The sequence below is a fragment of the Peromyscus eremicus genome, chromosome 2, assembly GCF_949786415.1.
Source record: "Peromyscus eremicus chromosome 2, PerEre_H2_v1, whole genome shotgun sequence".
NCBI lineage: Eukaryota > Metazoa > Chordata > Mammalia > Rodentia > Cricetidae > Peromyscus > Peromyscus eremicus.
The window spans coordinates 86608956-86681044 of record NC_081417.1 but is presented as its reverse complement, the minus strand read 5'-3'; the positions used below and the strand labels follow the sequence as shown (position 1 = coordinate 86681044).

Genomic DNA, 72089 nt, shown 5'->3' with positions numbered 1-72089 from the left:
AAGAACACAGAGAATGAATGCATGGGTGTTTAGTGCTCAACAAGCCATCTCTATTCTTATACTGCCCATGATCTCAAGTCAGGGAGTGGTGCCACCTGCTTTCAGGATGCATCTTCTCACATCAACTAAGATAATAAAGACAATTGTCCCAGAGACATGTGCACAGGACTGTCCTCATCCAGACAGTCAGTCATTGAGACTTTCTTCCTAGGTGATTCCAGGTAGCATTGAATTGATAATTAAAACTAACCAATCATACTGGAGAAATGGCTGAGTTGATTAGAGATCTTGCAGAAGACTAGCGTTTAATTCCAGCATTCATACTGGACAATTCATAACTGCCTATAACTCCAGCTCCAGGGGGTCTGGTGCCCTCTTCTGGACTCTTCAGGTACCTGCACACATGTGACATATACTCACACAGATATACCACATATACATATAAATTTACAAACCAAAAAAGAAATCTTTATATATAATTGTATCCAGCAATATTTTACATTTTTTCTTTTGTGTGTACATATGTAGGGGTGTGTGTGTGTATGTGTGTGTGTGTGTGTGTGTGTGTGTGTGTGTGTGTGTATGTGTGTGTGTGTGTGTGTGTGTGTGTGTGTGTGTGTGTGTATAGGGCCAGAGGATATCTTTGGGTAGCATTCCTCAGGAGCTGTTCATTTTGTTTTCAGACACAGGAGCTCTCATTGGCCCCAAGTTCACCAAGTAGGGGATCCATGTATTTGTCCTTATTAGCACTGGGATGACAAGCTGTGCCACTATGCCCTGCACTTTCCAGTGGGTACTGGGGGTCAGACTTAAGTCCTCATTCTTGTAAGGTGAGCACTTTACTGAATGAACTCTCTCTCTGGCCCCTTGGTCATTTTTCTAATCCACAGCTCCTCTAGCAGATTGCTTCTCTTCCTGCCAACATGGGTCACTAACACAACTGGCCAGGACTGGAATTGTACTTCACCATCCCAAGTCTTAGACAGCACAATCTGCTCCTTATTCCCACCTCTGCCCTTTTGTTGGGACCCCACTGCTCTCCACAAAGTGTCTATCAGTGGACCTGCTCACCCACATCCTAGACCCATCTTCCCAGTACTTAGAAATGCACCCATCTTTTCAACTTTGGAGCCTGATGTAATATTAAGGCTGTAATTTATACACTTGGCTCCTGAACTCCTGGCTGTTCCAAAGGCATTGATCACCCCTGAGCCCTCATACATGATTCAGGCTTCCTCCTCCAACTCCTCTGCCAGCTATTGATTCCAATGACATTATTTATCAATTACGAAAGGTTTATTCCTTACTTGCTCCTGCACAAAAGAATCTGCACATTTATTTTACAGCATGATTTATTGACACGTCACCATGCATTACATGGAAAATTGAATTTTTGGAGGCTGGAGAACCTTAGGAAATTTCACAGGTTCAATTAGACAGAAGAACATCAAGGAGTTTAATGATACAATTTTTCATCCATTTGTGGAAGCACTGGGAGAGGTGGGGCCTGGGGCCAGGTCAGAGCTTCCAAACTGTCCCTAAGCTCTACTGTTCACCTGTGGATGAAGTCTTTACCACTGAACACTGCCTTGTAGACTAGACTTGGCTCTCTGCTTTTATTTATGACTCCAGAGGTCAGAATATTTCTTTAAGATGTGTTCACCCTTTATCCCCAGAGCAATAAACTTTTCCCCAGGCTGTTGGAGAATTGGACAGATCATTTCTTGAACTACCATAGAAAGAAGAAGAGCCACCTTCACTGGAGGATGCGCTCAAGAGAAATAGTGTGCAAAGATCATCATTTTACATCTCCCTACCTGGCAGACTCTGGCTTCCCTGCGAGCTTCTGGAAGCCTTTCTCACACCCCCATGGCTGGATCAGGTTCTCCACTGTATGTTCTCACAGCACATGACACAATGTATGTGTGGAGTGCTGTGACCATCATATTACTGCCAATTTCTCCTTAGTCTGGAATTCTTCGAAGGTAATGCACAGGGCGCTCGGCTGTAGGCTTGGCATTGTTTTCACCTCTCCAAACTTCCTAGTCTTCTGGGAACTTTGTTGTTGAGAATCCCTTTGTCTCCATGGCTCTGGGCTGGAGTTGGCCAATGAGGGAAGTCTGTAGACTGACCTGGTGGTAAAGGGATAAGCCTTTGCTTTCATGAAGGTCAGAGGTGTTGGCTCTCCACAGTGCACCATGAGGTCCCAGTTGGGACCTACTTTGGTAACTAAAAATTTGCCAGCTTATTGCACTTCCCATAAACTATGGTTCTTTTATTCATTACAGGATTTGGGATGAAGATTCTCTGATTCTCCAGCTCCTACTCTTTCTATACTTCTATTCCTCCTACCTCCCCCTTTTATGTGTGAACCCCACTTCCCACATTACTCCTATGCTTCTGTCTTACTTCGGGTGGGTCTGTATTTCTAACAGGACAACCAAACTGATGCCACAGCAGAAATGCCTCTTTCGCTTTCCCCATGTACCTCAGGGCCAAACATATAGTAGGTAGCATAATCAATATGACAGTTAACAAATGAAGGCTTTCCCATCCCTCCGGCTGGTGAATTTGCACTTACCCTTTAAAGCCTACCTCCTTTAAGAAGCCTTCCTTCATTCCAAGTGTCAGTCAAGGAGACTTGGCTCCTGAAATCAGAACCGTCATAGTGCTGGGCCATAAATGTTAGTGTACAGGCCTATCTACAGGCAGCTTGCATGATGAACTCTTTAGGGCTTAGGATGACTCTAAGTGGTCCTAGTTCTCTACTCTGGGCTAAGTAAGGGTCCTTAACAGGGGTTGTTGGGGAGAGTAAATTATTTTCTTGCCTGCCCATCACTGCTGGGCACAAGAATAGTAATATGAGCTTTTCTACCTTTTCACACCTTCCCTCTTAGTGGGCCTGCACAATAAACCCATAGGCTGGGCAGATGATTCCCCTATGATGAGGCTGATACTGCATTAAGATTGTCACCCACTTGACATGTGAGACTCTGTGTTGGACATGGTGATCTTTTCTTGTCATACATTTAAAACAGATAGACTTGGGAACAAGTATTAGGAAAATGAAAAGGAGGAACAATGATAAAATATCTATTTGGCTCTAATATAGTGATAATCAGGTCAATTAGCTAGCAAAGAAGCAAATGGCATCTATGATTGGCAAAAGGCATAAGTCACCATTATAAATAGTATCAAAGATGTTAAAAAAAATGACAGGTCATTTGGATTACTGGAGCCACCATTTATTCAATCAACTCCTTATTTTGCAAAATGGGCTAGAGACTAATTTATATCCCTTTGTAGCTGTGATAAAGACACACATCACTTGCTAACGGTGTGCTTTAAGGAACAGGTTCATTCCCCAAAGGCCTGCCTTGAAGCAAATTTCTCTAAAAGTGAATTAGATTTTCCCCATTGATTTACATGATTAGATTAAAGATGTATTCTCATAGGAAAAGTTGACCAATAAATGGAATTAAAAATTTTAATGCAAAAATAGGGTTGGAGAGTATTTGCTGGCAGTTATCAGAGCTGTGGTCCATTCCAGCATCACATATGTATGGAACAATTGTCTTCAGTCACTATTTTCTTGCTTTACAATGTATTCTTTACAATTATAAGACACTTTCTTTTCCCAACTTTATAAATAGGAGACTCAACTGTAAGGCATGGCTGATGTTTATCAAGTCCTTATTTTGAACTGGTAACCAAAAGATGTATTTTCAAATTCTCACAATCACCCCTGTAAATGGAGAATTTGAGGCTCTGAAATATGAAGCCACTTGCCCAAGGACCTGGACTTGGATCTATCAACTTCGAAGATTATACTTAAAGAGATTAACTGTTAAAGGACTGAGGGCAGGGCTCATTTGGTCAAGTGCTTGCCTTGCAAGCTTGAGGAACTGTATTAGATCCCCAGAACTCATGTAAAAAGGCCAGATGTGGTTACACATACTTTTAATTTTGGTGAATCCCAAATGGAGGTTTACTGTCCAGACAGCCTAGCCTAATAGGTCAACTTTAGACTAAAGAGACACTCCATTTTAGAGCAGGTAGGTGGTCCTCTGGGAGTGACACACAAGAGTGCTCCATGCACACACATACACACACACACACACACACACACACACACACACACACACACATACACGGTTATAGATAGAGGTCTTCTAAGTAAAACTACCACCATCATTATGAAATCAACTGTCTACTGCAAGAGTTAATTAAATCAGGCTTGCTGATTGGTGACATTTCCTCACAGAAGGATGGCTTAGAGAGTGTCTTTTGACCATCACCTGAGATCCCAACTGTTCTTCCTACTCATTTTATGCAATTTTCCCTAACTGTACGTGATCTCAAATCTCTGAAGATGCTAGAGTATAAAGGCTAAGGAAGATTAACTAAAAGGTGGTCCATTTATGCAGCCACGGAGAAGTCATCATTCATCCTCGGTGAAGATTCTCCAGTGTTGCTGCATAGGGTCACTGACACTGCTACCTGTAGCCCTTCACTCATGCTATGTAAGTAAACTCAACAAACTCATTGATTCCTGAGAATGGAATTAGGTGAAATTGAACTTTCCTTTGTTGTTGAGAAGTTACAAGGAGGGAATTGATGTGATTTGTATGTCCCCAGGGAAGGAATTCTCTCTCTCTCTCTCTCTCTCTCTCTCTCTCTCTCTCTCTCTCTCTCTCACATACACACACACACACACACACACACACACACACACACACACACACACACACCATCGTTTACTTATGAAGATGGAAATCAATGGGAAAAGCCATTCCACATTTAAAGACAAGATTGACTCTATCTTTCCTTTGCATGGGATAGTGTTCAAAGATAGGACTATCACAAAGTGTGCACACATTTTATTTGTTTATTTATTTTTGGTTTTTCAAGGCAGGGTGCACACACATTTTTAAAAAAAGGAAAGAAAGACATACACATGTTATGTTCCACAGGCATGGTGGCTACCTGCTCTGAACCTCCCCATTCCATACAACACATGTGTTCTTTCTGACACATGCCAAGCACTGATCCATGTCTCCAGGGAAACGTGGATGTTACAGACAAGCATGAAGGGGGGAGTCCCAAGATTTATGCAAGCTGTGCCTCCCTTCTTAGCTGTGTAATCTTGAATGAAGCTCTTTTCTCTCTCTGAACTTCAGGTTTCCGTTGGTTAAATGAAGGAGTTAGGACAGGGGATGTAGCTCACTTGGTAGAATGCCTGCTTAGCATGCATGAGGACCAGGATTTGATCTGCACTACCTAAAATATTGGCCCTGTTGGTGTATGTATGTAACCCACTACCTGGGAGGTGAATGCACTCAGATCTGAAGTTCAAGGTTATCCTTTGCTACATGGGGAATATGAAGTTATCTCGGATCACATGACACTGTCTCCTGTCACATAAAAAGTGAGAGGAGTCAGGTGCTCCATGGGGAATGTTCTGTAAGGCCACCCTGCTCCCAGATCAGCTTCTCTTTGTTCCTTCGGCTTTTCTCTAACCGCTTTTAGAGTTTACACAAAACCAAGAATTGGCTGTATTGGGTGGAGGAGATTGAGTGGCTGCTAGTTTGTGTATTTAATGGTTGGCATTTAAGTCGAGAGACAGTTCAGGTTAAAGAATACTGTTTGCAAACATTAAAAAATTCCATAAAAATCAAATTTATGCAGCCAGTACACAGAGCAGCACCAAATCAAGTACACAAATAGAAGTTGAGATGCATCATCACAAACTCCTGACTGAGAACAAAGCTGCAGCCATTTAGAGGCAATTTTCATATAAAAATCAATTCTCTTAATGCTTCTCCCATGATTCAAATTAAAAATGATATTTTAAAAATTAAGTAAGTCCTTGGGGAACCTGAGTTTTGATGTTCAAACTCAGGTAGAAATTTCTGAACCTATGCATTCATGATAAGCATGTTACAATACAATTTTAGTCTGCAGACGGGACACAGGGTCTCAGAAGAAAAATGATTTTTCTGAGATTAAGATAGCAACTGACAAACCTGACATTGACCTCACCACTTTTTACTATGAACTCAGTATTCTTTCCAATGATACAACATACTTAAGAAAGTTTTGCTGAGTGCCTAATACATGCTGGGCATTGTCCTAGATCCAGGCAGTGGAGTTGCTAGTCAATGATGTCACAGGAATATTTTAAACACAGAACTCTATCCTTGCCATGAGATTTCCAACACGCCACAAATGACTCCAGATTTTATTACAAGCTACCACAGGGAGAAAGTCTTCAACTTAGAGCTGTATAGGGAGCTTGAGAAGGGATAAAGAACTGACAGAGGCAGGGATGCTGGAAGGATATCTTGATAAATCTAGTGAGGGACGAGATCATTTATTTATTTATTTATTTATTTATTTATTTATTTATTTATTTAGTGAGTGGAGAGGAAAAGCCTGGAGTGTCTGCCTATTTGTTCAAGTTTTGATCTTGTTGGGAAATCAAGCAAAGGCTAAGTAGTACAGAAACCAGAACATCACCTTTATCACATTGCAAGCTGAGACTTGGGAATGTGGCTTGCTTCCCAGGACAATGTGCTGCCTAACACTGAGCTTTTGAGCCAAAAAGATTTCTCTGCCTTGTAGTGGTAGATGGAGGATGTAGTCCCTGGAGGTGCTTTTTTCCAAGATTGGAAGATGAGTTGGGACTGCACACACCTTTTGTATCTGGAGGCGGGATCAGGATGGAGGGGTAATGAGATGTTATTCTTTTGGGATTTCTTCTCATGGTATCAAATGTGAGAAGTGGGAAAAGCTTGTTTTGTTTGTTTGTTTGTTTTGTGTGTGTGTGTGTGTGTGTGTGTTGTTTGTCTAAAGGACAATTTGAGGATAGGCATGATGTGGAGAGAAGTGGAGTTGTGCTTGGACTTGCTGAGGATTTTAAGAATCATGTCCTGGCTGGAGAGATGGCTCAGTAGTTAAGAGAATGCAGTGCTCTTCCGGAGGACCTGAGTTTGGTTTGCAGTACCTTCATCAAGCAGTTTACACCAGCATAATGTAACTTCGGCTGGGGATTCAACACCAACCACTTCCTGGCCTCTATGAGCAACTATACTCATGTGCACATGCCCTCTGATCCATATGACATACTTTAAAAATAAACCTTAAAAAAGGAAGCATGCAGTGGGGATAGCGGTGTACAGGTCAGTGATTAGGAGACATGGCTAAGGAAGCTGTTAGTAGGCAATAGTGCTCAGGACCGTGATCATACATGATGGTAGCCTGGGCAAGAAGTAGCAATGTTGAAAGAGAAGAAAGGAAAGCAGAGGACAGAAAGGGAAAGGAGAGGAAAGTAAAGGAGGAGAGAGGAAAAGCAAACATAGACAGGAGGCAAAAGGGAAACAGGAGGGCAGGGGACCAAGAAAGGAAGAGAAGGAAAATTTGAAGATGGGAAGAGTAAACAGAAGCCAAGGATTTGAATTTGAAACTTGTTATCATCCAGTCTAGCTATGTCATCTTAAGTTAGGTACTTAATAAATGGTAGCTGTGATGGTACAGATGGCTATGATGAAGAAAAAGATGGAAAGAGATGGTTGGAAGAAATAGATCAAGTTGGACGATGTCAAAAAAAGTAATTTACTCTTGTATGCTCTATTTTAGAGAACAAGACTAACGCTAAGGAGACAATTAAATTTCCTTCCTGTGACTTTACATTATACTCCCCTAATCACTTGTTTTAATAAGAAGGCTAAAAAAATTGCAAACTAATATTGCAGACATGGAGGCGGATGCATATGCAAGGAACTTATTAAAACTGCCTTGATTTTAATAAATTTACCACCAGGTAGCAATCTCTCAATGTCGCCTCTTCCCAATTTGCATGCGTAACTGGCATCTCGTTAAAACATCATTAAGAAATTGAAAACCAGGAAGACATAAACAGACGTAGAGCAGAAACAGAGGGGGCTGAGTGAGGGAGCTGTGGCTAGCAGGAGAGCGATGCTTTTGGAGAAAGCTCAGTAAGAAACCTAACTTGGTTATCCAAACACAATCTGATTAAGAGGTGATGGGAATCTGAGTTTCTACAGATGCTGTGTACAAATTGGCCATTACGGGGCTAGTGTAGAATTGTCATTTTCCTGAGTTGATTGGAATTCTGATACAAGCTACTGTCATTTTTCTTCAGTAGGACCATCATTCACCATTCAGGAGATCTGTTTCCTTCAAAGGAGTAACACAAGAGAACAAACTTGTGAAGACTTGGCTCTTAGCCTCTACTTTGTCTTCAGGGCTAGATCAGCTTTCTTCCTTACTCTTTTAACTTGTGTTTCAGTGTGCATTTAATATAATAAGAATAATATATAATCATCATGGAATTTTTCCTCAATAACTATTCATAAAGCTATATTCTAATTATTCTTTTGTGTAGATGCGGGCGCGCGTGCATGTGTGTGTGTGTGTGTGTGTGTGTGTGTGTGTGTGTGTGTGTGTGTGTGGTGTGAATGCAGATGATTTTGCACAAAGATCAAACTTAGGTGCCATTCCTTAGGAGTGGTTCATCTCAATTTTTAAGTCAGGGGCTTTCTGCGTAGGCTACACTGTCTATAGTAAGCACACTGACACATAAAGACAGTTCATCATCTATCCCTAACATGTCTGTTAGTGTTCTGTGTATTAGAGACAGAAATTGCTCTTTGTGTGTGTGTGTGTGTGTGTGTGTGTGTGTGTGTGTGTGTGTGTGTGTGTGACAGTAGACCATCCCCTGTGGCTCTAGGGGAGATGGTCAGCTGGGGAATCTTTGTTTCCTCCACTGTTAGAACAAGACATAATTCTACCCACGCAGCAGCATTGCCGCAAGGCACGGGGAGTAATATCTGTAAAAAGTTAAAAAAAAAAATTCAAGTTCTACTGTGCAACAAGACTATGGAAACCGCAGTGTTTCTGTGGTGGAGTGGATAAGGGCTATAGGGGCGAGTATGTGGAGGTGAGTACAAGTAAGAGTATCCTTAGTTGAGGGGCAATAGGGACAGTACAGAGGGGAACCCAGTGTAGCCTGATATACTAGGAAAGTATACATGGTTCTCTCATGGGCCCCAGCCCACAGCCCAGAGGCTCCCTACCTCTTTTGGTTCCTCAGGTCCCTCTCAGGATAACAATTTTAGATCCAGACTGGGTGATTTGGGCACCTGTGCTATAATTATCTGCTTTTCATGGGCACCTGGTTAGGGCAGCTCAGTTTCTGAAGGAAATTTATACACTGTATGTCAGGGCTGCTGGCTGCTGGGAGACCTTTGAAAATTTGACTGAATCATTTCCTCTCATTCTTGTTCTCCACCCCACCCCTTGCCCTACAGACTGAATAGACCTGGGGGCTGTTGTCTGAGCTAAAGATCTTCACATACAAGGGAGATAACTCTATGTCTGTCTGCATCAGTGTCCTTTGAACTCAGACTCTGTGAGTATGAGAACCTAGTTAGAGCCAAACAGCTTTACTGTGAGCATCTAGTTGATGGCAATAAGGATTTTAATTGGGTGTTTCTGTCTATGTGGTTGGTCCCTCTGGAAGGACATGTAGCATCCCATGATACTGAGGAGCAGAGCAAGGCTCAGAGTTCTGCTTTAGATCAACTAGATGCGTGTTGTCCATAACCCAGGCAAAGTGCCCTGAGGTAGGAGTTTTCATTTCCATTTTATTTATGAGGAATCTGAAGTTCAGCGAAGTGATTCACACAAAGTCACATAGTGAGGAAGAAAGACAAAGGTGGATTTAAAAAAATATTTATTTATTCTTCTCTCCTACAATACATCCCAACCACAGCCTCCCCTCCCTCTCTTTCTCTCAATGCCCTCCTCCTCCCCTCTCTCCAGGTCCACTGATCCATCAATTGCCTTCAGAAGAGAGTAGCCCTCCCTGTGATATCAACCAAACTTGGGATAATAAGATGCAATAAGACTAGGCATATACCTTCTTATTAAGGCTGAACAAGGGAACTCAGTAGGAGGAAATAGGTCTCACAAGCAGATAAATGAGTTAGAGACACCCTCACTCCCATTGTTAGGAGACCATCACCACCACCACCACCACCACCACCACCACCACCACCACCACCACCAACAACAACAACAACAACAACAAAAACCCAAGCTAAAGAACCACAGAATTATGCAGAGGACCTGGTGCAGTTCCGTGCAGGCTCCATGGTTATCTCTTCAGTCTCTGTGAGCCTTGCATAGATGATTCTGTGGGCCATGTTCTCCTGGTGTCTCTAAGCCCTCTGGTTACTACAGTTCTTCCTCCTCCTCTTCTGTGAAGTTCCCAGGGCTTGGCTGTGGGTCTCTATATCTGCTCCTATCAGCTGTTGGAGGAAGCCCCTCTGACAACTGGACTTCCACCAATTCTATGAGTACAGCAGAATATCATTAGGAATCATTTCATTGACTTTTTTTGTCAATCACATTTGGTTCTACAATTTGATGTCATTTCTTTTTACTGTACCCACCAGGAGGGAGAGTGGGTACTCTAAGTACCAAAGGATGTGTGATAAAATATTATTTCTGTGTGGGGCAGCAAGAGTGGGTCCAGAACAGATCACCATTTGAATCTGTGGGTCCAATAAGATAGCCCACTAACATGGGTAGGTATCACCAGTGCATGGATGGCACAGAGAGACTGGGCCAGGGAAAGGAGAATTTACTTTCTTCCTGAGCTGGCATGCACACCTTCTCCTGCCCTCAGACATCAGAGCTCCATGCTTTTGACTCTGGGACTTACACCATTGGTTCCTGGTTTCCAGGCTTTTGGACTCACTCCCATTCATACTACTGGCTTCCCTTGTTCTCTGGCTGGGCGGTGACAAATGGTAGTGTTTCTTGCTTCCATAACTACACAAGCAACAAGTATTATTTTATATATTTATAAACAGATGCCTTTAAACAGAATGTAAGATATATGATTTGAATTGACATGATATACAACCCTCCCAACCAATTTATGTTATACCCCAGTAACTCATCATACATTGAAAATAAATTCATTTAATGCCCCTAGCTGAGGGACCACCATGACTTAACCCAGCTTAGAAAAACTTTTATTAACCTATAGTTAGGCAAAATATCTCTCACAAGGCTTATTTACAATAAGCTATTTCAAGTATTATATAATGTATTGAACAATGAAAGTGAAGAATCATGGTTTTATGGTCATCACAAAGCCACAGATTCAGGTTGAAGGGCCAGTTGTGAGGTGGGGGGATTGTTGGATAAAGGTGCTTCCTGTCAAGCCTAATGACCTGAGTTCAGTCCTTGGTATCTACGTGGTAGAAGGAAAGAATCAGTATTACTATAACTTGTCCTTTGACTTCCATGTGTAAGCCATATTGTGCACTTTCCTTTCCAGTGGATGAATACATGTAACAAAAAAAAGAGAGATTATTATGTCCAACCATCACAATGCAGGGGCACTGTATGTTCTACTGGATTTCTTTGGGGAATCCTGACTGATATGCAGGTCAGGAGTTAAAGTTCAGATGTACATGCCATCAAGGGTACTTTTCAGGTTCACTGCTGCCCATAATTCCTTTCAATGTTGGTCTTTAAGTCATTCCACATGTTGATTGAAGCAATGGATAGATACAAATTTCCACCCACCTGTGTCAAGGGGATTCCAGGCTTTTGGTTGCAGGGACTAAGTATCTCCTTGCTTATATCATTTCAACTAAGAGACATCTCCCACTTCCAAGAAGTCATTTTGGGATATTCTTTAACCTTTGGTATCGATTCTGGAAGATCCTGGCTTAGGTTCTGTAAGTAACTTAATTCATCCACAACAGAAAAGGTGTGGGGCTTGCTCATTGTCACCCAGTGAATGAAGGGTAGTGCTGTGACCAGAGTTCAAGCCTCCATTGTCAAGGTCCTGACAGTTTCTATCCCACCACTGCACTTGGGATGGTAGTGGTGTATAAAATGAAAGAGCTGGATGATAGAATAAAAGCATGTGGGCTGTCTTATAAGCTGTAATTGTGAAAGGTTGCTGGTAACTTGGCCGGACTCCAAAGACTTTAGTTTTTTCTTTAATAAACTTGAAAGATGCTAGCAAAGCCTTAAAAGTCTGCAACAACAACAAAAAAAATGACAGAGGACAATTATACAGCTGGAAATGAAGAAGTTTCCACGTTTTAGGTGACATAAAAAAGTGAAGCCTAAAATAACCAAAGATACCGTAAGGAGAATATAATATACCGGTGCAGGGAAAACCAGGAAGCCTCATTTCAAACCCAGAGACAGACCTGTCACAGCCTGAGCTGGCTCATTGTTGTTGGAGCTCCTGGAGGAGTTGTTGGTGCCTTGTTCCTAAAGGTCTGCAGGGCTGCCTACAGGTCCTGAATGTGTGAGATGTGTTGTTAGAATGTCTGAAGGTTTCATCAGAATGCCCTCCAGAGTTCGTTCTAGTTCCAACCCATTGTTTAGACTCAGGGCTACAATGGTCATTTGCTGATATGTGTGTGCACAGCGTCACACTGAGAGCTATTTTCTCATTGAATTCATTCCTCAGCTGCTCCTTCTGCTCCTGAGTAGTGACAGCAGTGTCTGGAGCCTCTTGCCTGATATGGGCAACACCCCAAAACACCCAAAGCCTGCCCCAATGAATCTGTGTTTCTGGAGCTGTACAGTGTGTGTGTGTGTGTGTGTGTGTGTGTGTGTGTGTGTGTGTGTGTGTGTGTGCCTTGTGTTATGGACTGATTGTCATATGCTCAGTGTCCTTTATAGTACTGATATTTGATGCTCTGCTTCCACTGAGTCAGTCAGCTCATTTTCTGCATGTTCTTTCTATCTGCATATTCTTGTTTCAAGGTACCCATCTCAGGCCCACTCCTTGATTTTCCCAAATTTGCTCCTGTACCATAGTGGATTATACTGAGGGGTTGTAGTCATAGAGGTGGCTAGTGAAAAGAAAAGAAATGATAGCCACCTTGTTCTGAACACACTTTGGTCACTTTGTACGTGGTCCCCACTGACAAATATACCTTAAAGAATATCTGGTCTTCTCACCAGCTGCCTGGATATTTTCTTCCCTTCTCTTCTCCCTCTCTTCCCAACCAAATAACTAGCCAGTTGACCACCCAGGGCACAAATTCACTAGTCATCCAATCAGATAGCTAAACACTTAACAAACTGACCACCCAGCCAATTAACCAACCAACCAGTCAGCTAATCAATCAACCCCCTAACCAATCAACTTACCAGCCTGCTAAACAATGGAAAGCCTATTATTACGAAACCTCTCCCTCTACATGGCATGGTAAGTGAAATTCTTATGTGAAGAAAAGAAAGAAGGGAAGAGGGGAAGTAAAGAATGGATGAAGAAAAAAGGAAAAGAAATATTAGGCTCTTTTGTAAATATCCATAAGCTGTTGCTCTGCCTCTGGTTTCCACCCACATTGTTCATTTGTTGAGGACTCTGTATACCAGGCCTGCTCAGGACATCAGTTAAATCAGCACCAATGCCTTTAACTCTGCCAATGACCCTATGACATATGGGAGTTTGTCATTCTGTTTCAGTATGAGAAGACTGAAACTGGGAGGCGAGGTCACGTGTGCAATGTCACAGGTTGGTCAGGAGTGGAAATGGGTCAAGTTGGCCAATACTCATTTGTCTAAAAAGTCAGAGCTCCTTCTTACCTTCTGATATCTAGCACCAAATTCTAAGGTAACTTTTTAAAAGCCCACTAAATGAGTATGGGCTCTTTCTCCCCTAGAGATTATGCATTTTTATCTGTATCCATAGTACTAGAAAACCAGGGTTCAGGAGGGTCCCTAGAATGTAGTATAAGCCAGAATTTTCATGCATGACTCTGAGACTTCCAGCATCCTGTTTTGGATGGTCCTGTCTCATACCAGCCTCCTGAGTATACAAATAAGTAGTAATACAGTTACTGACACACGGGTTGGCCCCTCCCACATGATAATGGATGTTCATACTGGTTGATTTCACAATAGGACTTATTAACTCATAACACCACTAAGGAGGCATTGCCACTCTGCTGCCCAGGGAGCACATTACAGAGGAAGTAGCCCAGGAGCAGGGTACAAGGGAGTGACTAGGAGTTAACTACCTGGGCACATCTGTGGGAAGGGAAATTCCAGGCAGATGCTGCTTCATAAAATTGCTGTTAGTGGAGAGCCTCAGGAGGCTAGGAAGGACTGGTTTCCCAGTAGGGGAAGAGAGTGGTATAAATTGGTCTCTAAGAGATCATCCAGAATCAGCTCCTGAAAAGCCTTGAGTGCCATGACCAAGGTTTAATCTGAAGGTTACAGGAAGCTCAAAGCAGGGTGGCCACATTACGCAGGGTGCCAGGGATGCTGTGGGTGCCACACACAGGTACTGGCATGCACCTTGCCTTTCTCTGCCACATTCATCTTCTGAGGAACAGATACTGGAGGTTTAATGAACTCATTACTCATTCCACTGTCAGGTGAGTCCATTTGTGGCAGGAGCCCGGTGGAGGGCTCTATTCAGTGGAGGCCATGCTGCCGCAATCTCAGCAGCAGCCTAGCTCACCCTGGCTGGCAGAAGCTACCCAACCTGTTCTGCTGAGCCCTCACCTCCCACCCCCCTCCCATTTCCACACTTTGCTGCCTCCTGAACTTGCCAACATTCATTTCAAGGGGCTTGATTGGAATCGTGTCTGCCTGGAATTTACTGCCATCTGTCTCCTGAGCCATTGTCTCGGTTGGTACCTCTGCATCTCTAAACTTGCTCCTGGGCATGGATGCTTTGGTTTGTAAGCTAGAGGAAGTCTGTCTGTCCTTCTTGTACCTCTACCTGTGCCCAGGACAGTCAGTGCATCAATCTTCTTTTCCTCTCCTTCCTTCTTCGCACTTTGGACCTTCTGAAGGAGTTGCTTTCTCTCTTTTTATAACGGAGCTCCTGTCTGAACACTTAAAAGTCTGGGAGTAATAGGGAACATCTGTAATCCTAGCACCGGTGGTTGCTGTCCAGCCAGGCTAGCCCACTCAGAGAGTTTCAGGTTCAGTGAATGAGCCCATATCAAAACACAAGATGAAGAGTGACTGAGCATGACAATCAATACTGAACTACAGCCTCCACACATGCATGTACATGCATCTACACACACCTGCACATTGCATGTGAGCAAGTGCACACACACACACACACACACACACACGTGCACATACACATTACTGGTCATAGGTTTCTTTTTTTATTATTCAGTTTACATACCAACCACAGATTCCCCTGTCCCCTCTCCTCCTGTCCCCCAGGCTTCCCCCCCAAACCACCCCCCATTCTCACCTCCCCCAAGGCAAGGTCTCCCATGGAAAGTCAGCAGAGCCTGGTTGAGGCAGATCCAAGCCCCTCCTCCCTGCACCAAGGCTGTGCAAATTGTCTCACAATAGGCACTAGGCTCCAAAAAGCCGGCTCATGGTCATAGGTTTCTTATCTGGATCCAAGATCAGCTGTTATATCATAGTCAATCTCACTGGTAAAATGATCCTGTCCTAGAATACTTTTTAGTTGCTAAAGTTTGAGAACAAGCAAATAGTAAGTAGTTCTAAGATCGACTCACCAATCTCTTCTTTATGGAGATTGCTTTTCTGTACCTATTTCCTCTGACTTTCCGTTTCTCTTTATTGTCTCTTTACCTGAATATTTTCATATATATTTATAGTGAAAAACATTCATTCTTAGTATATGATATATATATATATATATATATATATATATATATATATATATATATATATATATATATATATGACTGGCTAAATCAAGTTATCCATTGGTCTTTTACTCTGCTCATTAAACCCACTGGAGAAATTCCCCAACCAAGACCTTCATGCCTGCTGCACTTGCTTCTGGACTGCTCCACTCTTAGCTCTTCTTGTTAATCAAATACTCTTTTAGACACTTCCTTTTCAGTGAGGTCCTCTCTGACCCCATAGTAAAAACCACTTGACAGAACTCCCTACCGTCCTGCCTCTATCAGAGCATTGTGCTTTCCTTCCTTACTAGACTTAGATCTTAGCTCCAATTATCAGGACCGTTTTATCCACTTACGCAATAACTATTTTATCCATTTATGCAATAACTGTCACTGTATCCTATTCCTGCCCCCCTCCCACTTTGTGGAAAGGACACTCAGCAGAAAAAACCCTGCATAATGGTCTCAGTATCAATCCTACTACCTATTTTCTTCTCACTACATACTGTTTTGACAAGAGACTGGTATGTCACACTTATTTTTATGAAAATGTGGCTGTAATTGTGGACCCAAAGCAGGGTAATATAGGGAACAAACATGGATTGGGTGCTAGAGAGGTGACTCTGTCAGTAAAGCACTTACTGTGAGACCATGAGGACCTGAGTTAAATCCCCAGAACCCACATAAAAGAGATAGGCAGGATGTCACACACACTTACAATTCTAGTTCTGGGAAGGTAGAGACAAGTGTATCCTAACAAGTGTATCCCTAAGGTCTCTTTAGTCAGCCTACCAAAATCTGTGAGCTCCAAGTTCAGTGACAGACCCTGTCTCAAAAACAAGGTAGAGAGCAACTGAGGAAGACACACACACCACACACAAACACACACACACACACACACACACACACACACACACACACACACACGAGAGAGAGAGAGAGAGAGAGAGAGAGAGAGAGAGAGAGAGAGAGAGAGAGAGAGAGAGAATAGGTTGGCTAGAGTTCATATGCCATCATTGGCATCTCTGAATGTCTTTCCTCCAAAAAGAATCACACACTGACCTTAAAGAGTTAACAGGAAGGTAGAAAGAGATGGTGGAGCAGCAGATAGCCCAGCACCTACACACAGGGAGGTTCAGTCACCAACAAAGACATCAACATTTGTCCTGAGAGTTCTGCCTTCATTTCAGGCCAGGTAATTTATCAGTTGAAAGAGAAAAAAATGCAAATTTAGATAAAAATGCCACAGATGCTGAAAAGCACCAGCTTCATCTCTAACTTTTCTCCTGGGCTGGCTGGGAAGCTAAGTTTAAATCCTAGTTAGACTCCCGGACCTCATCACAGCTACAGTGCTGAAAGCAAACAGACTTTGGGATTTAAATTTTTTTTCTCATTTTCCCCCCTACAAAGCACAAATGTCATGGGCAGGGGGCAAACTCATTATAGCTAGGTTTCTATCTGCCTGGTCCAGATGCAAGTGCTAAAATGTGAGGCCAGTTCCAGTGGCCAACATCCAGGACTGTGTGTGGTGTGACTAATATATGTAAAACACACAGGGTCCTCTCTGGCAGCATCTGGACCCAGAAGCAAAAGTTAAATTCTCAGCAAACTCCCCAAAGTCTTCACTGCTTTTCATGGTTGGAGGCAAAAAATCTGGCTGACAGCAGAGAAGTCCATAGTTGAGATTTTTTTTATATGGATGCTATTGCTAGTAATGGACTGGGTGCCCCACCACTATGGTAGTGAGGAAGGGATTGATGGGTAATGAATGAGCGCATCATCTAGGTCCAAATAGGAAGAACAGTTTCTTCAGTATATTGCAAGAGTAGCAGGCATTAACTATGATACCCTCTATGGTGAATGGCACAGCTGGGGTCGGGGGAGAGGTGCCTCCATTTAGTATAAGTGTGTGTGTGTGTGTGTGTGTGTGTGTGTGTTATATTTACGTGTGTGTACATGCTTGTGGAAGCCAGAGACTAACAGCCCATGCCTTCCTTGATCACTTTCTACTTTATCTTTTGAGGCAGGGTATCTCACTGAAACTGACACTCACTTATTGGCTAGATTGGCTGGCCAGGGGCTCTGGGGAAATATCTATCTCTATCCTAATGCATTAGGGTTCTATGTGTGTACATATATGTACATATACATATATATGTCGTTATGTATGTGTGTGTGTGTGTGTGTGTGTGTGTGTGTGTGTGTGTGGATTCTTTTGAATCTGAACTCATGCTTGTAAGTAGGCACTTTACCCACTGAGACCATAGGAGAAGTCTTTTATGGTTAGGATGAGTTTCTTTATGTGTAGTTTCCTGGCATGTAATTTTCATACAAAGGAGGACAATCTGTATTGGCTGGTTTATGATTAACATGAGCTACTGGGCAAGAAATTCCCAGTCTCTGCCATGCAAATAAGGGCTTTGAAGTCAGGGACATGCAAATAAGGTAGTCCTGGTTGATCAAAGTTCCATCCTGTTCAACTGCTAGGGACACAGAGTATTGGGTTGCAGCTTTGTGGTGTTAAGGACTAGTTTGGATTCCTGGATCATGCTGGAAAAATTCTCCAGTGCAGACCAGAGTGTTTTCTGGCCTCTTATTAGTGGCCTTCCCTCCCCACTGCTAGGATGATGCTCACTGATACCCAGCCATAACATTTAAAGATTTTGCTATCAGTTAGAGTAGACCAGGTCATGTTCTGATAAGAAATACATTCCGGATTCTCAAAGGCTTACAACAGTGAGGCTTTATTTCTTATTATGTCACACATCTATTCCAGGTTGTCAGGAGGCAGCATGCTCACTGCAACTATTCAGGGAGGTAGTTCAATGGAAGAGGTGCCAGTCACTGGACCAGACAGAGAAGAAGAAGGTAAAAGGATTTCACATGAATAATTGACTGCACAGCCCAATCCATTGGCCATGGCTTGTCACCTGACTTCATTAAACACCAGGAGGACAGAGCATGGATCTCACCACATGTCTGTAGTGAAGGGAACCAAAAATGTTGGTCTATAACATCTTGTCTTTCTTATTAAGCTCCCAACTTTAGATTCCTCAAATCTCTTCACAAAGACACAACTTTTATTCCTTTTGCTTTATTATTGTGTTTGATACTCATTATCTTGCCTAACTGCTGCATCAGGCTCCATCTCTGTTTCTTTGCCAGTCTTGATCCTTGCAATCCACCCTTAACTCTCAGTCCCAACCCCTGGGCCATTCCTTCCTAGATTCAAAGCATAGGCACCCGTGGTACCCTCCTTGTAGAGAAGATAAAAGATATCAGGTTTGTTTGTTTCTAGTGAAAGATCTTTCAGGACCCTTCCAAGCTGCTATCTTAGTGTTCTATTATTATTCTCATCCACGAAGCTACAGACTCACACCTCCAGTGGGGAGTCCAACTCAGGCGCTTAATTAGCAAAGCAAATTAAACACTAAGGAGGCAGCATGCACAGTTGCTGGGCGACTTCCTGTGTGACCTGCCACTCAGCTGGAGGGAGGAAGGGATGGTGAAGTGTCTGGGCCTCCATGCTGGAGCCTGGAGCACGCTGGCTCCTTTCACAACTGACTGCCCTCAGCTAGCCCTGTTGTCCTGTGACCATGGCTGTCTCCCAGGCCCTCCTGTGCATTCCACCCACTCTCCCTCCGGGGGTTGTTATCATTCTCTCCCAACACATAAACACCAAAAGGCAAAAGTCCTCTGCTCACTTCCATCCAACAGAATCATAACCCTCCCTCCCACGAACATAGGCCTGTCTAGTTGACAAAGCACGTTCATCCACAGTGGCTCATTACTTTTTTTTTTCTTTTCTTGGCAACATCATAAGGTGGATATAATTATTGTCCACTTTGGCAGATGTAGAAACGGAAGCTGGGGGGGGGCAGTCAGTAGGCAGCATGGCTGGGCAGAAATCTGGATATTAGAGAGACACACCCAGGCTGCTTTGTGCTCCAGGGCATGGGTCTGCTTTGTACCTCCTGCTGAGCAAGCAGTTTGGGTGGCTACACCCAGACTCAGTTTCCCCAAGCCTTCCAGGTTTAGTGGGGAATCTGTGGCCAAACTCTGAGCCCCAGGCTATAAGATAATCATGCTTGTTTCCTGTCTGTTTTCATCAGCAACAATTGGCCAATTAAGGCAATTACTGCCGGTTTATATAACAGGACATAGGGATCACAGTGCTCAACTCTTAGAAAATCTCCTATAAAAGCACTAATAATGCATTAATGTATTAATCCTCTTAATCCTGTCAAATTACCACACGCTGGCTCTGTGGAGCTGACAGAGGCTCTCTGTTGCTTCTCCTTGCAGCAGCCACGGCTCACGTGGGTTCAGGGGCTTCTTTTCAGCTCTTTCCTGTCCCCAACTCTCCCCATGCATTTCTGGGGGCTACAGCCATCAGACAGGACTAGATGACATCTGGCAGAAGAGAAGTGAGGACTTTCTTAGAGGAAGGGGATGGCATGTTAGATGGAGACCGCTTCTTGTGTCTTCCTCAGTGAAGAGGGGCTGGTCCAAATGCCCAGGCCTAACTAGTGTTGTAGGTATGGATTGAAATCAGCAGGGATGTCCAGGTTCTAGCAGCCAGGAGCAACGAATTGGACCAAGAACACATATTTATTTTGCTTTCTCCACTTCATGCTTAAGTTCAAGATGTGAGCTGTCTGTGTCCCTCTCTGGCTACCATGCCTGTTGCTTACTGCTATGCTTCATCATCAAGACAAGCTTCTATCCTTCTGGAACTGTAAGCCGAATACAACCTTTCTTTTGAAATTACATTTGTCATGGTGCTTTATCACAGCAATGGACTAATTGTGTGAGTGTGTGTGTTTGTGTGTGTGTGTGTGTGTGTGTGTGTGTGTATGTGTGTGTGTACACTAATTTTGAGGCCACACTAGGTTATGACTATCCCTTCATGTTTGGATATGAAGTATACTTCCTCTAAAGGCTCATGTGTCAAAAGATTGATCTTTAGCTTGCGGCACTGTTTTTGAGAGGTTTTGGAAGCTTTTATCTGTAGGACTTACCGAGAGAAAATAAGTCTGGGAGGTAGGGGGTTTCCTTGGAAGAGTATTGTCATCTGTCCCTTCCTGTTTGTACAAAAGTTGGCCTATCAAATTCTCCTGCAGCCATGAGATTCTGTCCAACATGAGAGCAAAATTGAACAGACTGGACCTTCTGATACTGTGAGCCAAATAAGCCCCTTCTACATTGGGTTGCAAATGTCAGATATTTGAGTCACAGCAACTAAAAGTAACTGTCATTCTCATTGCGGCCCTGGGCTACTGGTCCAACATTTCAGTGTCTTTGTGTCTTCCTGGTACATGATAGACCTCCATTTTATTTTCCATCTATAAAGTAGGAATAAGAATTGTCACAAGAAGATTAAATGAGATGTGTGTATCAGTTGCCTAACACACAGCCGGGAGTAAGGAAAGATTAGTTATTTCCATCCGTATCCTTGCTTTTTTGTTGTTGTTTGATAAAAATGTTACCTATATTTCAAAAGAGTTTATTGTAAGCATATCAGAATGGGCAGGAACAGGGCTAACAAACCAACTGGACATCTAGAAATGGGTTGCTGATTGCCAAAGCTGTTGGGGCACTCTTGCCTATGGATACTGTAGTCAGGCCTGGTCTTTCTGTCTTTCCATGCCCTTTAGAGTCTTCTTAGTGGGTGGGGTGTAGGCTATAGAGACCTCCTTGACATCAGTCAGGAGTGGCCTTTTCTGTGGGCATCTGCAGTATCTCTTATTGGCAGGACCATATGTGCATGCAAGGGCAGGGTACCCCCATCGCTGTCCCTGTTCAGTTTTGGAGAGCTTGCCCATTTCTCAGCATCAGCTGTTGTGCTTGTGTTTCCTTTCACCCTTTGCCAAGAGTTGAGGTTAGTAAATTGGGGAAGGACCCGGATTATTTTCCTCTAAGGATATAAATTTGTTGATACTCTTACCTCCAATAGGTGGAGCCCCAGCTTCATCCCTTTGAGAGTGGGCTGAATTTAATGGCTTGGTTCCAATGAAGAGAACGTGGCAGGAGTGATGGTACATGCTGGCCATAAGAAGTGTTTGGTCTCCTTGCACTCTCTGGAACACGCATGGGAATCCAACTTCTCTGTCATGAGGCTCTTTAGTAGTTTTATAGAAGGAGCCGTGAGGTCAGCCGCCATGACCTCTTGCCATCTACCATGTGAAGGTGCCCTCTTGGAATCAGGTACTCCAGCCCCATCCTGCAGCCTATGAATGCAGCCCAGGCAACATCTTGATGGCAGCCTCCCCAGAGACCAAGCTGTAACCACTCAAATGAGCTGTTTCTGACTCTTGAATCACAAAAACAGTGTGAGATAATAAAACACTTGTTGCAATTTTTAGCTGCTAAATTTGGGGTATAATCTGTTATACAACAATAGGTGAGTAACATAATTAACAGTGAAAACATAATTAGATATCTCAATAAGCGAGCTTCAGTGTGTGTGTGTGTGTGTGTGTGTGACACACACAAACACACACAAATGATAGCCTGAGCTCACATGTTCTGAATTCATTTATTAATGCTGTGCAGCAACGTACGGGGAGGGAAAGATGGGAAATCACAGTCCAGGGTCTAGGAGGCCCATTCCAGACAAGAAGGAAATTACAGTGTAGGGCACTGCCATGCCACAGTGTCTAAGGGCAGTGAAGGGCCTCATGATACAACCTGGCTTTGAGGACAAATAGAGTTTCCTAGGGGTAGTGTGACAGCTGTGGTGAGACTCTTAGAGTAAGTAGGGAGAAACAAATCCAAAAGGAGCAAGCCAGGGAAAGAGCTTGTCAGATACAGGGAAGTGCTTCTACAAAGATGGAGAGTTCACTGTCTTCCAGAAGCACTAATTTGCTGTGGTCAAAACTTGTGTGTGTGTGTGTGTGTGTGTGTGTGTGTGTGTGTGTGTGTGTATGTTTGTATGTGTTCATGAAGGATACAGAGTTGCCTAAGCTTGAGTGTGTTATGTATATACATGCATTTGTGTGTACACATGTGCATGTGTGTATGCTTGTATGTGTGCATGGCAGGGAGAGAAAAGGCAAAAGATTTCTACAGGAGAGGAAGACTAAAGAGAAAAGCTAGTTCAAACTGTAGCTGACATGCTGCAAATGTGTGCTTTTGGACAGGTCATATGATTTCAATGAAAGTGGCCTCCTTGTTCCATTTGATGGAGATCTTAGTCAGGCTCTGGGCTGAACTGAGATTACACTGATCATGATCAGAACTACAAAACTTCTATCCAGAGGCCTTGAGCCCAGTGAAGTCCTTTATTCTGTGACAGATTCCAGCACTGAGTGCTCCAGTTGACATTGTCCTGGGGCTGTGTCATCTCCCTTTTCTCATCTCTAGGAGCTAGGGCAGGCCACCAAGAGTCTTGCTAATTGCCAAGTATGTGAACCAGCTCACACACTGTGTGTTTCCAAGCCCAAGTCCTGGTGTGAGACTGCCTGGTATTAACTCTCACCTCCAGTGTTTGACAGTCATGTGACCTCAGCCATCTTTGCCTCTTTGAACTTCAGTCCTCTCATATAAAAATGGGAATATAATAACATTTATGTTAATGGTTTTGGTGAGGACTAGTATTTAAGACACCTGGTAACTATTCAGTGTGTGAGAGCAATGTTTCAAATATTTGTTAACAGAATAACTTTTACATATAGAAACCTACTTTCTCACTTGAACTCTGAAAGTGGTACAAATCCTAATTCTATTACTTGATGACTTTGTGATGTTGAGCAAAGTGCTGAAGAAATGGCTCAACAGTTATGAGCGTTTCCTGGCATTGCAGAGGACCAGAACCCACATGGTGGCTCACAACTCTCTGTAACTCCAGTCTCATGGAATCTAACGCCCTCTACTGGCCTGTGCTGTCTCCTGTACCTACATGGTACACATACACTCATACAGGCAAACATACATACATACATACATGCCAGTAAAATAAAAAAATTAATGTTGGGCAAACCCAGTATTTTTGCCTCTTAATCTGTGTGGGCATGTGAGCATATGGAAGGAAGCCAGAGAACAACTCCAGGCACTGTTCCTCAGGTGCTGTCCTTTTTATTTATTTATTTTTGATGACGTCTCTCCTTGGCCTGGAACTTGCCAAGTTGTCTAGACTGGCTGACCAAGTAGCTTCAGGGAAGGGTCTATCATTGCTTCTCCTGTATTCTTAACCTTTTCTCGTGAGTTCTGGGGATTGAACTCAGGGCCTCACACTTTCCTGATTGAGCTCTCTCTCCATTCTTCTCTCGATCTTCTTATCTGCAAAATGAAAGTAATAGAACTCTCCTCAAAAGTTTACTGGAAGTGTTAACCAAAGGAATGCTGATGAAGTGTTCAGAATATTGTCTGACACTCAACAAGTGTTGACATTGTCCTGGGGCTGTGTCATCTCCCTTTTCTCATCTCTAGGAGCTAGGGCAGGCCACCAAGAGTCACCAAGCATCTTGCTAATTGCCAAGTATGTGAACCAGCTAGGAAAAATCAGCAAGTAGAATGGATGGCCCTATCTCCACCCTAAGAAGGACACACAGCCTTTTGTCTTGAGTGTACACCTGTGGAATATTACTCACTGTGCCCCACTGCTCTCTAGGGCTGCCTCTTCCTACTGAGCAGGAACTACACAATGCAGTGCAGTACAGGGTCAATCCCATGCCTTCACTCCCCGGCCTCCTCTCTGTCCAGTGAGAAGGATCCCTGGTTGCATCCTGGGTCAGTGGGTCTAGGACTCGAAAGGATTGAGTCCAAAGGACAAAAGGTGGCTATTCTCTCTCTCCTGCTGCCTGCCATCAGTGGGCTGGAAGACTTAGACAGCCCCTCGGCTTAATTGTCAAATGGATTCTGGAGGGGTAATTTCGTTGATGTGCACTGTGGGAGGGTCTGCAGGCCCTAATGACCAGCTCAGCCTGCTAAGTGTGTTTACCAAAAAATAAGGTTATTGATTTCACAGATATTTTTCCCCGTTGCCATCAGACTGTTAATGCGAGTTTTATGTAACAGAACAAATAGATCAGAGAGTAAAGTCTTTTGAAAATCCCCAGTGAATGCTGTAATAATGCTTTAATGTATTAATCCCCTTAATCCTGTCAAACTTCCAAAAGAATTTCAGGATGAGCTGACAGAAGATCTCACTCCCAACACTGGCAGCTGTGGCTGCATGTGGCCGCTGCAGCTTTGTACTCTATTGTGGGTTGGCTTGGGAGAGGCTACCCTGTTAATAATGGCTGTGGAGTCAGTAGCAAACATGTCAGAGTATGAGAATAATGAAAGAGAGGCTGAGAGGAAAGAAAGATGGCTTCAGGAAAGAGGAGATCTCTTGAGCCTTGAAGCAGAGATGGTGAAGGTAGACCCAGGAGGCAATGACACCTGCCCCCACCCCCACATCTCCTTGACGGTCATTCTCTGTCTGCTGTGCACTGAGGTAAGCACCATGGTTCATTCAACAACACTCACTCTAAGTTTCAGATGTGAACGGCCTGTTCCTATTGTATGCAGTTGTCAGTGAGAGGCTGAGCTCAAAGCTTGTTCTGACCCAGCAGCCCAAGCTACCTTCCACATAGGTCTGAAAATAGACTGTCCCTTGCTATTGATAATGTAGTTGATTGTTGCTGGGGAAGGGAGAGTCATTTTCTTCAGTGATATAACCATTGGTAAGGTGCTCATGTTGCTGTAAATAACGCTTCACACCTAATTAAACTCAGCGGATCACTAAAATAAAGAAGGAAAGAAAAGGTATGACAATGGAAGAGGGAATACTGTTTTGGAAGAGGATCAATGGGAGTGGGAGGGGGACAAGAAAGTATTATGGGGTAAATATGATAAAAAATAAACTATATACTTGAAAATGCCACAATGAAATCCACTGTGACTTATAATTAACACATGCTAAGAAAACAACAAAATAAAACAGAAGATGAATTGAGTATGCCTATTCTCATATTAGGAATTAATGGAGACCTGAGGACATAGCTCAATTGGGAAAGTCCTTGTCTAGTATGGATAAACTCCTGGAATATATCCCTGATACCTATGAACCAGGCATGGTGGCTTATACCTGTAATCCCAGCACTTGGGAGGTGGAGGCAGGAGGATTAGAAATGTAAGGTCATTCTCCATACCTACTGAACTACATTAAGCTATGTTTTTAAAAACAGAGGAGTAATCACTTGAATTCACTTGTATGGACTGGACTAAGGCCAGAGAGAAGGCTGGCTGGAGCCAAAGGATGGCTGAACCAAAATGTACTCTTGTGTTATACTGTTCCATTTTTAATCACTGTGACAAAAATTCTGGAGGAAACAACTTATGGATGTGGTGATATTGTGTTCCCCAAAATATTGTGCACCCTAGTAAACCTATCTGGGGTCAGAGAACAAAACAGCCACTAGATACAGAGGCCAGAAAATGGTGGCACACGCCTTTAATACTAGCATTCCAGAGGTAGAGATCTGTTTGGATCTCTGTGAGTTCAAAGCCACACTAGAAATAGCTAGGTGTGGTAACAAGAGCCTTTAATCCCAGGAAGTGATGGCAGGAAGCAGAAAGGTAAACAAGGCGTGAGCATGAGGAACTAAGGCTGGTTAAACTTTTAGGCTTTTAGCAGCAGTTCAGCTGAGATCCATTTGGATGAGAACTCAGAGGCTTCCAGTCTGAGGAAACAGGATCGGATGAGAAGTTGGTGAGGTGAGGAAGCTGTGGCTTGTTCTGCTTCTCTGATCTTCCAACGTTTACCCCAATACCTGACCTGGGTTTGTTTTTATTAATAAGTACCTTTAAGATTTCATGCTACATATGGGGAGAAAGAATTATTTGGGTTCCTGGATTCAGAGTACAGATGTAGCTCATGATCTGCTGAGTCTATTGCTTTGGTCCTGGGGTAAGACGACATAGTGACAGAAGCATCTGGTAGAGAAGGTTACTCCCATCACAGCAACTAGGAAGCAGAGATAGAGAGGAGAAGAGACTGGGCACACCTTCAGGAACACTTCTCCGTTGAAGACCTACCTTTCACCAGACCTACTTCCCAGTAGTCCATTCAATTGTGAATCCATTTATGCATTGATCTATTAATTGGGCAAAAAACATGATTCAATCACCTCTCAGTGAGTAGATCGACTTACTGGGGACCAACTAAAAAAAAATCCCATTTTAGGGGATACTTTATATACAAGCCAATGACACTTGTGATCTGGGTTGCATGAACAGGATATGGTTTGGAGCTTGTATGCAGACAAGTATCTGGGATAGACCCTGTTTTGCTATGTTCTTCTGGTAAAATTCTTTCTGGCCTTAGCCTCAGGTGCCTCATTAATGAAGTAACATAGTTGACTTTGCTGGTCTTGACAGTGCCTCAAGGTCTGAGATCCTCATTTGATGTGTGGGCCCTGGCCTTTGATAACCTCAGTCTAAAGGATCAACCACTAGATACATGCAAAAAGAAACGGTTAATAAACATGCATTTGTTTCGCTGGAAGCTATTGGACACTCAGCATGTCAGAGATGATTCCTGCAGGCACCCATCAGGATATCTGTGGTTTGATTTTGCTGTTTCTCCCTTTCTCACAGGCAGTCACTGGTCCAAGGACTACTTGTGTACTGTTTTCTCCTGAATCCCTCCCCAGTGACCCCATGTTGGATTCAGGGAGGTTGGATGATAAATCCTATGGTTAGAAACGCTGGTTGCCCCATGATCTCCTCAGTCTGGACCTCATTATCCATTCAGGGGCAAGCTTGTTCCATCCAATGGGAAAGTTAGATCTTGTCACTTTCCCTTTATGGGACTTCAGAAGCTCCTGGTGGTCCTTAGGATAAAGTCCAAATTTATGAGAATGGTCCTTCAAGCTTCACTTATCTTTCAGACTTTTTCTCTGAGACACTACATCTTTCCTCAAGCATATGTTCCATCTGTCTACATTGAGCCTGGTGGGGTCCGTTACTGTCTCCAGGGATTGGGCATGTCCCTGCTGCAGATACATACCCCTCTCTTTGCATAGGTAACTTCTGCTCATCCTAATATCCTTTTTCCCAAAAGATTTTCCCCATCCTTGTGTTAGCGAAGGTGCTTCTGTGTGATCTCACTAGGGGTGTGGGGGTGTGTCATCTGGCTTTGTAACCATCTCTCTGAGTATGTGGGCCTCCCCAGCCAGTCTGCTAGCTCTCTCAGACCAGCTGTAGGTACCATGGTACTCCCTAATAATCAATAGCATGTGCAATAAATATTGGCAGAGTGCTGAACAATGGTTGGCACCCAGCCAGATCCATTATATGCAGCATCTCGGACACTCACCCATAACATTGAGCTAGCTCTATTTGAAGAGAAGGCAGCACAGCCTTTCACATTGCATCAGCTGCCCAAAGTCACAGAGCCTAACAAAGGGACAAAACCACAAATTGAGTCTGGGCCATTTGCATTTATGTTCAGTTCTTTCTCAGCTTTTATACATCTTGCTGTCTTGAGCCAGCCTGCCAAGCACACACAGTTTCACCACTTTTATTTCTAGGTGCTTTATAGTTATAAACTGAGGCTCAGAGAGGTGACTTCGAATCCCAAAGTCACACAATTTAGAATCTACAGGACTGGTTTAGAATTTAGAACCTACCACAGTCTGCCTCTCTTCCTGCTACATAACAATGATAGCCACAGTCCCCAGGACCAGACTGTTCTTAGTAGTTTCCTGGGTGCTCTCAGTGCTGCTCTCAATGAATTTTTAGTCTGGGATGTTGTCATCACTCCCTCTACTGGAGAAGGAGTTGTGAGAATCATGGGAAAAAAGATGTCTCTTTAGAGCATGTGAGTAAGAATCCTTCAGTTGATGCTTCCATATCTCATGAGAACAGGCAATTTTCTCCACTCACAGTGGCTTTGTCTCCTTCCCCATGAAGCTACTGGTGCTTTCTACCTGAAGGCACACACCTCAGGGGGCCAGGGCTTTTGAATAGCTCAGGCAGGGTTTGTCTTCCAGGCAAAAGGAGGCTCTACACTCTTGGCCCAGCAGCCCCTGAGAGGTGGCCTTGCTGGTTCTCTGCTTTCTCTCCACAATGTGTGTGTGTGTGCCAGATCAAAATCCACCAACAGGTCCTAGGGAGGTACAAGGTTTCCTTAGAGAGAGGCTGATGGTGGTTTCTCATGTGGTGCAAGGAGCAGATGATTCTTGTGTTAGTTTCTTAGGGCTTCTATAACTAAGCACCACACATAGAAGGACTGATACCACAGACATGTCTTATCGCATGGTATTAGAGGCATGAAGTCTGAGATAAATATAACACTAGATGAGATGCTTTTGAGGACTGTGAAAGAGTATCATTCCCATGCGTCTTTCACAGCTTCTGGTGGTTGGCTGATATCCTTTGTGTCATTAGTCTCATCCCTCTTTTTATCATCACATGGTGTTCTTCCCAATGTCTCTTTTTATGAGTCATATTGGTCAGAAGTTCACTCTATTTCAGCATGTGGACCAATTGCATCTTTTATGCTCTATCTCTAAACAAGGGCACATACTAATGCTAAGAGCCAAATATTAAGGTTTACCATATACACTTGGGGGTGGGAGGCAGGTCACAATGCAACCCCTATCAACATATGTCTTTCTAAATTACTGCAAAGATTTCTTTTTTCATTGAAAAGTTTTTTTTTTAATTTTACATACCAACCACAGTTCTTCCTCCTTCCCACTCCCCCTCTCCTCCCCACCTCCTCCCTACCTCCCCCTCTGCCCTGCCCGATCCACTCCTCAGAGAGGGTAAGGTCTCCCATGGAGAGTCAACAAAGTCCGGCATATCAAGGACCAAGCCCCTTCCCACTACATCAAGTTTGAGCAAGGTATCCCTCCATAGGGAATGGGCTCCAAAAAGCCAATACATGCATTGGGGATAAATCCTGGTCCCACTTGTTAGGAGCCCCCAAAACTGCCCAAACCACACAGCTGTCACCCATATTCAGAGGGCCTAGTTCAGTCCCAGGCAGGCTCCTCAGCTGTTGGTCCAGAGTTGATGAGCACCCATGAGCTCTGCTCAGCTGTCTTTGTGGGTTTCCCCATCATGATCTTGACCCCACCGTGCTTATAAAATCCCTCCTTCTTCTCTTCAGATGGACTCCAGGAGCTCAACCCAGTGCTTAGCTGTGAATCTCTGCATCTGTTCCCATCAGCTACTGGATGAAGGTTCTATGATCACAATTAGGGTAGTCATTAATCTGATTACAGAGGAAGGCCAGTTCAGGCACCCTCTCCACTATTGCCTGGAGTCTTAGCTGGGGTCATCATTGTGGATTCCTGGGAATTTATCTAGCACCAGGTTTCTCCCTAACCCCATAATGGCTCCCTCTATCAAGATATCTCTTTCCTCTGCAAAGATTTCTTAAAACACCTCGTGTTATCAGGCTTAAATCCATTATCCCTGAAGCCTTCAACTCTGTTGAATGTACCAATCTGAAAAGTTCCCTTTCTTTTGTTCTTTCCCTTTTCTTCTCCCTTTATCTTGGGCTAGACATTGACTGGGCTGAATGTCCAGTGGAAAATATGGTACATTTCTCATTGGATTTATTGGCTCAGCCACACTAGTGTAGCATCAGTCCGTGGTCAAACCACATTTCATAGTCTGATAGGTACAGAAGGAGATATAAAGGACTTCCTGGATAAATGATGTTTTCTATGAGGTGACGAGGCATATCCAGGTGAGGAATTCTGGAAGAAATGTTCCAGACAGAAGTAACAATGTAGGCAAAGATACCATTGGTCCACAGAGAACATGTCTACCAAGCTCCCTGTTGCTCATAGGATGAAAAGAAACTTGAGTTTGGTAATGCAGACTCTCCAAATCCTGGCTCCAGGCTCAATTTACCACACCCATTTCAGGGTAGATACTGCATTGTGTCATCTTTTCACTTGAGTCTAAGAAACATGATCCAATCCATTTCATGACATATCCATTCCAGAACCTAAAGACGTAAGGGCTCAACCAATGCCTGATCAGAAGGAGTTACAGGATTAGTTGAGGAACAAACTGCATCATTTCCAAATTCCAAATGCGTGCTCCATGCTAAGCACAAAGCAGGTGCCCCATATTTTTCCAAATGTGAGAACAAATGATTACAGTACAAAGAGTGAAAGAAGGCTGGAAGGTGGGCAATCTGCTGTTACATACATATGGAGAGTTAGATCATTCCTTGCAGTAGGAAAAGATGGGCTAAAGCATCTTCAGGGAATGATGGGAAATTAGTTGTGACTGCAATGTTGGCCCTGTGTACATATGAAGGTTGGGTAGAGAATGGAGAAGCAGATGGGAAGAATCGCAGAAGTGAAGGAAGGTCCAAGTCCAGCTAGCATCCCTAAATGACAGGATAATGCAGTCACATTTTCTGCTGTCAATGAGAAGCCATTACAAGGATTTAGTGTTTGGATCTTTTGCTCCAGGAGGCCTGGCATATAGACACACAGTAGATAGCAGAGGTCAAGGAAGATGGAAATATGTCCTGGAGTTAACAGTGGTGGTCTAGGCACAGAAGACCATGGAAGAGGAGATGGACTGGAAACACCATCCTCAGAAACTGTTGAAGAATTAGTTGATTGTTATCAGTGCCAACAGAAGAGGATTCCAGTGTGCTGGAGGTTTCTAGCTTGAGTCTGGTTGATAGATGGAGAGAGAAAAAGAGCATATCCCCTCAACAGCACTTCCTGTGAGTGCTATCTGTGTGTCAGGCTCTGTGTCCCTTGTCCCACATACATTACCTTATCTGGACTTTGCAGTCATCCAGAATGGTAGATCTCATTCAGACTATTGTTCATATAAATCACTAAAGCCAAGACAAAGTAAGCCATGTGCTTGTGTCAATACAATTAATGGATGGTGAATTTCAGAGATGATTCCAGTCCAATATTCAAACTCTTGCCCAGGAAGGAAGACTGTTCTGGGGCCACAGGCCTGAAGGGTGGTATAGAGGATACTCTCTTTAGATGCAGGACTCAGTTGAGGAATGGACTAAAGAAAGACAAGGTCAGTGGAGGGGATGAGACCTCAAGTCAGAAGCTAGGAGAGCTACATGACAGCTAAAAGCAGACCACAACAAGGCCAGTGATGACTATTCAAGATGCTGAGAGCCAGAAGTGTGCATCCTTGACTGCTGAACATTCTGAGGAAACTGAGGCCAGAGAGGGTGAGTATCCTGCCCATCACTGCACAGCTATAACACAATGAAAGGTGGACCAAATCCAGAGCTGCCTGACTTTTAAATCTGTTTGCCTGTACTTTCTTGTCCCCTAACACATTTTCTGTGGCTGATGAGTCTCTTAAAGAACTCCTACCAGACCCTCTAGTTAAGGTACAAGTTCGCATGTAGATCCAGGCAACCATGATCAAAGGAAATACTCAATCATAATTCTCAGAAGCTCCATACATATTTTCTTCCCTTTTCCCATGCTCCCAGCTGGGCCAGCTCCATTTTCCACACTCTATCCTAGGATTCCTTCCAACTCAGCCTTCATTCCCTGCATGAGGATGGCAGGCTGCTGTCCTAGATTCCATTTAACCCCACCCCACCCTCCACCTAACATGCATTTCCTTTCATTTCTCTGCTTCGATCAATTTTTCCATTCCCCTAATCATTTTTTCTTGTTCGAGTTTGAACTCCCTCCAGTGTGTCTGCTTTGACCTGGTAATGAGGTGCCCCTGAACGAAATGCAATATTCTGCATGTGACTTCACCAGAGTTGTATAGATTTTCTTGCTAACTATCTTCTCAGACCTGAGGTGACATGCTGTCTTAGTGCAGCAACTCTATTAGTGACTGAGCTGTTATAAAACGCTTGTTAGAAATCACAAATTTGTGGAATATACAACCAAAGGGACATTAGAGCCTCTCTGGTCCACACCTACCACTTTCCACTCCTACTTTCCACCCAGGTATTTAGAGAGTCTTCCCTCTGTATTATGATCTGTACTACCTGGGCCAAGTGGACCCGTCTTTCACCTGTCTTTTCTGCTATATACACGGGTAATACTTATGCCACTGTTTAGCACCTACTTACTGAAGCCTTCTGTCACTGCTCAAACAACTCCTGCTTGAAGGTTAGTACATAATTCCTGTGTCAGAGTGATTACTGAATGGTGACTGTGGGCTGTCACCTGGAAGGTAAGTCTACACAAGTATGAAGATATTAATAAATGTGCAAACTTCAACTGTAAACTGTGAGAAGGCAAAGTATAAGGAGGTACAATAATCTACACAGGTGATTTCAATATGGCCAGATGAAGAGGAAGGTCCAATGAAAGATTCTTTCTGGAAAGTTCCTGGCAGTTGAACTCTGCGGGATGAGTTGATATGAAGCAGTTGACAGTTGTTAGGGTACAGGAAGCACAGCAGCAAGTGGAAACAGAATGTATAAAGGCTCTTAAAGGCACATCTTAGTTGTTCAATGACCTTCAGGGATTTAACTCCATGTGGAGCTCAGAGTGGTAAGAAGGAGACTGAGGAACACATGACAAGGTATCTTGCAGAGCTGCAGGGGTTTGGTCTGTCTTCTAAGCCCAATGGATGTTTGCTAAAGGGGGGAAGGTGGTATCTATGTCACTGGGCATTCTTAACAGATGAGGGAGCAGATGTGAAACCTGGGTAGTAACTTGGAAAGATTTGGTAGGTAGGAGATGATGGTTGTTTTTAGCTGGAGTAGTGGTGGAAATGTTCAGAAATGTAACAACTGAAGAAGAATCACTTGGTTTTGTAATGGATTGCATGGAGGGGGTGATGGAGACTTCTCAAGATACCTTGTAGCTTTCTGGCTTACAGTGTTATGATGGTTAACTGAATTGCCAACCTGTTGACAATTGATAGTATTTAAAGTCATCTGGGAGAAAACTTTTGGACACTTCTATAAAGGGGTTTCTAGATAGGATTATTTGAGGCAACTGTAGGTAGCACTCTTCCATGACCTTGAATCCCAGACAAAATATAAAGAAGGAAAAAAGAAAAAGAAATGAGAGACAGCTGAGCATTATCACCGAGACTACCACTTGCTACATATGGCGTAATTCCCTTTCATATGATCAAATAGAACACTAATCCTATCCACTCAGAGGCATATTCTATGCACTGAGATGATGTGTCTGGAACACAGTCAAACATAAGCATTATTACTTTTAAGACATCCACATTGAAGGAGAAATATCTGAAGAAGATATTTGAGTATTTTGTGTTATGTTCCATAGAAATCCACAGCAGGAAGTCAGAAAAATGGCCTTTTCCTTAGGAGGAGAAGACTGGACTGAAGAGTCAAATTTGGAAGTCACGATTTTCTTCCCTTGAACTTTGAGAACAATGACACTACTTGTGCTTAGGATTCAAATCTAAGTGTGTTTCTGACTTAGGAAGCCCATGAGTGAGACAACTTTATGGTCAGCAAATTATGGACAAAGTGATGTTTAGATGTATAATATCCAAACTGTATTTGTGCAAGAAGAGGAACAGGTTAATGAGAGCTGGCCCTTCACTTTTGATATAAGAGCATTGGGGCTGCCCGGAAGAAAACTGTCTCTACTGTCTAGAGGAGTGGGAAATGTGCTCTTGGTGGTGATAAGCAGGTTGAGCTTTGGAGTTTAGAGTGTCTGTGATGCATAATTTCTTTAGGAGAAACTCAACTCAATTTTCTATTTTGCTACAAAGAAGGAACCCAACAATCCAACATGTCTCCTAATCATTCAGTTAATGGTCTGAGATAAAAAATTAGCATCATGACCAACATCTGCTAAGTTGGCTCTGTGGAAAATAATGCACAACAAGAATTCTCTGCTTTGAGGATCCAGAGATCAGAAATGGATACGACTTCTGTCTTAGTTAGGGTTTCTATTACTGTGACAAAACACCATGACCATGGCAATTCTTACAAAGAAAACATTTAATGAGATTGTGGCTTACAGTTTCAGAGGTTCAGTCTGTTATCATCATGATGGGGAGCATGGCAGCATGCAGGCAGATGTGGTGCTGACTACATCTTGACTAGAAGGCAGCAGGAAGTTGACTGACTGTCACACTGAGGGAAGCTTGAGAAAAAGAGCCCTCAAAGTCCACCCCCACAGTGACACATTTCCTCTGACAAGGCCACACCTCCTAATAGTGCCACTCCCTTTGGGGACCATTTTCCTTCAAACCACCACAACTTTCATCTTGTCTTTTCTCCTTTTATTGTGTTTTCAAGCAGGAAATTATTTTCCACTCTTTTTATGTGTCTGCTATTGAATGTTGAATTTGGTTGAAACCATATACTGGTGATTTTAAAACTTATTTATATCATGGTCCTTAACTTCCTAAATCTACTGATCTACAAATATTCCTGGACATGCTATAAGGCTCTTTGTGTAGAGTATCACTGATTCTCAAAGCTGTTGAGTGAATCTTTGAAAGTTTCCAGTGGAGAAACAAATGGATCTAATGTCACTTACTATTTAATAAAGAGAGACATCATACAATGGAGAAGTGATCTTTCCAGGATTTTCTCAAATGCCTCTAATGATAAAGGGCTTCCAATTTCATTTCAAGACATTTTAGTTGTTATAAAGGTCATCTCTATGTTGATTCTGTCATCAAAACAGATTCTGTCATCTTCAAACTCAATCTATGAATTAAACTGTCTAGAGTGGCATAAAGTTGGTCTTATACCATAAAAGTTCTTGAAATTTGGAGACCAGATTCTTTGAATAATTTTGGCTCATCCTTGTTAGGATAATATTAGAGTAGTGGTTCTCAACCTTCCTAATGCTACAACCCTTTAATAAAGTTTTTTTTTTTTATGTTTTGGTGACCCCCACTTATAAAATTATTTTGTTTCTACTTCATAACTATAATTTTACTACTAGTAGGAATCATAGTGTAAATATCTGATATGAGATGCCTGTTGAAAGGATTGTTCAACACCCAGAGGGAACATGACCCATATGTTGAGAACCACTGTATTAAGGAGTCTAGAAACATTTTGGTTTCTTTCATCTGTAGGGTTCCAGGCAGTGTCTATTAACAACCATGTATATCCTAGCCTGAGACCCAATTCTTCAGTTGTAGGGAAGGGGAGGAAGGATGGAGGGAGGGAAGCAGAGTGACATGGAACAGTGAGCTGGGTCCAAGACTAGGGCTCCAAGAGAGAGATAAGGAGAGAGGGGAGAGAAAAGAGAGGAAAGAAGATAAAGAAAGAAGATTGGAAGGGGAAAAGAGGAAGAAGAAAAAAGTAGAGAAAGGGAGAAGTGAAAGGGGAGAGGAGAGAGAAAAAACAATGAAAAAACACTCACACAAAATGATCAATAGATAGTGCTGGAATTATTACAAATAACCAACATGAGATTGATCATTTCAAGGCTTATTGGAGGCAAGGCTATTCACAAGTAAACAAACAGATCCTTTAACCTTCATTTTTATTGTAATTCTTATTGGAAGTTTGAGTCAGTAGAATGGAAAAATTATCTCTAATCAAAATATCCATTTTGCTAGATGCTATTCAGAAAGAGAAAATGTATTTCTTATGTGTGGTTTCTCTATTTTATCAACTCTTGGCAGGTGCCACCAGTTCATTGTGGTACTGCTTAGTTTGGATGTGGACTCCAAATCTTTAATGTTAAACTCCAGACAGCTATGGCCATTGGTTCTTTATTTATGTGTGTTTTGTTATTTATCACTACGATAATAATGCTGTATAATAGGTAACTCTAAAACCTAATGTTATGTAAGATTTTATTACTCATGTGCTGGGACACTGGGAGTTTACCTGGTCTTGATGAGACTGAGATGATGCTGGCCAGACTTCCCATGTGTGCTGACTAGATTTATATCACAAGCTAGAGTCATCTGAATGGAGGGAACCTCACTTGAGAAAATGCCTCCAAAAGATCCAGCTATAAGACATTTTCTTAATTAGTGATTGACGGGGGAGGGCCTAGCTTTTTTCTACAAGAAACCAAGCTGAGCAAGCCACAGGGGAAAGAAAGCTAGTAATTACCACTGTTTCATGGCCTCTGCATCAGATTCTGCCTCCATGTTCCTGCCATGTTTGAGTTCCTATCTGCTTTTGTTCAATGATGGAACAGTGATGTGGAACCATAAGCTAAATAAACCCTTTTCTCCTCAACTTGTTTTTGATCATGGTGTTTTATCACAGCAATAGTAACCATAACTAAGATACCATGTGCCTGTGGGTGGCTGGGGGCTCTGCTCTAGCTGAGCTGGATGGACATAATATATTTGGGTATGTTTGGATCTCAGTAGCTTTCATTCATCCTGTGGGAGCAGTAGACCTATCTTAAGTACATTCTTGCCAGAATGGTATTGTCCCAAGAAAGAGCATGCAAACCCCACTATTGCATGACTTAATTCTAAGAAATTCATTTGGATGGAGCCAGATTCAAAGAGTGGAGAACTGACTCATCTTTTCAATGAGAAGAACTACAAAAACACATTTTGAAGTGTGTGGACAGGAAAGGGGTGATAAGTTGGTACTCTTAAACAGTTTATTATAATGTGAGGTGAGTATTAATCACCATAGGCTATGTGCTAATTCCCTAGTTTCTTATCTGGGTAAGTGTAGTCACTCTAGAAGACCATCTATATACCATGACTTCAAGATGAACAAGGTCAATGTCAAAGTTCAAAATTGTACTACTTTTCTCCCAATATCTTAACTTTCTTCAATGGAAGGATGTGAACAACTCCAGTTCTGTAATGCCAGATGAGGCTTAATATGCAAACGTGTTTGGAATGGGAGAGCAGATAATACGAAGACAAGAAATCAGGTACAATCATGACTCACTAGTAGCACCACCACTACCTTGATGCTTAATATGCAAACGTGTTTGGAATGGGAGAGCAGATAATACGAAGACAAGAAATCAGGTACAATCATGACTCACTAGTAGCACCACCACTACCTTGATGCAACTTATTGGACACTTACTTTCTGCCAGGTACAACATGTCTGGTACAGATTTTTTGGCAGCATAATCTAGAAAGGTAGGAAATGTGAGTTATTTTGTGAAGGGGTCACCATGGTTTAAGGATGTACCATGGCACACTCAGATTACTCAGTGATGCAAGAGCCTCACTGCAGACAGGTTTGGCTGTAGACCTTGAAGGAGTATCTGATGAGTCCAGCAGATCCTTTTACTGCCATCTCTGAGTACCAATCCCTCTATCCTTCTGTGTCCAGTTGGAAGACCTCTTTCCTTATCAATCTGGCTTCTTCTCTGTTTTCTATCTTCCAAAGGTGCCTGTCCCCCCAAATTCCTACTCTTTAGTTCCTTCTCTCTGATGACCAGTGGAGAGGAATCAGAACACTACCCATCAGGAAATATATGTGCCCCATCTGTTCCCTGGGTAGGAACTGCTCTTCACTCTGGTTGAAAGGTTTACATAAAGGATCTTGAACTGTAAAACCTTAGAAAAGTTTTGTATACCTGCTGCAATTACAGTGCAGAGGCAGTGGAAGGCTTTGAGTTATACTCTGAGGTGGAGAGGAAAGCATAAAACTAATTGATTTGCAATGTGTCACAGAGTTTAGTTACCATCTATTTTTTTTTTGCTTATTTTTGATTTTAACCAATATCTTAACCTTCTTTAGGATTTAATCATATGCCCAAGAGGCTTGTCTGGATAGATTATAGCCATCCTGTTTATGCAGAATCATTTCATATCACTGAAATCGAAGGCTTTGCTTAGTTGATGATCCTGATTTCAATTTTTTCTAGATAAACCCTTTTCCAGTCTTCAGCTTTACAGGTGAGTTTGCCTCTCTTTAGTTCCTAAGCTCACTCAATTAAATATAAACTCCTATTGTGGTCAGAAGCAGAGATGGACTGGAGAGTCAGCCAGTACATTTTCAGGTGGAGAAGCTGAGGTGCAGACATCAAGAGGAGGGTGTTCTCATCTTTTCTCTAATGAAGATCCTAGTTGGGGAAGCACCACTAACCATAGCTGGGGGATGATGGTTCACAGAAAGAAAGTCAAAACAAAAAACTGGAGCTAGAATTTGGTTCAGTCTACCTAGTAAGAAAAGAATGTATTAGTTAGAACTAGATATTCTCATATGCAATCTTGAGGTCTCAGAGGCTTTCTTGAAAATGTTTATTCTTCCTTCTATGAAGGCCAATATGGCTTATATTGGTCAAATGGATGTTCTCAGACTTCTTCATTTAGGCAAAAATGTAAGAATTCACGTTTCTATCAACCAATGGCTCTACTAGGACATGTTATACTCTGCATTATCATCTGCCTCTAGACAGCTGACTTTGAAGATAAGAAAGGGGACGGATTTCCTGGAAGGCTTTAGGCCAGACTTAGAAGAGCTAATATTCATTTTTTGTTCATGTTCCATTTAACCAGAGAAAACAACATGGACATATCTAGAAGAAAGAAATATTGGGTAGTTTAGTAGTACTCCTGAAAGGAAATAAATAATTGAGAAATCATCTTGCTAGTTAATATCTTTTAAATAGAACCCAACAGCCATTTTGTCAGGGGACATGGTGGGTTGGTAATGTAAACCATCTGTTCCATATATTCATCTATCCATATGGCCCTAATATCCTGTTAGAGTTCAAAGAACATTTTATCATTTCAGGAGCTTGGGGCTTAGCCACATGATTTGTATTGACTGGATTCTACAGGGCATAATGTGGATTGAGACTTTATAGTGCTTTCGTGATTTAGGTTGGCCTTTTGCACTTCTGTGGTCTACCATGGAAGAAAGAATGGCCTGGTAGTCTTTAACTCTGTAAAAAAGATATATAGTATCCTTGAAATTACCCTACAGTCTGGAATCAAAAGAGATACACCTGTGGTTCCAGCCTTCTCACAGTGTGTAACTAAGACCAGTGATCTCCTGTGAATTCCTGAGAACCTACATAGGTTGTAAGTCAGAACACTTAGAGGTTGATTGACATGAAAAATTATTGTTAAAATAGCTAACACAGGAGTCAGAGAGTTTGAATATGAAGAGGACAAAAAGAGCAGAGGTGCATGCACGTGTATTCCCAGAGTAGTCTGGGAGATGTTTGCTGTCAACAGTAGAGACAATAAAATTTGGAAGTCTAACAATCCTAGGTTCCAATCAGAGGTTCCTGTGCTCACCACTTCTGCAGTGTGTGAACAGGGGTGGATTAATCAAGCCCCCTTTAACACCTTTCTTGACAGATTAGGATATTACGATATGATGTAAAATATCCCTTATAAGCTCATGTTCTTGAGCACTTGGTTCTGGTGAGTGGTTTTGAGAGGTTATAGAGCCAAAAGGAGGTGGAGTCTTGATGGAGAAAGTTGGTTGTCACAGATAAGCTTTCTGGGTGATAGCTGAGTCCTGGTTCTGGCCTGAGTTCTCTCTGCTTCCTGGATCACTGAGATGTGAAGAATCCCCATACCTGCCATGATGGACTGTATTGTATCAAGCCAGGAGCCAAATAAATAGTTCCTTCTTTGAATTGTTTCTATTATGTGTTCTGTCGCAGTGATGGGAAAAGTAGCTAACACAGTGGATCGTTTCAAAGACAACTCCAAAGGGCTGTCATGAGAATGAGAGGTGACAGTGCCTTTTGATGAGTTCCCTTGAAAATACGTATCTCATTTTCTCCATGAATTTTCTTGTATTTACTCTATTTATTTTTTATTTATTTTTGTTTTTGTTTTTTTCGAGACAGGGTTTCTCCGTGTAGCTTTGCACCTTTCCTGGAACTCACTTGGTAGTCCAGGCTGGCCTCTACTTCCTCGTAGAAGTCTTCCCTGACTCTCACTTTCTTACCCCAGTAGAGAACCATTTCTCTTCATAATAGTTTGAAATAACATAAATATATTTCAGTAATTACTTGTTTATCCTCATCCTCCTCTACACATTTCTACATATTGAGAGGGCTAGAGCCATGTCTATATCTAACATTATAGTTTGGGAGAGGAATAAATGGCAGCATTATTCTACACAGCTTCCTTCATTCTTTGCATGGTGTGTTGGTGAAGTGGGTTGATTTAAAGAACTTGGGTGAACAACTGGCAGATCTGGGCTGAAATTCAGGCCTCTGTTTTTCCAGTCTGATGACCTTTCTTTCTCACAGTGCCACCTGCATCCGAACTTTGATAGCCGTAATTTACAAGGCAAGCTTAGAACCCTGCTTCTAATTGAGAGGAGTATCTAAAGTCCCATTAACCCACCAATGGATGGAAACATGCTTGCTTTGTGTATAGCAGTTGAGCTATCATTTTGCCTTAACTTTTGTGTGCATGCTGCATGGTTTCCCTAAATTGGCCTTTGTGGGGAAATCAATAACAACACAAGCATTCAACGCACATGTGCCTTCCATAGGACGTCAGCCCAGCTACTGAATTAACTCTGGTTGGAAATTCAACTAAGACAACTGCAGATGAATGATGCTTCACATATATGCTTGGGTAGATAACCCTAGTCATCTCCTTCCCCATGACTTTAGCTGTTAGCCACCCTCCCGTTTCCTAAGAGATACTGGTATCAGTAGTTTTCATTTGACAATTCTTCTTCACTTATACAATAGAAATTAAGTAAGTGAATATTTTCATCTTAGGCTGTTATGGTTTAATACCAAGGTTTCTGGCCCTTGGTCTGTAGTCAGAGATCTCACTTAGCACAAGTAAATTTTTTTCAGACTGCAGATTTTCCATCTGGAAAAAAATGGTTTGAATGCTATGCAATGTTACAGTTCTCTTCTTCTCTCTTCTTCTTTCTCCTCTTTTTTTCTTCTGTTCTTCCTTCTACCCCCATTATACTGGGTATTCTGTATTAAGGTCAACCTCGAAGGAATAATAGAAAAGGCAGAATGGACATCCATTAAGTACCCTCTTTATGATGAATGTTTAACTTTCATTATTTGATTGAATATTCTTAAAAAACTTTATGAGTTCATTTCATGTACAAGAAAGTAGGCCAAAAAAAGGAAGATGACACTCTTGAAGTCACAGAGCTTGGGAGGCTTTAAGAGTATATTTTATTCACTATTGCAGGGCAGTAGGATATTGAGATGATACTCATGTTACAGATTGAATTATGCCCCACCATTCACATGACAGTAATAACCACTACTATATCTGAATGCCACGCTATCTGGAGGTAGGACCATTACAAGGATGAAGAACTGAGCATAAAGTAAATATGCCATAGGAGTTGAGTTCTGACTTTAGGGTAATATTCCTGGGAAATCAGGCATACAGTGTAACAGGCATTACAGAAAAAAAAAATGAAAACAGAATCTCCTAACTGCTTGGTATTGACAGGACATTTTCCTTTCCATTCTTGTAATTTATATTTCATACATTGTTATTCAAGTGAGGAAATTGAGAATGAGAGGCTGAGTGAGTTCTGGAAATGTCACAAATCCACATAGGTAGCGATAAAGTTGGGACTCAAACTCACATATTCAACTCTGAAACCAGTGTTCCCCCCCCCCCCCGAAGTGTAACTTTCAAGCAACACAGCTCTTTGGAAGAGGCTGTAATGATGATGGTGATGATGGAGGTGGTCATTATTTATTGCTGTTGCTACAGGTGGTGGTGGTGGTGATGATGGTGCTGCTGGTGGTGGTCAAGGTGCTGGTGGTGGTGGTGGTATCAGTAGTGATAGTGCTTTTTGCTATTGTTGATGATGGTAATAGTGGTACTTATAATGTTACTATTACTTATGATAGTGTCAGTAATATTGATGGTACTGACAATATTGTTGCTGATAATGACAGGAAAGATAGTGACTGTTATGTGATAACAATTAAGGTGATAACATTCATGTTGACAATACGGTGGTGACTATCACCTGGATCTAGATGCAAGGCTAGCACACAGAACATTGAAAAAGACATTTGTATATTTTCCTAAATGACCAATGACTCTGCCTGAACTTCCTTTATAATTTTGTGTCTGTCTAGAGAAGTTTATTTGTACTCTTGAAAAACATTACCGCATCAACCTACAGACTTTCTCTGACAAAATCTCTATAGACGTATGCGTATTTGTGCAACAGTCAACAGAAGTGTTCTGTAATGAGAAAATGAATTCTCAAGTCTCATACATTTGGCAAACACTATGTATTTTGTCCTCTGGAAGATGCATAGTGTGTATTAGCATATGAAGGGTCCTGAGACATCTTATCTGAACACACATATTGAATGCTGCCTGGCAAGTATTTTCAACATCTTTTCTGTTTTCAGAACCCCTTTCTCATCTAATTATCTTGTTTTTTATTTTTTGACAATATCTTACTTTAACTCATGATCCTTTCCAGTGTTGGAATTACACTCATTTGCCACTACATGCAACTTCTCATGTAATCCTTATGAATTAATGGCATACAGAATGTGTGATCTCCATAAATCTCTTGGAGAAACAGTACTCCAGACTTTTTCTTCTTGCCTCATTATCTAATGCTCTAAGATCACTCTTAAACTTTTCTTCTTCAAGAAGTCCTCACAGATCCTGTTCCATACAGGACTGTCTTCTTCTGTCGAGAGTTCCAATAATGTGCCTAGAGTCCCTTTTGAGATATAGATTGTAGATCTTTCCTGCCTCGTAGGGCCAAACCAGGGTCATTGCTTTATTCATGTGAAGAGCATCTAGATACCAAGTGAGAGACAACTATTGTAAGGGTCTCTTTGGTCCTGGCTAGAAGATTGACACAGGCAATGTCAATGAGGAAGAGCTGTAGATTTGGCTTCTGCAGGTCATCTGCAGCTGAAGGTCAGCTTCAGCAGAGAAGACGCCAGGGGACTGAGGTGTAGGGATGGCAGCACAGGGCACTCAAGCATAGCCAGGAGCCTATCTGGGTCAAAATTTGTGTTCTTTTCTTAGGCTCTGTGCTCCTTTTACTCAGAGCCTGCCAGGTTCATCTGGACAATGACATGCCTTGAAACCTCAGAACTGACCCATATATCACAGATGAGACAGGGTTAGACAATGGCTTCTTGTGTCTTGGGGGTGAGCTCATGTGTTTGTATCCATCAAACTAGCACAACACTACATCCATAGGAAATGATCCAATTTTAATTCAAATAAGTTAATAAATTGACTCAGTGTTAATAATAGCAATGATTAGAATAATGATAGTGGATTCCATGCTGAGAACAGATCACGGGACAGGCACTCTGAACTTTATAAACATCTGAGAATTAATTCTCTAAACAGTTCTATAATGTAGTTATTAGCATGGACACTTTATAAGTAAAGAAAATGAGATTCCATGATAAATGAAGTGACTTGCTCATGACTATCTTGAAGCACACACAACAGCCAAGATTTAAAACGAGGTTTAACTATAGACATCCTGCAGGATATGAAGCTGATAAAATCAGAACTGTGCTCTGAGGTTTCATCTTTCTTTCCCCAGAGTTCTCTGTGTATCACAGCACAGGGATAGTTAGAATTTAAGCTGTTTGTAGGAGGGGTTCCTCACTGACCACTCTCCTGACAATGAAGCACAATCCTACCACTCAGCCAGGCCATGCTCTGAGGAAAGAAAAAGGGTCCTTGGGGAGCTTCTGAAACTTTCCCACTCCCCAAGGACTGTTTTCCCCTGAGACAGACAGGTGCACCCCAGGGCTCATGGTGAGGCTACAAGGAAGCTGTTGTGGTCCAAAAAGCAGGTGCTACCTGATAGACTAATAAAGAAACAGGCATTAGGTGGCATTTGGAGATCAAACTAAAAACAGACTTCCCTATATGCATATTGTCTTACAAGCTATCAGTGAACCATGTTGCCCTGAGGATAAAATCCTGAGGTCTGACCATGCCTTCAGAGACCAGCCACAGCATGTCCTTATGTCTGCTAGGACTCATCTTTCACTTCTGCTATGGACTCAGTTGTATCTTCCCACAGACATACGCTGCAGTAACCCCCATTGCAACTAAAACTCAGAAAAAGGCATTTTAGGGAGACATTAGGTTTGGTCATTAAGAGTGGGGCCCTAGTTACAGAACTATGACAGAGGAATAAAGAGGAGGAGGAAGATGATGGTGATGAGGAAGAAAATTTCTTTCTCCATCATATGAGGACACAGTGAAGTTGCTGTGTATAATCCAGGGAGGGAGCCCTCACCAAAATTGGCCATATTGACACCCTAATCTTGAACCTCTAGTTTCTAAAACTGTGGGAAAATAAATATCTTATTTAAGCCAACCAGTCAGAGTTAATTAATATGTTCCCCTCACCAGCTCCCTCCCTTTTATGTTAGTTCCCTCACCGACGCCTTCCCTTTCATGTTCATTTACTTGCCAGCTCCTCCCCTTTCATGTTACTTAACATTAGACTGCCCCCCATAGGTCTCAAGTGCAACAAACTCAAGTTCTCTTTTGTTCCAGGGCCTACTATATTCTCTTTCTTGTGCCCAATATATGTGTTCTCCTCTTTCTAAGTCTGATAAGCATTCAGAACTCTGAACTTAATGTATTTGTCAGGACAAACTATGCTGTGTTGTAACAAACATTCCAGAAATGGCTTACAACAATGAAAGTCTACTTCATTGTAGACACTGACACTTGTCTGATATGAGCAGGCAGCAGGGTCCTGCTAGCCATCATCATACAGGCATGAAGACACAAGATATCCACCTTGTGTCCAGCAAGGAAAGATGACGTGGTTAACAGCTTTCTGTCTCCTCCAAGAAGGAGCATGCATCACTTCTGCTTACATTTTATTAGCTTGAAGACTTCACATAGCCATTTCTCTATTACTGTGTAGATTGTGACAGCAATGCAAAATCAAGTTAATAAAGGCATGCATTACCCTCACAGACTTGTCACTCTGTGCAGTAAGAACACTTAAAATCTACTCTCAGCACTTCACATATTCCGTAGATAGTTATAGTGCTGGTTAGCTTTGGTCAACTCGACACAAGCTTAGGCATACCTGGGAAGAAGCAATCTCAATTGAGGAATGAGTTCTATCAGATTGGCCTGTGGGCATGTCTATGGGGCATTTTCTTGATTTCTAATTGATGTAGGAGGATCCAGTTAACTGAGGGTAGTGCCACTCCTAGGAAAGGTGGTCCTGGTCTGTATAAGAAAAGTAGCTCCTGGGTGGTAGTTAACACATATCTTTAATCACAGAACTCTGGAGGCAGAGGCAGGTGGATCTCTGAGTTCCAGACCAACATTGTCTACCAAGGAAGTTCCAGGATACACAGCTACACGGAGAAACCATGTCTTGGGAAAAAAAAAAAAGGTAGCTCAAGTCCATATGAAACTTAAATGCTAAATAAACCCTTTCCTCTCCAAGTTGGTTTTGGTCAGTGTTTTATTTTTGTTTTGTTTTGTTTTTTTGTACAGCCATAGACAGGCAAACAAGAATAGTTAACAGTAGTCACCACATTATTAAAGATATCTCTTCAAATTACTTCTGAAGTAGAATCTTCTATCCTTTACTCTCCACCCACCCCGACTTCCCCAGCCTCAGGTTTCGTGACTACTATTGTACTCTCTGTTTTTATGAGCTTGGCATTTTAGACACCAAATAGCAATGGGGTCACGCAGTATTTATCATTTCACTTTATATGACTTCCTCAGGGTTCAATCACATTTTTCATAAACCACGAGGTTTTATTCCATTTTGAGACTGCATGGTATTTCATTGTGTATACATATAATGCATTTTCTTCATTCCCAATGGACATTTGTAGCCACCACCAACACTGTAGGCACACTTACTAACGTGTACATGACAGAGAGAATTAACTTTCTTGATGCCATGATTAATGTAGTGTGGAACAAAGTAGGAGTAGAGAGGAAGAGAAGGATTGTTTCCAACTAATGTGAGGAAAAGAAGCACAAGAAGAGAGAGGGTGTTCCTCTTGGAGAAGTAGTTTGAATATTGACTCCTGTGAATCCTGATTCTCGGGAGAAAGTTGGTTGGCTGCCAGTGTCTTGAATCTAAATATCTTTTAACATGCAATAAATCAATTGATGCTTATAGAAGTTTTGAGCAGTTGGGCAGAAGGGAAAGACACAGGGCTTTCGGAAGTCCTTCCTATCCTAGGGGTATCCTGAGTGGGATGACGGAATGAGAGGCCCCTCTCCTCTTTCTTGCCACCGGAAGTTTTCTATCTCACTTCTGAAAGGGAACAGAGCACAGAAATGGGCTGTGAATCTCATTTATAGTCATTAACACTTAAAGATGAAAAATACCTTTCCATTATCCCTGGGATAATTCAAGCCCATTGCATAGGAAAATGTGATATATCTTTGTCACTGCAATCTCAGGGACAAGAGATTAGGACATATGGTGCAGAGCAAACCAGTGTGATTTTGCTGGAAACTCCAAGGCACATGGATGAGTCTAGTCCTATTGTTAGGGCACTGGAGGTACAGCTTCCCAAATGAGCTGCTGAAGTGGATCTGAGTGTGGAGATTAGAGTGGGAAACAGAGACATTCAAAAAGGCAACAGAGGGAATCTCTTTTCCTCGAAGCATAAGCTGTGGGCTCCCCAAAATCATGGAGTAATAGTTGACTATATCTGTATGTATGGAATTCTCATTCTATGTCAACCACTTGGCCAAACTAACCCTGCCTAATCCATGCCTACACATCATCTCTGTGGATTTGTTCATTTAGTTATTTTAATTAATTTGAATTTTGTATGTACATATGCTTCTCTGTTTTTCTGTCTTTGTGTCTCTGTCTGTCTGTCTTTCTCTCTGTGTGTCTCTGTCTGTCTGTCTCTCTTTCTCTCTATCTCTCTGTGTGTGAGTGTGTAAGCCAGAAAGTGATGGCAGATGTCTTCCTCTATCACCCTTCACCTAATTTTTTTTTTGAGGCAGGGTCTCTCATTGACCCTAGAACTTGACAGTTAGGCTAGACTAGTTGGCTACTGAGATCTGATGATCCAACTTCTTTTCCTCAGAGTTGGGATTCCAAGTGTTTGTGTCTGTACCTGGATGTTTTATATGGGTTCTGGGGAGTGGAACTGGGGTCTTCATGTGCATGTGACCAGAACTTTATGGATCAAACTATCTCCCAGCACCTAGCTTGTTTTTAATTTATATACAATATAGATGATTTTCTTATGGCATTTTCAAACATTGTTTTGTTTGATCATCCTGATCAAGCTCTGTGTCCTATCCCCTCTGTCTCACTTGTACCCTTCCCCTAGTATTAACCTTTCCACTTCTATGTTATGCATGTTCTGTCACTTTCCCCATTCCAGTTCCTTAAAACCTTTCTTTCTACCTCATGGTCCCCTTTCTATTTTCATAACCTCCACCCACATTTGTTCCTACATAAATACACATATAAAAATCAGAAGCTAGTGTCTTATAGAAAAAAATGTGGTAGTTGTCTTTTTTGAGTCTAGTTGTTCATCTGTTATTTGCTCTGTATGTGTGAAATAGGTATACATGTTTGTGTGTGTGCATGTGCATGTGTGCATCCATGGATGCCAGAAGTCAACTTTGGTTATTGCTCCTTTTTTTTTCTCTGTCTTCCTTCCCTTCCTCCCTCCTTCCCTCCCTCCCTCCCTCCCTTCCTCCCTCCCTTCCTTCCTTCTTTTTTCTTTTGTGCCATAGCATCCCTTATTGGCTTGTAGCTTAACGATTTGGCTAGGCTAACTGGCCAATGAGCCCTGGGTACTTCTTGTCCTTTTGCACCTCCCCAACACTTGGACTACAAAAACATACCACCAATGATGGATCTTTTAAAATTAATGTTCTGGGAATTGTTTTCAAGGTTTGAATTGTTTTCAAACATTTTATTGGATGAGCCTTCTCTCCAGACCTCATCAAAACATGTGGTACAGCCAATAAAGGCACAGTATATTCTTAGTGCTGTACACCCACTGGATCAAGTTAGATGTACCTTTGTGGATTGTTTGCATATATGTTCCTCATATGACTGACAAAGTTCACAATGACAATCCCACAATTCAGCAAATAGAAGCACCAAGTTAGAGCTTGGCATATACAAACTGCTTATTGACTCTTCCTATCATTATGACTAAAAACAGTTTCATGTAATAAATGCTCTTGCTTCTCAGCAAATTGAAAACATCTACTGACTTCATCTAGCATCATATACAGTGGTGAAAGACTGATCCTTTTCCTCCAAGATCAAGAATACTTACCCATTATTTACTGTAGTATTGGAATTTCAAGGCAGAACAACTAGATGAGAACAGGAAAGAAGATCCATTTACACTGGAATGGAATACTTAAATTATCTCTGTTTTCAGATAATAAGATCTTTTATGCAGAAAACACTAATGATTCCACAAAAAACCTGTTAGAACTAATAAAGTCCTTAAAACCTGTTAGAAATTCATTAAGTTGCAGGAGAAAATATCAACACAAAAATCAAGTGTTTCCATACACTAACAATGAACAATCTGAAAAGGAAATTAAGAAAACAATTCCATTTATAATTCCATCAAAAAGAACAAAATCCTTCGGAGCAAAGTGAGCAAAGGAGGTAAAAGATGTGTACATAGAAACCAGCAAAATGTTGCTCAAAGTAATTAAACAAGACATGAGCAAGTGTTCATGGATTGGAAGCCTTAATTGCAAATGAATCAGTATTACCTAAAACTGTCTACAGGTTCAAATATTTTCTATCCAAAATCTAAGTGACATCTGTCATAGTAAGCACTAATTGTCCACTTGACAGGGTCAATAGTCACCTACAAGACAAGCCTCCAGCCACACCAACAGGAGTTATTTAGATTAGGGCATATTTGTGAGGGAATATTACATGAGCGGGTGAAGACTTTTCATCTTCTCTGGGCTTGCTTTCTGCACTGTATAAAAAGGAGGAAGCTAGGTGGCCATTGCTATCTTCTTCCTGACTACAGATACAATCTGCTGTTCCAACATCCTACCACTGTGACAATGCTACCATGATGAAGTGTAACTTTGACCTGTGAGCCAAAATAAATGCTTTCTTCTCTAAATTGTTTTTGTCAGAGTATTTTATCACAGCAACAGGAAAAGTAACTAACACAACATCTTTCACAGAAATATACAAGCCCATCCTGAAATTCATGCAGATTCTGGAGAACCAAGATGAAGAACTCATACTTTCTCGTATTAAAACTTGCATATTAAAATGACATAGTAGAGTTGGCAAGATGGCTTTATCAGTGTGCTTGATTACCTGATTTGATTACTGGTTCCTTATGGCAGAAGGAAGGAACCAATTCCCCAAAGTTGTCTTCTAACTTCCATAAATGTACTATGCCATGTTGTATATATACATGCACATAAATTAGAAAATGTAAAATGACATAGTAATGACATAAAGATAGATATACAGATTGATGGAGGGGGAGAGATAACCTAGAAGTAGAAACTCACTTATGACTTGTACAAAAGGTTACCAGGACCATCCAATAGTGAAAGAACAGTCTTTTGAACCAATAGTGCTAAGAAAACTAGGTTTGGACCCTTACTCATATCATAGGCAAAAATTCACTCAAAATGAACAAAGTCATAAATGTAAGAAATAAAAGTATAAAACTTTGAAAAAAGCAAAAAGGCTTCATGACAGTGGATTTGGCAATGATACCTTAGATACAACACCAAAAGCACAGGCAACAAAAGAAAAAAATAGATGAATTGGACTTCTTCGAAGTTAAAAAATATGTGTAGATCAAAGATACTATGAGTAGATGAAAAGGCAGCCCACTGATCATGATGCATTGTAAAGGATGGGTATAGCTCAGCAGCGGACTGCATGCTTAGTACACAGAAGGCCATAAGTTCAACAGAGGAGAGGATTTGTTTATCGGAGAAAGGGTCTTGCTGTATGTTTTAGGTTTGCCTGGTACTTACTACATAGACAGGTTGGCTTTAAACTCATTCCAGTTCTCCTGCCTCAGCTTTCCACGTGCTGAGATCACAGGCACAAGCCACCATGCCTGTTTTGAAAAGAATTTTGAATGTTCTTCCCACAAAGCAATGGTACGTGATTGAAGGGATAGACTAAAAATCCAGACTTCACTGTTAGACAATGTATGTATGTGTTGAAACTTTGCACTGTACCCCATGAATGTGCACAATCACTCTGACAATTCAATTTTTTTTTAAAAAAAAAAAACAATATTCAAAACAGAGAAATGCTTGCAACTATAGATCTGACAAGTTGTTAATATTCAGGATTTATAAAGAAATCATGTAGCTCAACAAGAAAACAAATAATATAATTCAAAAATATATAAAAGAGAGCCTAGAAGATTAACAGTAAATCTGATGACCTGAACTCAATCCCCAGAACCATGCATAAAGCCAGAAGTGGTGGTGTGCATCTGTAATCCCAGCACCTCTTGCTATAAGATGGGAGGAAGAGGTAGGAGAATTGACTGGAAGCACACGAGTCAACTACCATGGATTAACACAGAGCAGTAGCAGAAACAGGAGAGCCTCTGCTTCAAACAAAGTGCAAGGTAAGAACTCACTTCTGAAAATATTCCTCTGTCTTCCACATACATGCTGTTGCATGTACATGACCACACAGACACATAAACACATATATACATACACACACACACACACACACACACACACACACACACACACACACAAATGCACGTGCATGCATACTAAGTAAATAAATGAAAGGTACAGAAGATTTGAACAGACTTTCCCTAAAGAAAACATACAAATGGCAAAAACGAAAGGAAGCTCACTGTGACTAGCAACAACAAAAAAAAACGCAATACATTACAATAAGATGCCTTTCTACACCTGTTACCATGGTTATTGTGTTAGTTAGGCTTCCAACTAATCTAACAAAACACCAAGATAATCAACTTGTAAATAGAAATGATTCACTTCAGCTCACAGGTTGGGAGGCTCCAGACCCTGATTGGTTGGTTTCTGCTGATTTGAGCCCACAGAATGGCAGCATGGTGAGGCAAGAATACATGGCAGATTCAGAAAGGAATAGGAAGGGGCCAGGGTTCCAAAAACCTCTTTGCAATAATACTCCCAATGACCCAAAGACCCCCCACTAGGTCTTACCTACCAACAGTTGCACCACACTCTGACAGGATGGTTCTAGGTACCAAGACTTTAATATACAGGTCTTTGGAGAACATTCAATATGTAAATGGAAGCAGCTATTATAAAAACAACTTTGAAAATAATTATTGGCAAGGATGTGGACAAGTTAAAATCAATGTGCATCACTGATTGGAATGTAAAATGCAGTGTGACTCAGCAACTCTGTTTCTGGTTGATATGCCCTAGAAAATGAAAGTGGATACAAAAATAGATACTGTACACTCATGTATATAGCAGCATGATTCCCAACAGCCAAATGATGGAAACCATCCAAACTTTTATTCATCTGTGATAAAAGTGGTTAAAAAAGCATACATTGTCAGTAGAATGTTATTCTATCATAAAAAGGTACAAAATTCTGATGTGTGCTGCAGCATGCAGGAAGCTAGAGGTCATTATGCTAAGTGAAATATAGACAAAAGAATAAACACTGAGTCTGCTTGATGAAGTACCAAGGCTAGTCAAATTTATAGACACAGAAAGTGGGATGTGGTTACCAAGGACTGAGTCATGTGAGAGTTATAGTTATTGAGGAGAGTACAGAATTTCAGTCTGAAATGGTTAAAGTTTCTAGACACAATGGTGTTGGTGAATGTGCACAAGTCCACTAAGCTTAGAAATGATTGAAATAGGCATTTTCATACTATTCCATTTTACCATTTGTCTTAGAAACCAGTTAGGGTTTCTGTTGCTGTGAAGAGACACCATGACCATTGCAACTCTTATAAAGGAAAACATTATTGGGCTGGCTGACAGTTTCAGAGGTTTAGTCCATTATCATCATGGTGGGACATGGCAGCACCAGGCAGACATGGTGCTGATGAAGGAGCTGAGAATTCTACATCTTGATCCACAGGGAAAAGGAAGTAAACTGTGACATTAACATAGCTTGAGACTAGGAGATCTCAAAGCCCACCCTCACAGTGACACATTTCCTCCAATAAGGCCACATCTACTCCAACAAAGCCACACCTCCTAGTAGTGCCACTCCCTTAGGGGGCATTTTCTTTCAAACCATTCTACCATTCTACTGGCTGTGTATGCTTTTTCTTTATCACTCACAGATGGATAAGAGTTTGCATGGTTTCTACCATTTGGCTGTTGGGAATCATGTTGCTATATACATGAATATACCATATCTATTTAAGTCTCTGTTTTTATTTTCTTTTGGTAAATGTTTCATTAACTTTTACCAGTTAAAGTTGTTCTCAGTTACTTTAACACAGGGTTGGTTCAACAAAGGCTTTTTATGAGGACTATTGTGTAGCTGGAGAGTTTTCTCTCTGGGTTCTGCCAAACCCCAGCAGTCCTTTAGCCCACTTATAAAATAAACATACAGACACTTATATTATTTAAACTGCTTGGCCATTAGCTCAGGCCTATCATTGTCTAGTTCTTACTCTTATATTCAGCCCATTTCTATTAATCTATACTTTGCCACGTGGCTCATGGCTTACTTGTACCTTACATCTTTCTTGTCCTAGCACAGCTGCAGGCAGTCTCTCCCTTCCCTTCCTGTTCCCTCAATTCTCCTCTTTGTTAGTCCTGCCTATACTTCCTGTCTGGCTATTGGCCAATCAGTGTTTTATTTATTAACACATTTGCCATACAGAACATCCCACAGCACTATTGTGGTTTGATCATAGAGGGGATAGAAGCAGAAAGGAAAAATTTTACCCTGGTATGGAGGGAAGGACAACCTTTATGTACATGAACACACCAGAGATTTATTTTTCAAGTTTCTGTTTGGAACATCTTCTAGTTGTCTCTCTATTTTTGTGATAAACGCCATGACCAAAAGCGACTTAGAGGAGGAAAGGGCTTATTTCAGCTTATTCTTCTAGGTCACAGTATATCATTGAAGAACATTAGGGCAGGAACTGAAGCAGAAACCATGCAGGAATGCAGCTTACTCGCTTGATCTCTGACTCTTGTTCCAGTGCCTGTGTTCAGCTAGCTTTCTTTTACAGCCCAGGCCCAACTGTCTAGGGATGGTGCTGCCCAGAGTTAGCTGGGCCATCCCACATCAATCATCAAATAAGACAATGCCCCACAGACATACCCTGATTTGGGCAGTTTCTCAACTGAGATCCCCCCTTCCCAGTTGCCTCTAGTTTGGGTCAAGTTGACAGCTAAAACCAATGAGGACAGAACCTTTGAGTGGTCATGAGTTCATCTTGGGTGGTCTCTAGTGGTTGTAGAGTAGAATAGGAATTGCTGGTGGGATGGGACAGCCAAAGCTAGCTGAGCCTGTCATTTTCTGCCTGTTACACACAGACAAGTTGTGAAGGAATTTGAGCTTTGAAATTTACTTTCCTTGTCTGTAAAACATCGATGACTACTTACCACAGATAAGTTAGTATTTGAAAAGGAAGTGCTCTATGTGTTTGCAACCATTGGCCCCTTTATCATGGTGTGCTAATCTTTGTTTTGGTTCCATCTGCTTCTGTGTACTGTATCTCAGGAAGGTAAACCTTGATTTGAATCTGAAGGTCCTCAGTGAGGGGTAGCATCTTTTCAGAACCTTGCCTTGCCTCTCAGAAGTGAGAGCCATCTTCATATCCCCAGGGACACAACTGGAGCTGGATCGGTGTCCTCTTCTGCTCCAGTAAAGTCAAGCTTTCAGAGTGGCTGCTTCATTTTAGAGTCTGAGGCTGGTGTACCCATGTCTCTACCAGCAAGCCTTTGTTCGTTGTTGTCTTTCTGTTGTCCTCCCCACAATAAAATGTAATCTAGTTTCCAGCATTTTTAGCTGATATATAATTTCCATAGTTAGGTCCTGTAAAGCTGCCACCATCTCTGAGAACTTTACAGAGAAACACTAAGGCTACCATGGAGGGGTGGATCCATCTGGGCTTGAGAATTACTCTCCATTCTAATTGCAATATACAGTGAATAAAGATGACTCGAGTTGGGGTTAAAAACCCAGAAGACTGTAGATGAGAAGGGCATAATCCCAGGCAGTGGGCAGAGTCCATTTTGACAGATCCCCCAAAGCTAGTGTAGAAGAAGAGTCCAACGCCTCTATATGATCACCACAGGGGTCTTTCATTCAAAGCCATTCCCTTTTCACAAACTATCACTCAGGGATCTAGTATAAAGACACAGTCCCATATTTAGCAGAAATGAGGCCATGCTGGCCCAGTCACTCAACTCTGCTGCTTGCTGAATGCCCGTGACAGGCCACAACTTCATTGAATTATCTTTAATCATCACCTATACAAACTTTCAGTAAGAAATCATATATAGTTCTCACTTACCAATAATGACGTGGAGGCTCAGAGATGTTAATTAGCCTACCCAAGGTCACACGGTTACCGACACTGAGAGTCAAGATTTGAAGCTAGTGTGTCTGACTGGAGCCTTGGTGCAGTCCTGGGATTACCAGGATTTCTAGCAGCTGGGAGCTTGTTAGGAATGTAGAGCCCAGGCCCCCTTCCTAGACCTTCGAATCAGAGGCTCCATTTTAACGAGATCCCTAGGTGATGTGTAGGTTCTGTAAGGCTTGCAAAGCATGACTCTTGTTGGTTTTCTTTTCTATCTGTTCTAGTGGAGTCTGGAGGTCACTAAATAAACAAGCTGATTAACTAATGAACAGATAGATGCACTGAGGGTTGAGTTCTAGGATAAAGTCTTTTCTAGTAGACTATTTCATTTTCATCCATATCAATCAGCATCTGTGGGTGGGAGGAGAGAAAAGTGATTTTTCACTCTAGGAACTAGATAGAAGATTGTTGTGGATGCAGAGTAGAGAGCAGATATATCTCATCTCCCCATATTGTTATCAAGTAGATGTGAGGACTGACAAGGGGCATGCGATATGGAGAGGAAGTTATAGCAGCACAAGCAGGGTTACAAAGCAACCTTGTCTAGGGTCAGATGGGCTGCTTTACGTATTCAAGTCACAAACTCAAGTGGACAAGAGCATCAATGTAATTCTCTTCCTTTTAGCTCATCATTTTGAACTTTCAGTCCTCTGATTAGAAGAAGACAATTTTTAGTCCATTTGAGTCTTACCGTGACGTAGGGTTATGTCTGAGATCTAGGGGGTCCAAGGGTGAGTGAAACTCTAGGCATCTCAGACCAGATGTGGTACATCTATTGATACTGCTGGATGTGGGATAAGCTGTGCCCCACCTGAAGGTCTCTGTGGATCATTGCCTGCCCCATTCATCCTGATTGAAAGACCTTCTATGGTGTTCTTAGTTAGGTCCTCATTTCTCTGATACCAGGTCTCTCTGCATTTCATGAGGCACCTTGGGAACAAACACCGCTGAAGGGTAGTCTCAGATCTCTGAAACTCAGCTACCACCACAGAGATGTTCCTTGAGCTGGAGTTGGGGCAAAGGCTCCTCTTTATCTTCATCTTAGAACTTCTCTTGAACTTTTGCCATCTCCTCCTCCCTATACTGCACAGAGACATGGGCAGATGGGGAGGGTGGGAGCCCCTTTTCAGGAAAGGCCCAGTTCATCTGCTTATTGCTTCTTAGAAACCTTTTCTTGTACTTGTGGACAGGAAGCAATGCTCTGATTCAACACCGGTTTCTACAAATACATACTTATCTCCTGGTTCTCTTGGAGTCTGACTTTTCAACCTTTTCTTTGCATTCTGACCTGATAGCCCTTTCCTGAAATGATGAAGCTGGGAGAACAGCTATCTTTCCACAAGAAGATTAAGCATTGTGGGGAATAAGTGAATCTTGGTGGAAAGTCTTCAGACTGTATTTGGGATATTAACTCAGCCCTACAGGTCTATACTCAAGTTAATAAGAGTAGCTGTTATTGTATCTCCCATTTGAAAGTTATATAAACCAAGTCATAAAAGGACAAAGCTTTTTTTCAAGGACACAGAGGTGATAAGACTAAAAACCAAGGTTAAAACTCGAGGTTGGTTCCCATCTGGAGCCCAAGGATGTGAATTGGGTCATGAAGGCTTGAATTTTGGATGACCATTTTACAGCAGTATACTTTTGAGCAAGCTCCCTAGCCTCCCTTAGCCTGCTTCATGATCTTCCACAATGATGGTGGGGGTGCCTTATGGAGGTGACTTATAGGCATCAATCATAGAAAGTTCTACCACATACAATTGTTCAATAAAATTAGATTAATATTAATATTTTTATTATTTTGCCATAGAACTAGGGCAACATTTAAAATCTTAGAATCTTAGTGTGACAAGATGTCAAGATTGAGATAAAGTGACTTTGAAAATGAGGCACTCAGACTTCCTTATTTCACAGATGGGAATCCTGAAGCCCATAGAAAATGAGAAAGCTACACAGTAGCAGAATTTGGTGCCAGTCAAGAAGGGCGGCTGATTTGGGCAAAAGGTAAAGTAATTTTGGGAATGGTCAAGTTGAGATGCCTGGGTGGGTGGCTGTGGGAGGGCTTCTTCAGGTGGAGGGGACATGAAGCTTTGTGGTCCTGGGAGAGAGCCATACTACAGCCTGTGATGGAGGAACTGCTGGCATCTAAGTGGCCCAAACTCCAGAGGGATGTCTGAGGTTACTCATGAGATGTGCAGCGTCAAATAAAGAGCTGGGAAAAGTTATGAGTTTCATGACCATGTGAGAAGAGAACAGGAATAGTGGCCATTGGGGAATATCAAGAAGAAAAGGTAGAGATACCAGACAAAGTTGGGAATAGTAAAGAGTAATCAGGCTAGGCTCACAGTTGTTAGAGGAATGGGCTTTGAAACAGCTAGGTAGAGAAGCAAAGGAGGTACATTGGGAGACTTAGATGTTCTCTAAGTGGGGATCAAGATAATCTCTGTGATCAATTCGAGGACAGCTTGTGACATTTGCATGATCTATGGAGGGCTATCATCTTTGTGTGTGTGTGTGTGTGTGTGTGTGTGTGTGTGTGTGTGTGTGTATGTGTGATGTGCTTTCTCCCTTTAAGTTGTGGTCCAGCTTTGTTACTTTGTAACTTGAAAAAATAGGTTTTCTTGTCAATTGTCCTTGTTTCCTATCATGGAGTCAGAATAAAACCAGGTGACATTTCACTCATCAGTAAGGTTTGGCTCTGTACTTGTACATGCATTTGTTTTCTTCAAGGCTCCAGCTGTGAGCTGGAAGAGATTTCAAAGATAAATCATTTGACTTATTGCCCAGAGTAGGAATCTATCCATAGCATCCTTGGCACGTGGTTTTCCAGAATCTTCTGGCATCATCTAGTGGGGTACCTTGCCTTCTCAGGCATTAGATTGTTGTTTTAAGAGAATTCTTATCTGGTTCTTTCTTACGTTCAGCTGGTCCTGAACTTCCACCTAAATGATCTAGATTTGTTCCCTGGGGTCATATTGAGATATCAGTTTCTATTTTCAGTGGCCTATATGGCTTGAAAATGCCTCATACTGTCCCTTTAGACTTCTCTTTTCCTTCAGCATCTTTGGTCTTTCAGCCTTGGCTCAATCTTTTAGGCCCAATAAGGCACCAATGAAAGGGGAATGACTTGTCTCCTGCCTGGCTTGCCAGCCCTCATCCTGAGACAGCTCAGTCACCCGTTTGTACCGTTTGTACCTTTTGTTACTCTTCTCACCTCTTTGTTGTGGATGTACTCTCTTAGCTTTCATATATATATATATATATATGTATGTATATGTATATATATGCACATTTTCATGTTTTTAAATTGAAAATAGATATATTTTTCATACAATATATTCTGATTATGGTTTCCCCTCCCCCAGTTCCTCCCAGCTCTTTCCCACTTCCCCATTCACTCAAATCCATTTCTTTCATTACACTACAAACAGGCATCAAAAATAATGATAATAAAATAAGATAAAAGTAAAGAAACCAGAATAGGACAAAAAAACCCCAAAGAACCAAAAACTAAACTAAACTAAAAATGGGGAACAGCCAAAGAAAAAGCACAAGAAACACATATTAATGCTGACACACACACACACACATTTATACACACAGAAAACTCATAAAAACAAAATCAGAAACCTTAATATATAAGCAAAATATTTGTAAGATTAAAAAAAAGTCAGATAAAGCAGACAAAAAAACCTTCAAAAGTACTATTGATTTCTTTTTGTGTTGACCATCTACTACTGTAATGGGACCTGCCCAGAAGTATGGTTTGTATACACAATGAGACTTCACTGGAGAAAGCTAATGTTCCTTTTGAGTGGTTATCAACTGGAGATAGCTTCTATGTTAGGGATGGGGGTTGTGTCCATTTCTCTCAGACCCCATCTGGGGCAGACCCATGCAGGACCATGCTTCCACAGTCTCTATTAGTTCATATGTGCACTGGTCTTGTGGTGTCTAGAGGCCTTGTTTCCTTTTTGTCCTCCCTCCCCAATGGCTCTTTCTTAGGGTTTCTATTTGCTATAAAAGAAAACATTTAATTGGAGATGACTTACAGTTTTAGAGCATTAGTCCATTTTCATCATGGTGGGACATGGCACCTTGCAGGCAGACATAGTGCTGGAGAAGGAGCTGAGAGTTCTACATCTTGATCTTCAGGCAACAGGAACTGAATTGAGACACTGAGCATAGCTTGAGCATAGAAGACCTCAAAACCAACCTCTGTGATGACATACTTCCTCCAACAAGGCCATTCCTACTCCAACACTATTAGGCCACACTTCTAATAGTTCCAGTCCCTATGAATGTATGGGGGACAATTACATTCAAACTACCACAGACTTTTAAACTCTTTTTGCCTCCTCTTCCACAGAGTTCTCTGAGCCCTAAGGGGATGGGTTAGATGAAGACATCCCATTTAGGACTGTGTACATTTCTTAAACATACTAAGTTCCATTTTGAGAATGAAAATGGTTATGCACCAACCCGATAAGTCTGTTGTGAAGAGTGAATGTGACAACTTTAAAGCCTTAACATCTGGAAAACATAATTGGTAAGTTATTATTGACTGATTATGCTAATCTAAAAAGCACTCATAATTGATTACTATATAATGGGAACTATTGTAAGTATTTTGGAAATACTAACTCATTTAATATTCATAACTACTCTAGAAGATACAAATATTTTTATGTCCTTTTCATAGATGAGGACATAGAGATGTGAAGTTAGTTATTAGTACTATTTATGTGTCTATGTATGTGTGGTATATGTACATATATGTATTTGCATGGTATATGAGCATACATGTGCATTATGCACAGGTATATATATGTGGAGGTCAGAAGAGGACACTGATATCTTTTTCTGCCTGCTGTATTCCTTTGAGACGGGGTCTCTAACTGAATCTGGAGCTACACTAGCAGCCAGTAAGCCTAGATGATTCTTCTGTCTCTGCTTTCACAGTGCTATGGTTACAGGTGCCAGCATCATCATGCCCAGATTTTTCTTCCCTGTGGATGCTGGGATTTAAACTCAGGTTCCCATGCTTATGGAGCAAGCAAGTGCTCTTACTAATAGAGCCATTTCCTCGGACCCCCGATGTCAATTATTAATGTTTATTGCTTCTGGTGTCATGAGTTTTTGCTGTGTCCCTATCTCCCACAAAGCTTCAGTGGCTTTCTGTGAGTCATCTGCCCTGGTGTGGGTTCCACTAGGCAGTTATGCTGCTCTTGGCTAGCCCCACCCATGAATGTGTCAGTCCTCTCACCTTCCTTATAGGGATGCTCTGCTTCAGAGTCCCTCACACTGAGCCACAGAAACTTTGAAACAAGAAAGGTGTATTGTTGGGAGCATCTGTGCTTTGGAATAATTGTAGGACCTCAGTCTCCTGCTGTCCTCTCATTGCTCCCAGTCTTCTGCCATGAAGAAGCACGCCTGCCACATGCTTCCTAAGGAATCAAGAGAGACAAGTGATCTTGGAGCTTGCAAAGCCAGGAGCCAAAAGAAACCATTTCTTTTTCTAGGTTCTTTGCCTCAATTATTTTTATTACAGGGATTAAAAAGTTGATTAACACAAAATGGGCAGGCCTAAGGTAGGGTGTTATATCTGGCTTAAAGTGAAAGAGCATTACAAAGTTATGAGATAAAAGATGTGATAGAATTGGATCCAACACATGTGGACCCAGTGATGTAGAACTGAATGAGACCTGGCCCTCCCCTTGGAGAGCTATGAGCTCATAGAAAGGTCAGAAGAGCCTCTGGAGTCTCAGCACTATTTTTCCCTTTAGTAACTTGACATTGACTATTTGGATAGTTTCCTGAAAAGCTTACTACCCTTACCATAAATTGACAGAGGGGGTCTTCCAGTTCTGAGCACGTCCCTGATTACTCTCCTGAGTTAGAGTGCAGATTCTTTGCTGATGCAGCTTCCATGGCCCTAGATCTCACCAACTGCTAACAGGGACCTGTAAGGAAAGGAATTCATCTGTTCAATAAACATGTCTGTCCAACTATAGAAACAAAAATGTCATATATCATCTTTGTCAATCAAGATAACAGGAGGTGGTTTGGCACAGGAGGAAGCTGGGTATGAAGTATCAGTCACCAGAAGCCCAACGTTCAAAGTCAGGGGATCTCAATATATAGTCTTTGGTAAGTCTGTTAGGACACTGTGCTAGGCACCATCTCATCTGAATATCACAAGGGCTCTACAAAATAGGAATCACTGTTCCCAGTTTGTGGGTGGGGAAACAGGGCCAGAGAAAGTGAAGCTACTTACTTGCTCAAGGACACAGAGCACTTAAGTACTGCATGCAGGAATGTTATCTACCTAGGCAGTGCTCTTTTCATAGGAGAACATTTTGTACCATCTTCCTCTTACCCAATTTAACACTAACAGTATGGAACACTGACTCTGGTCAGCATTGGAACAGGAGTCCTATCACCTTACATTCTAATTGTTACTGCCATGATGCATAAATACTTCTTTCTTGAAGCCTGTTTTGGTGATGCCACTCACAACTGTCTGCTGTACAGTATTGAAGAGGCTTTGAGCCCAGGCTTGTGCTCAGTGGGGAAGGATTTGATGCTGAGTCAGAGAGCACTGAAAGACATGTAGCAGTGGAATAGACAATCTCTTAGTTCTTTTGAAAATCTTTGTCTCCTGTTTTTCTCTCTTTTTCCACTTTATGGGTTTTGATCAGGCAAAGCCAATCAAGAAAGGTTCCATCTGTTTCTGAGTGTACAACTGTTGTATGGAAACAGAAAGCTAGATGGGCAGGCAGCCCTCAAACCTGCAGGGGGATGAGTCCACACAAAGCCCCATATGTCACTATTCTGATAGCACCGTTTTACCACCTAGTGTAAAAACCCCATCTGTGAGAGCAACCAATACCATCAACTAAAGGGCCATAAGACCCTTATGAAGGCTGTGGGCTCAGATGCTACCCAGAATGCACCCATCATCTTGGTATATGGCTGGCACCACTGTGAGCATCCAGCTGCTGGGATGCAACTTTGAGCTTCACTATTGAGAACACAGGCAAGTGGATACATCTACTTCAGAGCTGGTGTCCTGGAGGGTTCCAGGAAAAAATACAGGACTCCCATTGGCTATTGGGTGTACTATTCCTGGACCTTCAGTGGTTTGGCCACAGTTGAGTTACAAGCATTCTTTTTTTGAGACAAGGTCTCATGTAGACCAGGCTGCCTTCAGACTTACTGTATAGCTTATAAGTTTAGATGTTCTAATTTTCTGGCCTTTATTTCTCAAGTGCTTAGATTACAGGCATATGCTACCATGCCATTTTTATGTTATACTAGGTGGAACTCAGGGTCTCATTCATACTAGGCAAGAACTCTGCCAATTGAGCCACACCCCCTGCCCTCTTAAGTTAATTTTAATTTAAAAGTGAAATTGTAGTAATAAAAATCTCCTGCACATGTTGGCTCTACATAATACTCCTTGGCTAGGATTTCATCCTCCTAATTGATGCTCAGGTTTTGTATTAGCCAGGATTCTCTAGAGAAACAGAACTGATAAGATGAATATTTATTAAAAGGTGATTTATCAGATTGGCTTGCATGATGTGGTTTGGGTAGTCCAACAATGGCTGTCTCATACCCAAAAGGCATAGAATCTGGTAGCTTCTCACTCCACAGTGCTGAATATTTAAGTAGCTCCAGCCTGGGACTCAAGGATTCCTGGAGAGCTTCGGGTCTTTTGTCCATGTTGGAAACATAAAGCTGGGTTCTAATATCTGCCAAGGAATGCAACAGTAGCAGCATCAGGATGGATGAATTTGCCAATGAGATGAAGGCAAGTGGACAAAAATCAAAGCTTCCTCCTTCCATCTTTTATCTAGGTTGCCACCAGAAAATGCCACTCATATTTAGGGTGCATCTCCCCACCAAACAATCTCATGAAGAAAATCCCCCACGAGTACTCAGAAATTTGCCTCTTAGATGATTCCACCTCCAGTCAAGTTGAGAATGAATAGTATCAATTACGGGGTGTGTCAGGAAGCAGCTCTCAAAGTGCAGTGGTCTGTTGTGGGACACTAACTACAACATAGTTTGACAATGACAAGAGCAGATTTTGGACCAACTTTTAATTGTTTCAGCTATGGCAGCAGATAGAGTACAGAAAAAAATGGAAATGATGTTTGACCCCAACTAAGAGTAAATTAGACATACATATCTGATAGTGTATCCAGCCAAAGTGGGCCAGATGAGATTTTTAAAATGATGTTGATTTCTTACTATTCCTACATGCTACACTTCATGGATTACTCTCCCTATTCTCCCTTTCCTCTTCTCCTCTCTCCCTTCTCTTTCTCCTCTCCTCCTCCTCCTTTTGTCAAACAGTGAAGATTTTAACTGTCCATGGAGGCCTTAGTAGGCTCCCTCAAAAGACTAGCACAGAGTTGTAATTGATCCAGGTACTACTCCAAACTTTGTATATACATTTGCCTACTTATTTAAACATTGAGCTGTGACATAGTATTACACATATACAGTGTACTATGCTAAATATGTATATAAATAACCTATTATGAACAAATGGGAATAATTGGCAATTGTGTCCATTCAAACATTTAACTTTGTTTAAGAATCTGATGAAGAAACTGAAGCACAGAGAGTTTAGGTAACTCGTTCAAGGTTGCACAGCTAGTGAGTGGTGGGTCAAGGGTTTATAAGCAAGTATCTTGTCTTCAGAACCTACATCCTTTACTGCAGTCCTTCTCAGGTCTAGAACCACACATTGTGCCATAACCATCTCTGCCATCAGTGCTGCTCTCCCCATAAACAACTGACTCTGATTGTGCATCCAGGGGACTACTTCCTTGACCCACCAGCACGGGTCTCTCACAGACTTTCCTAGGCTTTTGAGCTGTCTGGAAACCAGGACTTGTTTCTCTGGACCATTTTCCCTCTTCATCAAGGTTGTTTTAAATATCATCTTTTCCCTTGAACCTCTAGCACCTCTCTCCTTCCTTCCTTCCCACCCTAGGACCTAGTTTTTAGCTCACAAAGACAGCTGCACTGCCCCTTTCTTCAGGCAGCCCTCTGCTCTACAGTCTTTCTGAGGACCAGCACCTTTACTCCCTGACAGATGTCACATGTGCTCTCTCTCCTGGACCCTTCACATAGGGCACAAATATATCCAAAGGTGTACCAGATAAACACCTGAATCTCACTCTCCCTTCAGATGCCATTTCATGACTGGTTCCCTTGCAAAGCAAAAATTCTGAGAAGACCCATTTTTACTACTGACTCAATCCTTTTTGTACACTTCCTCCTTGCAATATTCTAGTTGGACTCCTGTTCTTATCACTCCATCAAATCTGACTTTATCACCCATGGTGATCTCTGCCAGCTCTCATTGTCTTTATGATGATTACGCTTCATTGTCAGCTTGACTGGATTTAGAATTGGCTAGGAGACATACTCCTGGGCTTATCTGTGAGGGCAGTTTCCTGAGAGGTCTAGCTGAGAAGACCCACCTAGTTGGGTCTGAGGCTGTAGTGACAGCACCTCCCTGACTGCTGCTTGCACCAAACACTTTGGGGGACAGCTTTAGTTCTACTCTTTCTTTCATACCCTGCATACAACTGGTCAGGATCCCCTACTGGTTCGACTTTCAGAATATACCATAATCCAGCCAGAGCTCACAATTGCCACTATCACATTGTGCATGCCGCTAGCCATTGCTCCTGGCCATTGTCACGGCCTCTGGTCCTTCTGATGTCTGCACCCCGTCAGTCTCATATCCTGAGCGACCTTTAGAAACAGCAGATTTCATTCTGCCGAAAAGATGCCAATAGCACCATGGTGGTACTTCCAAAGCCATCCCTTCCCTGTCTTCATTTCTGACCCTCCCCTGAAGCTCCCCTCTCTCTCTTTCCCCTTTGCTCTTCCCATCATCCTTCTTGCTCTTCCCTGAACTTCACAGGGCCATGGTACCAGCTGCCTTGTTCGTGCCCCAGCATCAAGGACTGACTCCCTCATATCTTTCACATGACCCACTGCAGTGTCCTTGTGGTTGAACTGTCTTCCACATGTACCCCTTTTACCTTTCCTGCTTTATTAATAATGTCCATATCACTCCTCACCATCACACTACAGATCATCCCCTTTGGAAGATGAAGTTTCCATCTCCCACGTGCCAAAGGCTTAAACCTCAAGATGAGACAGGCGGCTTGCTTTTGCTTCCAACAGCATCCCCCGAGGATGGAGCCATGAATGGTGCCTTAGACACCCAGGAGGTAGCTAATGAACAAGCAAACATGTGGTGAGCCATTCTACCATGGATCTGTGCTAGGAGGAGATAATTTTGTAGAGCTCACATGTCTTTGACTTCCTTTTATGTTTCTGGATCACTTTGAAGAGTCGTCAAACACGGCAAATCAATTTCTCTTCTTTCTTCTTTTCCCTTGACCCACTAGCGTTTTCAGCTATTTATCTGTGTAAGCCATGTTCTCAGAACAATGGACAGCTAAAACTAACGAAAACAATGAGTTTGTTCTGATAAACATAAAAAGGGTGCAGTCAGGGGTTATGGATGATGTTTTCGGTTTTGTATCAACCTGAGCATAGCACCCAATTTGTTTAATCAAAACAGCCCTGTTCTTATTGACTGACTTTATAATAAGTAAAGATTATAATCTGCACTCAGAAAATAAATCTGCACAACTAAAATATTTCTTTTTATTTTTCTTATTTCTTTGAATATTTTGTATAAAATGATTTGGTCATATGCATCCTCCCTCCCCCAACTCTTTCCCGATCCATCCTCCTTTCCTTTTCCATCCAACTTTGTATCCTTTTTTGTCTCCATCAATGCCAATTTGTGGCCCAAATATTCTTGAGTATGTGGCCTTACACTGGAATGTGGTAGACTTAAAAATGGCTACACTTTTAGAGAAAATTAGCTACTAGAGGAGAGAGACAGAGAGAGAGAGAGAGAGAGAGAGAGAGAGAGAGAGAGAGAGAGAGAGAGAGAGAGAGAGAGAGTTGGAGCTCAGACACAGTGCTGTGTTTATGTGTGTGTATGCATGTGTGTATATATGCCTGTGCTGGTGCATATACACATATGTGCGCCTGCATGTGGAGGTCAGAGGAAAAACTCAGGTGTCTTCCTCAGATTCTATTCACATGTCTTTGGAGACAGAGCCTCCCTAGAACTTCTCGAGTGGTCCAGACTGGCAGTGAGTCCCATAGATCCTCCTGTCTGCATCTACCCCAGCTAGGATTACAAGTGCGGGCCACTGTGCCAGGCTTTTTTTTTTTTTTTTAAAGATGGCTTCTGGGGCTTGAACTCAAGTCCTCATACTCGCCTTACCAACTTAGCTGTTCCCAGATTCTAAAAGGCAATTTTGCACGTATTCTGGTTTCTGCTTGCCAGCATACCAGTTTGTTTTCCCTTCTTTCCACAAGAGAACTTGTCATGCCTCTTTGGCCTTTTGTATGCCATGGACTGCCATACCTGCCCTCCACACCCACCAACTTGATTTTAATCCTTTTATCTAAATTGAATTCAGGCGTCATCTCTAGGAAGAGTTTATGCCCCTCTGCCCTTCTTGCAGCATCTTCCCTGGGCACGAGTGTTCTATAAATAATGACAGCTGCTGTTTACTAAGCATTTATTACAGGTGGCAGAGCCTGGGCTAGTTATTTAATGTAGGTTTAACAGTTCTAGAAGCATGTATAATCATCCTTCCCATATTCTCATTTTATAGATGTGAGAGACAGAGAAGGAAAGGGTAGAAAGAGAAAGGGAGGGAAGGAGAGAGAGAGACTTTACATGGTTACATGTCACATGATCAGTGAACGTTAATTTCTCCTTCAGGGACTAAGCCAATTGTGTAGCCCCAGAAGGCAGGGGTTAATTACTGAGTAGGGCCAGTGAAAGTTGGCTGCTACTACTCAAGTTGGATACTAGATGTCTGTTTCCTGTTAGCACAACTGGTCCTTTGCAGAATGTAAACACTTGGATGCATTTGTATACTTCATCCTCTGTTGATGAACTCTTTGAAAAATTCCCTCTGGAAGAACCTCTGAGCTCCCACTCCTGTGGGATCTTTCACTTTTGTTCTGAAAAATGCAACAGAATATATCTGAGCTGTTGCAATGTCAGAATGGTGTTTATTATCACTATCTGATCCCAAGTTGGGAGCAGTGTGGCAGATCTAGGAAATAACATGACAGTCACTGGACATCATTCTAGTTTGTAAAGATCAGAATGTCCAAGAGGGAATCCCAGGGGTGGTGAGTGGTTCTTCTGCATAAATGCTTGGGCTCTGTGTGAAGCTACTCCCACATATCCTTGGGAAGTAGGACCAGGAGGAAATGCATGAAGTGTAGGAGAAGGTTGAAGAGGTAGAGAAGCAGAATTGGAGTCCCAATCACCGATTTTTCAGGGCTTCTATGAAAAAATAATACGTTGAGATGTAGCTCAGTGGTAGAGCAGTTACCTAGCACGTACAAAGCCCTGTACTTGATCCCTAGCAGCACTGAGTAAATAAATAAGAATTTAAGAATCATAGGCTGACTCAGGTTCTAATACTATCACTGTGCTGAGGCTGGACTCTTTCTGAATATATATATATATATATATTCATATACACATATATACGTATGTGTATATATGTATATGTGTATACATATGTATATGTGTGTTTGCATGTATATATGAATACATATATAATATGCATATGTACATAGGTCTGTATATACTTGCACACATTGCTATAGTTTGGATATTGTTTGTGTCCTCCAAAGCCCATGTGTTAAAGGCTTAGCCTCAGGATTATGCTTCTGGGAGGTGGTGGAAACTTGGAGCGGTTAGGTCTAGTAGGCCTTTGGATCACTGGGGAATGTGTCTCTGAAGGGGATGGTAAGATCCTAGTTGCCCTATGCCCCACCCCACTCTCTTTGGCTTTTTGACAATAAGATTCCACCACACACTCTTGCCATGTATTATTGCTGTATCCAAAGGAACAGGGCCAACTTAATGTGGATAAAATCCTCCAAACCCATGAGCTAATAACCTTTCTCTTTGTAAGCAGATAATCTCAGATATCTTGCCATAGTAATGTAGTGCCAACTAACAAACATGCAGAGGCGTATACATATGTACATATACACTTCTGCACATCAATACATTGTGGCATCCCTAGTTTTCTTTCTTATAAGTCTTGTTGAGTTGCCAAGTGTGAGAGCGGAGTGACTGACTCTGCCTCAGGCAGCTTACGGCAGGTTAGGAGCTGAAAGCCTTCGTGTGGAGAAAAAAAAAACAGGGAAGGTGGTGATGAATCCTTTGGCTATTGTGTGAGCTATAGGAATGAGGAAGTGAAAAATCTGTGTGTAGGTAGGGAATATGGAAATTGACAAATGACATGAGACTATTTTACAACAACTAACCCACTGTAAGCTTAGAACATGAGACAAAGTCCTCGAGTTCCTGCAGCTTCCAGCCAGTGTGTCCCCAGGACCCAGAACTGTCCCCCATTGGGCCTTAGATCTTCTGATTTTTCCAAATTTGAAAATGTTAGACAGAGTCTCCTACTAGCTGCTGTATATGTGCATCTAGGGCAGAATCTCCTACCATCTGGTGTACCAGTCGACATTTGCCATGTAACAATTACCATATGAAATTACCCTTGCATCTCTGGGCTTAGCGGGGATGTCTGTTGCTCCAGATCATGCTTGACTGATGGCATAGAGGTTTCTTATCTACCCATGGTTAGCTGGTGAGTTGGTCAGTGGTCTTGTGGTCCAGCACAACAGTAGCTGGAATCCTCATCTTTCTTTATGTGCCTCTTTTATCCAGAAGGTAAGTCACGTTGGTGACCGGGTCCAAGGAAGAGGTAAGGTTTTAAATGCAAGTACCTTCAGAAGCTTCTGTTTGCATCATATTGTTGTTCTCCAATTGATAAGAAAACTCAGAAGGCTGAGACTAGATCCAAGGAAAGCCAACTATAAAGCTGTGGACACTGGGAGGCTAGTGTTTGGAGCCATTAATGCAATTGATTATAACCCCTGGAAACACTCCAGTGAATTTCTGAAGAACAGATGCAAACTTAATTAATGAAATGAACATTTTCAAATCTAACCCTTTCCCACTATTTAGCGTACTATGGATTTAGTACGTGTATGATCCCAGCTGAGGTCCTAAGGGAGCCATGTGAGAGGCTATGTTCTCATCTCATCATTCTCAGCTGTACCAACTGGTGCCCAGACTACGGATATGTGGGAAGCACAGAGTGAGTCAGGGTGCAGGATAGGGAGCAGAGTGGAGGACTCGTGAACACCAGGTTCCTCTAGCCCACTGTCTTCCATTGTGACTGTAGAGGACCCGTTCCACTGTGACTTCATGTAACTAGTCTCCGCACTCCAAGCTCCCCTCCCAGGCCTCCTTAACACTTGACTTATAACAGAAGCCAGAGCTTCAGCTACATTACCATATGCATGTAGAAGCATGAATCTCTGAAGTCAGGGAGCAAAGGACTGGAGAGGAAATCTATATTCGAAAAATCGTTAATTTCACTTAAAAATCACGTCCAGGCTATTGACTATGTCTGCTGCCTGGGATTTGGTTTACGGTTCCACTTTGTGGTTTGCATTCGGGGGCTGTGAGGAGGGAATGAAGGAGGGGAGGTCTGATCCATCAACGTCTTTTTCATGCAGCCAGGTTGGAGGCTCACTTAGGATGGGGTAGCTGGGAGGGGGGGCAGAAAACAGTATTTGTGTGTGTAGCCTTAGAGCCCTGTTTTGTTCCACCAGAAAATCTGACCCGTAGTTTACAGGTAAGGAAACAAGTGAGTTTCAAGGTCATGATTGCCCAAGGTCAGAAACCTGTGAAGGCCAACCTGATTCTCTCAGTCCCCTGATTCTCTGCCTTGTTCTTCTAGTTACCTCATCACTTCCAGGAGCTACTTCTGCACTGGGGCTTGTAGGTGTCATCTCTCAGCCCCACCTTGCCTTCTCTTCCCTCCCTGGCAGTGCAAAGACTTCATTTTCTGAAGGCAGAAACTGTTCCCGACATAAAAATCATCCCTGGGAAGATATACTTTCCTTGGTGACTTATCGTTCTTTGTGTTCTTAGTAAGATTTTTATGTTTCCAATAACCCAAAGAAAGATGATGGATATATAATAACACTGAGCAATAACAGACTGTATTTACAAACACATATATATGCTCCATCAAATGTACATATTTTTATACCTCTCACCCATCTTTCTGGGGCAGCCGCAGTTTTTGAATTACATGGTGTAAGCAATGAGCCCATCATGTCCTTCACACATCCATAAATTACCCAGATGGAGTGGGGCATCCTGGAAGCATCTCTGCTGTAAATCACCTGCAAATCTATCTACCCCTCCTCTTTCCTGGATGGCTCACCCAGGAATGGGGTGGTGGGCATTTTAGATGGGGGAAGAGGGGTTGTACAGAAGTGGGGGAGGGCATGGGCTCTGATTTTCTTCCTCATTATTGGCTAGCTATGGGATTCTGATAGAGTCAACTCCAGACCTCAGTTCTCCTATCCTTTGAATGGGAAACTAAAACAAGACTAGGGAATCCTTTAGCCTCTGCATTATCCAGCAAGGCCATCAGCAGCAAAACCAGATGTCAGCCTGATCTCTCTTGTAGCTGCATCCTGTCTGGGCTCCTGTGATCATGGCTCTCGCAGACTGAGAGTGTTAGTCACTCTTCTGCTTCCTTTTAAACTCAATGGTAATTGCAGGTGGCTCTGTGTAACACAGCAAACTTTAGGGGGGACAAGTCATAGGACTGGCTTCTGGAAAGGTGATGTCACATCACTCGTAAGTATATTATATTGTGTTCATTGCGTGCAGTTCTTGGTTTAATGTTAATTCATAAAAAGCATTAGAAGGGCTGGAAAGATTGCTCAGTGGTTAAGAGCAATGGCTGTTCTTCCAGAGGACCAGGGTTCAACTCCCTCCCAGAAGCCACATGGTGGCTCATAACTGGCTGTAATTCCAGTCTCAGGATATTCAATGCCCTCTTCTGGCCTCCACGGGCACTGCAAGCATATGGCACACAGACATATATGCAGGCAAAACATACATACATATAAAATAAAACAGACGAAAAACCCCAAAGCTATGGAGAAAATAGGACATAAGAGAGGTCACGTTGGAAGGCTGATGAGGAACCAGATCATAAGTATAGCACTGAAGAAGGTAGCAGGGCAGTGTAAAGGATTCTACACCACAGCATTCAGAAAGTGAGGCCTGGCTTTGAGGAAGAGTGTGAAGAATCACTAGGTGGTTCATGTTTAGTAAACTTTCCTGCTGTGGTCAAAGCTGAATTCATCCAAAGCATCCAAGTTTTGCATCCTCATCTTTAATTTAGCCTCCTGGAGTTTTCCAGGTCACCATGTATTATTCATGAGGCCCTTACCAATGTGTCATCTAAGTTCTGGATAAAGAGATGTCACAACCAATGAAGAACAAAATATCATCTTCAAATAATCCTGAGGCCTGGCCAGGTGATTCTAATAGCAGGCACTGCTGCTGGGCCCAGTCTTTGGGGATCTCCACTTCAACCTTTTCTTGGACTGCATCTACAAATGAATATTTCAGGATTTTCCTTTGGAAAAAAGCTGATTAATAAATGAACCCCAGTCACTTCTTCATCAGAGAGATATCAGAGAACTCTCACACCAAAAATGCACCACCTGGTATGTTTGCATTCATGATACCTAGTGGGATAGAAGCAAAAAGAAAGAATAAAGGAAAATGACCACTTAAATAATTCGTTGAGGAAGTCATGAGACAGGGCCCTGTTCTTTGTCTCAAGGATTTTACTGTGTGTTCATCAGGTTCAGTACTTCCAAGTTAATGCTTACAGAAACCTTTGGAGATGGGTGGTGTTATTATTTCTATTATACAGAAGCAGAAGCAGGCTTAAACAGATCAAGTTACTTTTCCAAGATGGCTTACAGAGAGTTAGTTTATTTTGCAAAGCAATTCCCATGGATAGAGAAATGCAGTGGGGGAGGTGAGTAAAAT

General features: G+C 42.1%; 1 long non-coding RNA gene across 1 annotated transcript; it reads left to right on the top strand.

Moving 5' to 3' along the window:
* Positions 1-28363: 28363 nt before the first annotated feature.
* Positions 28364-57060, top strand: LOC131904963 (uncharacterized). The gene is made up of 3 exons (XR_009377818.1): positions 28364-28509; positions 38432-38462; positions 56966-57060. It is a non-coding gene; the product is annotated as an uncharacterized LOC131904963 (long non-coding RNA).
* The last annotated feature ends 15029 nt before the right edge of the window (positions 57061-72089 follow it).